The 72,089-nt window shown below is 27.5% G+C and overlaps 2 protein-coding genes across 5 annotated transcripts; one reads left to right on the forward strand and one right to left on the reverse strand.

The window, feature by feature from the left end:
• Nucleotides 1–20,501: 20,501 nt before the first annotated feature.
• On the forward strand, nucleotides 20,502–27,562 carry LOC111291276 (ARM REPEAT PROTEIN INTERACTING WITH ABF2-like). 4 transcript variants are annotated; one of them, XM_022882923.2, is made up of 19 exons: nucleotides 20,502–20,753; nucleotides 20,889–21,046; nucleotides 21,580–21,752; nucleotides 21,837–21,957; nucleotides 22,039–22,113; nucleotides 22,219–22,313; nucleotides 22,453–22,528; nucleotides 22,795–22,902; nucleotides 23,565–23,693; nucleotides 23,791–23,859; nucleotides 24,014–24,073; nucleotides 24,242–24,365; nucleotides 24,510–24,649; nucleotides 25,341–25,404; nucleotides 25,501–25,580; nucleotides 25,986–26,050; nucleotides 26,140–26,257; nucleotides 26,352–26,476; nucleotides 27,183–27,562. In XM_022882923.2, the coding sequence occupies exons 1-19, from the start codon at nucleotides 20,513–20,515 to the stop codon at nucleotides 27,274–27,276; spliced, it is 2,115 nt and encodes a 704-aa protein (XP_022738658.2). In that variant the 5' UTR covers nucleotides 20,502–20,512; the 3' UTR covers nucleotides 27,277–27,562. The 4 variants fall into 4 exon arrangements, 2 of the variants coding, with proteins under 2 accessions (XP_022738658.2, XP_089601335.1); XR_016328592.1 differs by lacking the exon at nucleotides 25,341–25,404; XR_016328591.1 differs by lacking the exons at nucleotides 26,140–26,257; nucleotides 26,352–26,476; nucleotides 27,183–27,562 and adding an exon at nucleotides 25,743–25,835 and having other exon boundaries at nucleotides 25,986–26,041.
• An 8,647-nt stretch (nucleotides 27,563–36,209) lies between these two features.
• LOC111291267 (protein phosphatase 2C 70-like) lies at nucleotides 36,210–49,797 on the reverse strand. The gene is made up of 12 exons (XM_089745210.1): nucleotides 49,512–49,797; nucleotides 47,748–47,937; nucleotides 46,709–46,884; nucleotides 46,466–46,624; nucleotides 45,648–45,791; nucleotides 45,483–45,544; nucleotides 42,382–42,517; nucleotides 41,936–42,030; nucleotides 37,098–37,213; nucleotides 36,873–37,002; nucleotides 36,552–36,606; nucleotides 36,210–36,442 (listed from the first exon to the last, which is right to left on the reverse strand). Exons 1-12 carry the CDS (start codon nucleotides 49,641–49,643, stop codon nucleotides 36,278–36,280), a joined length of 1,560 nt encoding a protein of 519 aa, XP_089601336.1. The 5' UTR covers nucleotides 49,644–49,797; the 3' UTR covers nucleotides 36,210–36,277.
• Nucleotides 49,798–72,089: the final 22,292 nt, after the last annotated feature.

The raw sequence follows: 72,089 nt of genomic DNA on the forward strand, positions 1-72,089 counted from the left end.
TCTAATTTTTTGTTGAATTTTGTTTTAAGGTAGCATATGTTGTTGTTTTAAAAAACTTGATTTGATACCAAAAAATTCAACAGATAATAGATAAAAATGTGGTTGTTTGGGTGCTTTAAATGGGACATAGATTAAAGTCAATGTAGACACAGTTAACAGGCCTAAATATAGCACCGAAAAAAATGAAATTGCTACAATGTCCTTGGTGTTTACACTGTAGATATGCAATTCATATAAGTTCTACCGAGATGAAAAGATTCTATAGTAGATGATAGAGTACTAAGGAATGCCATTACACGTAGGAATGGGTTGACGATCCCACAAGATATTAATTTTATTATGTTCGTCTAATGTTAATAATGAAACACCTTTTTTTTTCCATATTATTAATGTTGTTTAAAGGATAACAGGTAAATACTATTTGTGTGATGTGGGACACATAAATAAGGAAGGATACTTGGCACCTTATAGAGGTTAACAATACCATCTTAGTGATTATAAGGCAGAACTCCAACCAATGACTCTATAGGAATACTTCAATATAAAACACTCGCAAGCAAAAAGTTGTATCAAGAGATATTTTAATATATTGAAAGCTAGATAGGCAATTTTAAGGGATAAGTCATTCTATTCAATTAAGATAGTGTAAAATTATTTCTACTTGTTATCTTTTCTATAATTTAATTAAGTTTGAAATGGTTTTTGACCTTATTAAAGGTGATGTTGTTGAAGAAAGTATTAGACAACCAGATGCATTTAAATATCAAGATTTAATTATGAATGTTGAGCCATCTTATTCTTGGACTCAGTTTAGAGATAATTGGCTAATGCGATGTTCACCCATTAGTTGTAATCCTGGGGATAATAACAGAAATGTTTTGTATGTTATAATTTGTTTACCCAATGGTTTTTATTGTATCTATTATCTGGTTGAGTATAAAATTTGCTTTATATCAATGTTGAATATATGTTTACATTATATTTTTAAAATTTTTGAGTGTCGAATGTATATTGCAATTTTGAGTATACATTTTTTTACTTTTTTTCTATATGTATTTGTTTATTTCATTTTCTTGATTATTTTTTATTTACTATATTGATATTATTTCATAATCTCTAACTATGTGATTAGGAATTGAACATATCTTCATCACGTGCCAATCTATTGTAATTCATTCAAGGCCTATCCAGAAGAAGATTGGATAGTTCAGACGTTGGTAACCATTTATGGACTCAAGAAGATGATTCCTATCTAGTTCAATGTCTACACTTTTTGGCTGAAAATCCTAGATGAAAAGCGGATAATACGATATTCTACATTAGATATCTAAGTTTTATTAAATGAATGCTGGAGCAACTTATTCCTATTTCACAACTTAAAGCCACCCCCAAATCAAATCCAGTGTTAAGCTATTCAAACTACTCAAAAGATAACATTATGCAATTTGTGATATGAAAAATTCTAGTGGATTTGGGTGGAATGACTAATAAAAACATATCACAGTTGAGAAAGAAGTTTTTAACAAATGGGTTTGGGTAAGAATTTTAGGTTTATATTGTGGCTTATCTAACTTTTTTACATTTTTTTCTATAAATTTTATTTGATTCATATTTGCTTGAACTTTTGCCAATCACACCCATATGCTAAAGAGTTAAGGAACAAACCTTTCTCATTTTTTATGATTTTAAAGTGATTTTCGGATCTAATAGAGCAATGGATCAAAAAACCAAAATAGTAGCCGATATGATTGAATTATTAAATGCTAATAAGGATGTTTACTTTTCTCTAGAGTTTGATATTCATGCCAAAAGAAATACGGAGAGAGGAAATGATGAAGAAGAAATTAGTTTTGTTGCTCTAAGCAATGCTAAGGTGACATAGTCAGGCAAAAAGCATTCTAGGAACGAGGATAGACCAATCGTTGATTTGGTTGATCAAATTGGTAAAATTGGTGCTCATATGGTAGGGCAGTGAATGTGATGCAGGGTATTTCAGCTTACTTCTAGACCAAAGTCGAGAATACGGATAGAAGAAAATTATTTTTCAATTAAATGTAACTCAACGAATTCATGCCTAATGAAATAATCGCTGTTGGTGAGTATATGTTGAAAGAAAATCACAAAATTAAGTTTTTCTTTCATTTGACAATTGTATTTAGAAGTAATTACATTAGAAAATAGTTAAATGAACATAATGCATATTACCCATCATTTGACTTTTCTCCTCCTGGACATATATAGACTACACTATATTTTGTATATAGATTCATACAATAATTTTGTAAACCTATTTTTTTAATTAAGGTAGGCAGAAGAAGATTACAAATATGCAAATTGTGTAGCATGTTATATATGAATTTTTTTTATAACGAATATCGTACTTGTGTGAATCAAATACATATTTATGATACTATGAATTTCATATTTGTGTTTAGAAAACAAACATCGTAATACTTCAATATGACCCCATAATTTGGATTTATAACATTGGCGTATAAAAATATGAATGTTTGGTGGTCAACGTTGTATGTCTTTATATAATGCAAATGATATAAAAAAAATATATACCAATAAAAATAAATGAATAAACCAGTTGAAAATGACAAATATCCAATCATTTTGCCTTTACAAAAAAAATTAGATCAATGTAATGCATATATTTACAGCCAATCAATATTCTCCAACATTAAGGTTTAGCGAATGATAATACATAATCAAAATCACTCTTTGTGAACTTCATCAAGTTCGTCTTTCATGAAGTTTCCCTTATTCTCCCAATATAACAAAAAATCAAAAGTCAATGTTATTAAACATGCACAAACTTTAGGTTTTTTTATTGAAAGATATTACTATTATATGGAATTAATACTAACCTTGAATGATATGCTCATAAAATCATATAAAACTATCCTTCATAAAATGAAATACATAATATCCACATTCGATAACTCCTGATTGATGAGGTATTTGAAAAAAAAATTGAGTGGGTTGATAAATATTTATGTAAACAAACTCAACGTAAAAAAATATATTTCACACTTATTGGCAATGACACCCAATTTATCTTTCTATTCTTATCAACTGCAGCCATTCTTCTAAATTGAACAGAAAACAATAGTAAAGAAAATAAAAGTAATTATAAAGAAACACAATATAATCTAATTATCACTTATTAATAACATGTAATATCTCTTTATTAAATTATTAATTTTGGGTTTAGGTATTGCCGTTGGTTGAGCGAAGTTAAATAAGTATGGCGTTAGGAATTTGTATCAATTATAATAAGCTACCAATTATACCTACAAAATAATAGGCATGATATACAAATATTAGGCATGATATTAAATGTCATAAATGATACAATTTTAATAGTATGAATAAAACTTACATAGCATTATAAGGTATCAGAAAATAGTATACCTATTTTTGTATGCATTCACCCACATAATGATCACGAATAATAATAGTGCCATTCTTTTGACTAATCACATTTGGGTTAATGAATCTGAATTTATAGGTTATTTATCTCGCCTTGATCTCTCTGTATAGGAGGCTACACGATAATAATTAATAGTATTAATTAGTAATACACCCTAATGTAAAATAATTGATATTGACTTTGAATATTTAAATTAATTGATAAGCTAGCCTCATATAGGCAACAATATTAAAAGTTGATATCTCATCCAAGGTACAAAATACCTTAATCTTAGGCCTCCTAATGTAAGAAATGTATGAATGATCAAATAACTAATACTCGGACTCAACAGTAATAATGTTTCCTTCAGATAAATGATCAAGTGCATAATTAGATAATACATTAATGTGAGCCTTTGCATGGGTCATCGTCTGAGTCCAAACATCTTGTTACAATATATAATGAAATATAGGTATTAAAACTAAATCAAAAAATATAAAATACAAATAAATATTGAATGAATAAACAAAAAAAATAATGATTATTACCAGAGTTTGGGGTTGCTACTGACTTGATTCGCGAAAGCATTTCTTTACTGGATATCAATAATAGACTACTTTTAAGGCATGTTAGGTTGCATTGCTCTAGGCATGTTAGGTTGCATTGCTACCAACATCACTTCCAAAACTGCGACTCGTTCTTGTTGATCATTCAAGCATTGTTTTTACTCATAAAGTCTTTGTTGTTATTGTTAAATGATTGTTTTATATTCTACATTTTTCATTTGAAGGGATTTGGGTTGATTACTAAAAAACTTTGATGGTAACGCAAATCTACCAACCCTTCAAACTTGAACATGTCTTTTTTTGAATCCTAATGCTAAAGACAAAGGATCTTTGCCATAATCAGTTGATAGTTCATCGGATTCAAATTTGGTAGCAAATTCATCCTAAAACTTAATAAAATGGTGCGCAACAAAAAAGTTATACAATATATAGTCATGCATACAAGCACAAACATATCATATATGATAAATTGACAGTTATATTTACAATCTTTTTAGCCATTTCTTCAGTTGCTTAATCTATGAATGATCCATCCTTGAGCATGTGTCTTTTGTTTTTCACACATCTCATCTAGAAACTTCTATTCCAAAGTGAGATGATTTTTAAAAAATTAAGGTGATATAAGAATAAAAATATATTAAATGAATGTTCAAAAAATTCATATATTAGTATAAAATAAGCATGTGAATATTTATAGGATCATGTTTGACAATTGTATAACCTTTTCTCAATGTCCAATGGTGATATAATTGTTTAGTGTAAATGTTCTTTTGTTGTTCTTTGATTTATTGAAAAAAAAAAAAGGTAAATCACATATTAAGATATCAAATATATTACACAAAATATTATAAACAATTAACTTACTATTTATACATGCCAAGAATTCATTTGATAAACGATCTCAAATAAACTGCATCATTTCTTGATAACTGATAATATCTACATATGACATTGGAGGATTAGCCAACAAATCAAAATTATCAGTGAACATTAAAATATATTGGGTTATCAATCTACGCTTAAAGTCTCTTAATACTTTTTTAGCCAATTACAATACAAGCTTTTTATACTCATTTAAGACTTCAAGCCATTCTTAATAAATTTAAAATAATTAGTATGAACACATTAATTCCATTCAATTTTCAAATGAAAAAATATTTGGATATTGTTGAATAAACATGCTACAACCGACTCCCATATATTATCTTTTTATCATCAAGAACCATCTGTCAATTATGGTACGTAATAGAAATACTATATCGAATGATCGTTCCAATGTGACTAGCCAACTTGGAAGCTCTATCCAACATAGGCTTATTTTGATTGAATTCGACGTGAATTTTCATCGTAATTGGTTTAATTTGTTTACCACGTACTCTTGTTTTTTTTTTTCACTACGGGTGTGTCTTTTTCATATTTAGTAATAGGAGATATATGTTTTTTGGATTCTATAATACTGATAATTTTGATCATAATTATATGAAATGCACCAAACTGTCTCTTTATATGCACTACAGTTAATAGACCAATATACAGAAAGCATCCTAAAACTATTAATATTATATAAATACAAGCCATATTATGTTTCATCATATCATAAGAGTTCTATGCAAAACAAATGAGTACAAATATAACAACTATTTTTCACAAAACCATTAAGCAAACCACAATACTAAAACTAAACCAAAAAAAAAAAAAGCCATGTATGCATTGAAGGGAGGTTATGCGACATAGGTGATAGTGGAATATGCATAAAAACATAAAATATATATAGTAACAAAAAAATGACATATATAGAAGAATATAAATAGTACAAAAAGATAAAATATGCATATACTGATAAAAAAAAGGTGCGATAACGTTGAGTGGCTGGCTGTCAATGGTGACAAAAAAGATGAAGAAACCAGAAGGCAAAGTAAATGGGTTGATAGGTTTAGGAAAATATATGCATTATAGCTTTTTATCGTTTAACTGTATTAGCCATTTAGTTTTTTGAGGTTCAAGAATGGAGAATGAAATTTTTAAAATGATCATTTAAGGCATTTGTGTACAGAAATGTTGTAAATAATCCATACTATAAAAAAAAATAAAAAGATCATTTTAGGCATTTTTTTAGAGAAAAGCCTTAAATAATCTTTTTATAAAAAAACAATTAAAAGATCATTTAAATGATCCATAATATAAAAAAAATCATTTAAGGCGTTTCTATACAGAAAATACCTTAAATGATCCTTTTATAACACCTTAAATGATCTTTCTAGAAAAAAAATTAAAGGATCATTTAAATGATCCATAATATAAAAAGAAGATCATATAAGGTGTTTCTGTACATAATAGTGGGGAAAAAAAAGATTAGAAAAGCTTGGAAGAGGTATAATATCTATCAATTTTTCTTTGCATTTTCATAGCATTTCATAACATTATCCATATTTTTTATATTGTTTTTCATTTAATTTTTCTATTTTTCTTAAGAAAATCCATAACTTTTATCTCTTTTAACCTAAGGTTGAATCAATATTTCATCCAAACTATTGTCTAGTTTAGATTGAAACCAAAAGAATTAAGCAACAAAAAACAAATTCACCATTAAAATGCTTATGGAAGGTTTAGCCAACCTCTATTCCTCACATGGTTGAACCTCTCTTGGCTTGTTTTGGATGATTTCTTTGCTTTAGATTATGTTTATGGATGTTTGGATTATTGGTTTACTTGTTATTTGCATGTATGTGGGTTAGTTTAGTGGTTTGTGTATGGTGTTTGGCTAAATAAATATGTTTTCATGGTTTCCTTACTAGTTAGTTTACTGTATGTTTGATAAAATTCCTTTTATGATGAAAATGCCTTTATTTTATATTATTATGTAGTTTTGATGCATGATTTAATGAAGTAAAATGATGGATGCTTATGGTTTTGCCATGGAGGCATTTGGCCAAGCCATTCAAGTTTTATATGTGTTTGATTAAATTTTTAATGAATAAAAATGTAGAATTAGTAGACTTTTTAATAATTTTATGTTATTTCCATGAGTTTCAAAAAAAAAAAAAAAAAGGGTGAAACATGTCTTTGATTTTTTAAAACCTTTGGTTTTTTTAAATCCATTTTTACCTTATTATTACATGCATGTTTAGTTGTAATATAATTTCAAAATGGCTAAGTTTGTAAAAAGTTTTTTCCCATAGTCATGCATTTTCGATGCATCAAAGTTTACATTTTTATTAATGGCATTCTTTTGATTTGTCACATGCATTCTTCATGAAACCTCAAACCACCATGAAATCCTAACTAAGACTATAAACATTAAACCAAAATCCTAAACCCTAAACTGAACCCTAAACCCTAATCCAAACCACAAACTAACCCTAGACCCCAAACCAACCCTAACCATAAGCCATAAACCTTAATCCTAAAACCATAAACCTTTACCTAGACCCTAAACCAACCCCCAAACCCTAAAACTAACTTGATCACATTCATGTATTTGCATTTCATTTTATTTTGTTGTCACATGCATTATTTAGTTATCATGCATTCATATTTTATCATTCATGTTTAGTCATCATGCATTCATATTATAATTATGTTCATGCATTTCATGCATATGTTTTATAAATAAGGTTTTTCAAAGGAAAGTATTTTAAAATAAGATAATATCTTAAGTAAATATGATCTTTGAGAATCTGACCTAAATTTAGGGGGACTCTCAATGGTTATTATTTATGTAAAGTATTATCTCAGTTTTGTGAGGTAATTTGAAAATTTCTAAGTTAAAGATATTTTTAAAGCTCTTCATAAATATAAGAGAGTGAGAAATATGTGTTAATACTTAGGACATTTTTAACTTGATCCAAATATAAATTGTTTTCGTTTTCCCAAAAAAGAAAAATTAAAAATGATTTGCTTTAAAATTTTTTTTTATTTTTAAAATAAATACAAGAATTAATTTTTAAATATTAAAAATAGGATCATTTTCACCAAAATCTAATGATAAGATGCAATTAATTGGTACCATTTTTAACAGGTGCTGTGGGGATATTAATCATTTTCCATATGTAAATGACTCCTAAAACCAACTTTGAATTTTCGTAGATCGTAATATATTCTTTTATAAACTTTAAACTCATTTAAATGTTTTATTAAAATGACAAAATTTTTGGTTGACTAATTATACCTTAAAAAAGTTTGGTGATGATTTCCTTTTTTATTTTTATCGAAAATGCTTTTTAGCACTCTATTCATTTTTTCTATTCCCCAAGTTTGGCAATCAAGTTCTCAGGTTCACATGTCGCGATAGCTTGAAAACTCTACTGGAGATATATTTTTCGAGAGTCAAGTTAAAAATTAATTACATGTTATCTTAAATTTTGGTTTAATGGTCTTAGTTAGTGTTTAATCTTAATTCCTTGATTTTAATTTTCTTATTTTCTTAAAAAGTGAAAAAATTGAAAAAAAAATGAAAAAAATGAAAAATTAGAAAAAAATGAAAAAAATGTTTTGATTTTAATTTTCTTATTTTAAAAGAGTATAAAATTCAAAAAAAGTGTGTATTTTACATTTCATACATATTTTAATTATATCATTTATTTTAAATTGTTGTTATTTATCTTGTTTTTAATAATTATGTGGCATTTAAGATAAGAGTATTTTTAAAAAGGTGAAAGGTTTGCATGTTCCTTCGAATACACTTACATTTGCATAACATGCATAAGCTCTATATCTAGGCGTTAACCTTTTTTGGGAGGAAGTAAAGTCATTACGTTCTCATAAGGTGTAAATATCCGTAATAGCTATTGAAACATTTCCACTTAGATTGAATTCTTTCCACTCGTAACCTGTAAGGTGAGGATTGAGGTGCCTTAATAGTATGTGATAAATGAAGATGTAAGAAATAATTTGAGAACCTTTAGAGGCGTCAATTCCCAACCCAGTATATAATGAACTTTAGGGAGGTAGTCCTAGGTAGAGCCATTCTATACCCTCTTTGAAGAGATTACCCTAAATAAGTAACATTAAGAAATACCCTTTACCTTTCTAGTTTAATTTTCTGTTTATCTGATAATTTACATACTTGTTTCAAATAAAAAGAGAAAAGAATAAAAATTAGTAAAGTAACGATCCTTTATGTTTTTTTTTTAAAAAAAAGGACAAAAAAAAAACAAATGCTTGAAAGTGTTAGTTTATCTTATTGTATTGCATTCGTATTTTTTTCCTTTTACTAATTTTTCTATGTTTTTATGTTTTTTTTTGTTTCATTCATCATTTTTTACATAAGCATTAGAGATATTCATTCTAGATAATTTGTCGATAAAAGTTTTCATGACATCTTAAGAATATCAAGTAGAGTATTCAATTAATGAGTCGTTTTTTAGAGGATAGGGATCAATAAAAAAATAGACAGCAAATAGAGGGAGACTGTCTGGTGGATAGGTATGTTCAAGCCTTTGTTTGTATGAAAAATATAATAAGAAAAAATTAACTTGAGTCCCACAACAAAATATGTTGCATTAGTGATTACAATCATGAAGTAGATTAATATGACACTTGCTAGGTGGAGAGTTGGATCTTACTTTTTTTGTGAGGAATAACTTGCTCTAAAAGAGGATAGAGAGTTAATGTAGAAAAAAAATAGAGAACACTGGTAGTTTAGCTTAAAAGCATCTGTCAAAGTGTAAGGATGTTGAAACGAGCAGTTGCTCAATCGATATGAGATGAAAACTCATGACAAAGTGTGAGTAAGAGAGGAATGAGCATCGTTAAGCTAATGGGAGGTAGATTAGGAGATTGAGAAGGAAAGGCATGATAGATTTAGGATTTTTAGTTTAGGTATATACTTTAAGGGTAAAATAGTAATTTTTTAAATAATAAAAATATGTATTAAAATAAAAAAGCTCAAATAGGCTTGTGAACTGTTTGAACTGGACATTAGTGTGCTTCAACTTGGCTCACTTGATAAATTGAATTGTTGGAGCTCAAGCTCAACTCGTTAATGACCAAGTCGAATTCAAATTCCTTCTTGAGTTGAGCTCAAGTAGCTTGTGATCACTATTGTCTCATTTACACCTTACATACCATTATCATATTTGTTTTATTTTTAATGCCTAAAACTTAATAGACGCAATTAGAGAATTGGAAATTAATCAAGAATTATAAGTATAACTTAAAATCTTAATTATAATATTATTCCTATTATTTGAGCTTCAATAAAATTTGCTAAAAAAAGAAGTAATTGAATTGTGAAAAAGATCTTAGATTTTCATTTTTTAGACCATATACAATAATGCAAAAAAACATATTAGTAAAAAAATTAGGCATGCATTATGAAATGATCATTTGCATGTGGTCTATGATTGATTAGCTAAAAGTCAAAGTATATGAAAGTTGTTTTCAGAATTGGATGGGGGGAGAGACATAGTCAACCTTTAATTTTAATGCATAATACTTGGCACACATAGTTAGAGAATTGAAAAATAATCAAGAACTATAAGTAGGAACTCAAAATCTTAATTTTGATATGATTCCATTCTATTATTCATAATTATTATGGTTAGATATTTAACTAGACATCTTATTATAAGTATTCTCCCATTTGCTTTTCTAATTTTTAAATTTTAAATTCAATAAAAAAATCCCTCAAATAACTAGATGAAATTTTATCTTTTACTTTTGTTTCTTATTTTATTCATCAAGTTTAACATTTAAATGATTAGTTAGTACTCCACTTAAAAAAAAAAAAAAATGGATTAACTACTGTTTCTTTTTCATAACACCAAGTTGAACATGACTGTGGATGACAACATTGGTGAAATGGAACTTCTATCATTTGCAAAACCAATAGAAAAACTAATCAATTCCACAATACCAAAGATTACAATAAAAGAAACACTCGAGAAAATGGTCTTTCTACTCTTGTAAACGAAGTAATTGATAAAGATTTCATCTTTGAGATTGACCTTATCCAACAAGCTCAAAAGTGGAACATTATTGGACACAAAATATTCAGTTTTGAATACCTCACCAAAAAAATCACAACACATGCCATAAAACTAGAAAATAAACAATAAGTAACATCATCAACTCAAATTCTTGCTATCACCCATCAAGAGCATATTCTAGTCTCACCACCAAACATATAAGTTCCTTAAGACCTATTTCTAGAAGAGTCCCCTATAATAAAAAAAGAAAAAATGAAAATACAAGTAAAATACTTTCAGTTGAACCACATTATAACTTTAGCCTCTATTCACCTTTGAAATTATTGTTTAGCCTTTTTTTTACACAAATTCTTGCCTTCGCCTCTGTTCTCATCTATATAATTGCAAGTAACTTTCGTTGTTGATAAATTTGCAATCTTAATTATTAACTTTTTATGTATATTTTACTATTAGACCTTTCATAAAATCATGCAGGGGAAAAGAAAAAGTGAAAGACTAAACAAACACCTCTTCCAAAAGTAAAAAAAAAAAAAAACATATTTTTACTTATAAAGCATAAGAAGTTGACTGTTGACGAATCCCACTTATTCAAACTATATTTGAGTTTGCCTTTCCACCAAAATCCCATTCCATGTTTTGCTAACAAAGAATGAATCTCTTTTTTCTTATCGTGTAATAGTTTCTAGAGCTCCAAAATAAATCTTATATTGTAATTAAATTATTTTTTGTGAAACACTTTTTTGTAAATCAAACATTTATGATATAAAAGTTTCATATTTGTAGGTGCTAACATTCTCTTTTGTTAATATTTATTTCCAAATGTGGTAATGTTACAAATAGCTTTTGAATTATAATGAAATATTAAATGTGATACTTGAACTTTAAGAATTTTTAATATGATACATAAATTATAAATTTGTTAACTAATGTGGCATTGGAAAGGTTATTTATCCACTATGTGTCATTATTTAGAGCTAATTACGTTAGAGTTGAGTACTATATTAGCTAACAAATTCATAGTTTAGGTATTACATTAAAAAATTTTAAAGTTCAGGTATCATATTAAATATTTCACTATACTTCAAGGACTATTCATAACATTAATGCTTTCTAAATTACTCGTTGTATAGTACGGGTACCATCTAGTAGTAATTAGAAATTTTTTTAATCATTTGTAAAAAATAGCTACAGCAATTAGATGGTGTTTTGTTTAAGGTGATCACCCTAAAAACTGATCTATATATGGTGATTATAGCATCGTATTTGATAAGCACTCAATAATCCTACATGATGGTGCTCTTGGATCACCAAGAGTGATTAAATCACTACCTTTACAAGTGATCTAATTTCCATCCAAAAGGATGAAAAAGCTTTATCACTAAAGTGAAGTGATATGTGAACTTAACAATAGTCAATATTACCCATTTAATATATGAATTTAAAACTTATTTTCTCTTAAAATTATAATTATTATAATAAATTTTTTCAAACTAATATTTATTGTAATAATTTAAAAAATAATTAAGGTGTTTGTTACTTTTTATTTTTAAAATTTTTATATGTATAATATAATCTTTTTGTTTTTTGTTATAATTCTAATAGATTAGTTTTATTTTTTAATTTAAATTTTTATATAATTTATATTACAAAAATTAGTTTATCTACCATTAAATATATTTGCTAATTTAATAATTTAATTATATTTTACTATAAAGTAAATAAAATATTACCAATATGTTATAAATTATTAGCTTGTCTAACTATTACAATATATATGGTTATTTTAGTACTTTCAAATAAAACAATATTTGATTTTTAGTAATACAAAATATAATGATCTTTAATTCCTAAAAACTAATAATTGTTAACTAAAGAAAGTGATTGCAAATCTCGAGTGATAAGATCACATTAGTAATAAGATTACCTTAGTGATTAAATGATCATAATGATCTTGAAAATAATACCAAAAGTTACATTAATGCAAACAAAATCGAGAAATAACGTGACTAGCTAATTAAAGCTAATTTAATCTTAAGAGCTTTTAAATGCACCATTATTTTTTCTCTACAGCCAATTTTTTTTATTACAAAAATATTAGCAAATAAAATTACTTAATTAATCTTTGACAATTTATTCTTTAACCCCACTTATTCTTAGCTTCAAAATATACATATTAAGAAGGTTTACAGACTTTTCAAAAATATATATTTGAAAAGTTTAATAGTATTCAGATATATAGTTTTGAAACGTTAAAAAAATTTTCAAAAATTCATATCAGGAAAGTCTTTAAAAAACCTTAAACTTTTCAAATATGAATTTTTGAAATATTTTTAAACTTTTCAAAAATGAAAACTTGGAAGGCTTGTAAACTTTAATATTGAAACCTTAAACCCTATAATTAAACCCCAAGCCATTTTGTTATAACTAAAATTGTTAAATAATTGAATTCTTTTGAATGAATTAGTTGAGTGTTTAAATATTTTGTTACAAAGCTAGGTTACATGTATGTATTGTATGATTAAAATGTATTTCAAAGTACAAAACTATGTATAAAAAATATATATTTCATACATACATAAACTTATAACTACTAGTCCTAATCTCTCATCCTCTTGTTTCTCAATTAAACATGTTAAAATAGAGACTAAGCTTTCTGTGTTAGTGTTGTTGTGGGTGCGGGGAATAGGTGAAAGCAATGCTGTTAAGAGTGTTATTGTAAATGGGGAGTGAGTAGGTGTGAGCAATGTTATTAAAAGTGCTGTTTGGAGTCGTTGATGTTGGGAGTGAAAAATGACGTAATGTCGAAGGTTGAAATCAAGGTGATATGATTGATTTAGATTAATTGCTACTGGCTATAGTTAATAAATTAGATAATATGATATGTGCTTTAATAATTGTTCATCTCTATACATTTACTCATTAACCTAATCCACCGAGCAAAAAACTTTGAAGAATAGATAGTGCCATCAAGCTTGTCTATAAAATAATAATAAGATAATCAATATTGAAAACATATTTTAACTAATATTACATTAACAATAACTAATAAAATTATGACTTTTAGTATCATTGATTAGCCTATTATCAACTGGTTGAGACTAAATTTTGAATCTATATTCTAGATTTTGAATGTGTTGATGTGAAATTAATGCATACTGAGCATTATAATCTAGTAAACACTTGTTAGGTGTCCAACATTTTCGCCCTCAATGCTCAGTAGGTAAGACATACATATCTTATCTCTCATAATATTAGTTTAAACAGTTATATACAATATCATACATGTTAAAATACAAACCTTGATCGACTCGATACAATGCTTGAGGGGTTGGAGAAATGGTATGTACAAAATTAAATTGTTGTAGAACCCTTTTTGAATGATATGGCTCCATAATAGATCATACATATAGAAAAATAAGGAATCTCAATTAATGGGTGCCATCATTGTTATGGCACATAATGATTCAAACACATTTGATGGAGGAACAAGTCATCTAATTGTTTACATAATCATTGCAAAATGTTCAACATTAAAATATGCCATGTTACCTATTAGACCTAGAGTAGAAAAGTTTTTTTAAATCCATGCCTATATCAAATACATGAAGCACCATCATTCATATGTTTGTTTCAAACTAATAAACAAACATAGTTATTCCATAAAATCATTTAACCACTTTAATATACATACTTGAAGAAGTATAATATAATTAGTAATTTGATGAACATTAGTCCCATTCACTTTACTAATCTACTTATATAAGTATCTTAAGCAAGTTACCCCCATACATATTCATTAGTGGTACTTAAGTTGTTAAATAGGATTGAGTATGTTATTGATACTTTATCTCCACTCTTATATAAAAAAAAAATAGCATACATCCTAAGAGATAAAGTACAAAAGCCTTGCTAACACAATCCATATCCCGAGCAGGAACTCTATCCTTAACATCTCTAAATGTAGTTTGTAACCATTGCAGCCTAATAGATGGACCACAAAAAATTTTAGTCTCATTAGCTACTTGAGCCTTTAACACTCATCAACTATCAAGCAGTGCAATGATATCATGGCCTTTTATGGTTATGTGGAGAATTGCATATACATTATTTAGTGTGATGGTCATCTCACTGAATAGTACGTAAAAGATGCTAATTTCAAGTTGTCACATTTCAACAAATATGGACACTATCGTATTTTTGGACAAACGATATGTAAAAACGATTAATGAATGCAATTGCAACCTAATAACATCCCATGGATACGTTGCCAAGAAATATCTAAAGGCCATTACTATAATTTTGCACCTTGGTTGATTAATTTTAACGTAGTTCGCTTTTATAACAGCAATAACAAATAGAAATTAGTTATTAACTTCATAGACACAAGTAACAAAAATAAATTATAAGCATTATCATGATTGAATATAATACTTAGCCATTCTATATATTTGCTACAACATGGGTCTTAAAGCTCTTAAAGATAAAAGTATTAGCCCTGTAGGAAAAAACTCAACCATCTTTTTCGCATCACCTCTACCCCTATCATCATACTATTGGGTGGGAGGCCTATCTTCAAGAACTAATTTGAAGGTCAACAATCAACTCATCTACATGTTCTTAGATGTGTCATTTTTTCTTAGAAATAGTATGACACGTCAAAGTGTCGAACGCACTATGTCCCCTACCTTTACAAACACCATCTCTTCTCGTTCGTGTCGTATCATTGTTTCATAGAATCAATGATCAACACTTTATCTTTCAAAGCAAATATGCAAATTAACCAAAACATAATTTTTTTATATTAATATTGAAAAATATATAAATATGTAAATATTGAAAAATATATTAAGGCTTTCAAATTTGCAAATCCAAAAACCTTTGAAAGTTTTCAAATTTGCATGTCTAGAAACATTTGAATGCTTTAGATTTTAGATTTGCATTTTTAGATTCTTTTGAAAATTTTTGAATATGTAAATCTAAAAGCTTTGATAAGCTTTGGAAACGTAAATGTAGAAGCTACGGATTCCAGCACAAATCCAACCCAAATTTACGAAATGAAAAATGCAAAATCAATCAATATCAAAGGAAATTACCTCTAAATTTAAGTTTGTGACTTGATTAACTCTAAATCTTTGGATTTTATGGTGATTTTTGGGTTAAAAACTGTGATATCCTATTTTAAGGTTTGAAAAGGGGTTTTAGGTGTGGAATCAAGTTTTGGGGTGTGAAGGTTTGAGGTTATGGGGTGTAATAAGTGAAAATTTGTTTTTAAGCTTTGAATTTGAGGTGTATCTAGGATTTACGTGTATAAAGTAATTATAGAGTGCATTTAAAAGCATTATTATACTTCGTTTATTTCATTAAAAATAATTTTTGCAAAATGGACTTATTTTTTGAAAAACTTGATACTTTCAGTTGTTTGAATGATCATGTGAAAAATATTTTCTAGTGTTTGAAGTTTTTCTAAAAAATTATATAGTATTCCATCAAAATAATATCCTTTACATAATTATTTAAATAATATTTTTACACTTATCTGTAATAATAATAATAATAATAATAATAATAATAATAATAATAATTAAAAAATACGACACAATAAAGTCATTATAATACTCTTACAAATTTAGAATATAATAAAATAGTTTATATATTATTTTTACACATAAGATAGTTTTTCAAAAGTTACAAACTATGGCCATAGTAATATAAATTATAGGATTTTATCTAAATAAGATAATTTTAAATGTACAAAATAGTTAATATTGTTCTTAGACATTATAGACCTACAATAATTATAATTAGCCTGCACAAAAATGTGGCTCCATTCAAATAATTTTAACATAACTATTATAATATTCAAAATTATTTATTATTAAAATTATTATGTATTTTAATAATAATATTTAATATTAAATTATTCTTTTTATTAATATTTTAAAATATTTAAAATAGCATTACTTTTCTTGAAGTATTATTTCTATTAATATAATAATATTTTAACATTATTATTTATTAGTTAAATTTTAAATATATTTATTATTAAAATAGTTTTATTTTATATTGAAAATATTTATTATTAAATTATGAAAGATATATTATTTATTTATATTTATTATTAAAATAGTAATATGAATAAATTTGTCAATAAAATATAAAATTAATATATTTTAAATAAAAAATATTAAAATATGATTTAAAATGGTCATACTATTAAATAATTTTATTATATTAAATAATATAAATTATTAAAATAATAATAAAATTATTTATGATATAAGTATTTTTATTTATTATTAAAATAATAATATAAAACTATTTATTATTGAAATATTAAAAATATTTATGGCTAATAATATACAAAATCAAATATTTAAAATTTAACAATTAGAAAACTTTAAATATTATTATTAATATTAATATTTTAATATTTTGATATTTTTAATTAAAATCACATAAAATTACCTTTTATTAACAAATGTTATTTCGAATCAGATTAAATTAACTTTGAGTTTAAACAATTATATCTAAAATTTGACTTGATTAAAATTATAAAATATTTAAAATTAAAATATTAAAATATTTTTTTGTATTAATATTTTAATATTTTAATTAAAATAAAATAATATTATGAGTTAAGTCAAACTAAGCTAAAAACTTGAGTTAAACTATGCTTACAAGCTTGGTGAATGGTCTTACTAATAAATAGTTATTATTTGAAAAATAAACTCATTTTCTATTAATTGATAAATCATGTTTCATTAATTAATGAATTTTTTGTTAAATAAACACAAAAAATATAAAATAATTTTTAAAAATCATTTTCTTAAAACAAATGGATTTTTTAAAAAAAGAAAAATGAAAAAGAAAAGAGAAAGAAAGGAAAACAACCAAAAAAGCATTTATATTCACATCATAGGTTTTTTCCTTTACACCTCTTATTTTAAAAAAAAGAAAATTATAAATGAAATTACATAATTATCCTTTTTACAAATTTTTGAATATTCATATCCGTTAAGTTTTATAATTTTTCAAAAATATATTTTCAAAATATTATATAACTTATCGAAAATGGATTTTTGAAAGTTCATTACTATGAAAGGAGAGTGCAAAAATTTAAGAAAAATTATAAAAAAAGAATTTTATTAAAATATTTTAATAATAAGTATAACAAAAAAAGTTATTATTAGAAAAATCATAAATTTAAAAATTAATAAAAAAGTTAATTTTACTATTTTGATCTTTGAGGAAGAATAAATCTTATGAGATTTTAATTAAATATTTTATTTCTTAATGTTACGAATAATGTAAATTTTTTAATAAATTTAAAATTTATCATTATTTTAATAAATATTTTTTGGTATATATTATTAAAATTTTATAATAACTCTAACTAAATTGAATTCTTTGGAGAAGTCTTTTCATATATTTATTACGATAAATTTCTTTAGTTAATATATTAGATTTTGATAAAATTACATCGTATTCAGTAATATTATTTGTACAGTTTCAAAGTTACTCTTTAGAAAAATCTCTTCATCTACTTATCACGATGAGTTTTTTTAATTAACTAATTAGAGTTTACCAAAATTGTCTAGTATTCAATAGCATTACTTGTACAGTTTTAAGAAATTTCATCGCTTATATGTGGCCTTATAAAATTTTATTTTATTTCTCTAAAATCAAAATAGTAAGATTAAATTTTTATTAATTTTTAAAGTTATTATTTTTAATAATAACTTTTTCTTTACACTCATTATTAAAAAGTTTTAATAAAATTACTTTTTTTGAAATTTTTTAAAAAAATTTTGCAATCCCTCGTCACTTAAATGAATTTCTATAAAGTTTAATAACTTTTTAAAAATCCACTTTCAGTGAGTTATATAATTTTTCAAAAATTCATTTTTTGTAAGTTATATAATATTTCAAAAATAAATTTTTGAAATGTTATAAAATTTATTAGATATAGATATCTAAAAATTTATGAGAAAGATAATTAAATAATTTCACTTACAAAAAATTTTGAAAAAAAAATTCCATCATTTAGTGAAGAGAAAAAGTTAGGGTGTGAATAAAAACATTTCAACCAAAAGGGGAATTCTATTTACACCTTATTTATCGGATATAGATATCTAAAAATTTATGAGAAAGATAATTAAATAATTTCACTTACAAAAAATTTTGAAAAAAAAAACTTCCATCTTTCAGTAAAAAGAAAAAGTTGGGGTGTGAATAAAAACATTTCAAACAAAAGGGAAATTCTATTGACACCTTATTTAATGCGATATAAACCCCACTTTTATATATGTCTCAAATTTAAAATTCATTTTCTTATTTTTACTAAATACATCATATCCCTCACTTTTTATTTTTCATTATTACCTTTCATCTCTTCTTCTTTTTTCACTTTCTGAAAATCGAGCTTCTAGAATATTCATATTTGAAAAGCTTTGAAGCTTCTTAAAAATAAATATCTGAGAAGTTTTAAGAATTATCGAATATTCATTTTCGAAAATCTTTAAAACTTTTTCGATATTCATTTTTGAAAAAATTCAAAAGTTTTCAGATATATATTTTCGAGAAGTTTTGAGCCTTCTTAGAAGTACATATTAGAAAAGATTTGGGGCTTCTCGGATTTTTATATTTGAAAAACTCGATTTCACTTTTTATCAAAAACCTTAATTATGCGCTTATGAACCCATTTACTTGATTATGTGTGCGAATGAAACTAAACTCGATGTTTTCAACATGCATGGGGTAAACTTATTTTTTCTCTTAAGCTTTTAAAAAATTTATAACAATATTTTTATATCGTACATGCTTGAGAACTTTGTCTCTTTCATTTGTACATATGATCAAGTAAAAATAAGTACATCGATGACTTATGTGTGTGTATGTATGTTAGTTCGAATTTAAATACCTTATAAAACATTGTCGTTAACAATTTTATCAGCAGATTGATAAATTCTATAGTATCTAATATTTTGGCCACCACTTTTTATTGTCAAATTTGTCAATATGTTATTAGTATTTTTTATAGCCCAAAGATTAGAGATCTTGAATTTTTTGTTATTAAGAGTTTGTAATTAAATATATATTTAAAAAAAATTTAAGTATTATCGAAAATGAATTTTTTAAAGTACAGGATAATTTTCAAAAATCTATTTTTGAAAAAGTAATATAATTTTTAGAAATGGCTTTTTTGATTGGTGTGTTTTATTCTTGACAATCTATTTTCAAGAATTATATTATTTTTTCAAAAATAAATTTATGAAAACATAATATATTTCTTGAAAATTTATTTATGAAAAATATCAGGTGGTTTTTGGTTGTATATATTATCAAATGTATTTTTATCATTTATTAAGGTTAAAAATAATATTTAATATGTATATATTTTTGAAATAAAATGTTGGAACTGTATATAGAAAATTTGGTGGTGTATTACGCTCCTAGCCAAAAAAGCTTCCCTCTTTTACTAAATCTCAAAAATACCCCTGATCCAATCTCTGTCTCGGTCTCTCTTCAAAGTCACGATTCTCAATTTCTCATTTCCGATAAAACCTTCCCCCTCTTATTCCCTTCTTTGTTCCTTCTTGATGGAGCTTCACGGGCGCGAGGACCGAGGCCTCCCAGAACGAAAGGGGCAAAAACGGAAACTGGAGGAAGAAATCCAAGAGGACCGCGAAATATCTCTCCCTTCCAGCGATGCCCGCTGTGCTCTATTGGCCGAAGTCACCGCTCAGGTTAACGTCCTCGACTCTGCCTTCTCTTGGCGCGAACCTGATCGGGCCGCCGCCAAGCGTGCTGCTCATGTGCTCGCCGAGCTCGCCAAGAACGGTAAAATTTTAAAATCTCAACCCCCGATCTCATTATTTTTTATACCTCTTGCCATTCTTTATGTTGTGTTTTTACTGTTTTTGAATTTTACGATTAATGGTAATAATTTTTTTGGGTGTTTTTTATCTTTTGCAGAGGAAGTTGTTAATGTGATCGTTGAAGGTGGTGCGGTTCCAGCTCTAGTGAAGCACCTACAAGCGCCTCCGTATGACGACGGCGACCGAAGCCCGAAGCCTTTCGAGCACGAGGTTGAAAAAGGAAGTGCTTTTGCGCTGGGACTTCTTGCCGTAAAGGTTAGTTTACTGAATATTAACGTTTTTATATAACTTGGTTGTTACTATCATGCTTTTTTTTTTCCTATAGTTTTGTTTAGTATTTATTGTATTTTAAGTTTTGAATTAGTTGTTGGAGTTTCACTTGTTCGTGATATGTGGCTTTTTTCTTTTTGAATTTCCTGTTACTAGCATTAGTAAATATTTGATGTTTTATTTCAATTTTTTATTTGTTACTAGTATGTTTCCTAATATGATTAATTAATGTCAATTCCACTATAGATAGCAGAAGTTGAACTTTGAACTTGAGAAAGTTTGAGGTGCATAGAGATGGCCTCCATTCATATTATCATTTAAGCAGAAAATAACACTATAATATAGAACTGGTGGTTGATTTCATTGCTTAGCCTCTAAAGCTTGGTTATTTATTGAGTCTGGTGATTTTCTTTGGTTTTGCATGATTTATGTTCTTGCTATTAATGCAAATATGTTTGGTATTCACTATGTTTAATCACTGAATCTGCTAAATTCTTTATTGCCTTTGCTGGCAACAGCCAGAACATCAGCAACTTATAGTTGATTCTGGGGCCTTATCGCATCTTGTAAGTTTGTTGAGGTGGCACAAAGATGTTTCTTCTTCTCGTGCTGTGATCAGTGTCATTAGAAGAGCGGCTGATGCTATCACCAACCTTGCTCACGAGAATAGCAGTATCAAAACCCGTGTCAGGTTTGCTAAAGTTGTGCAGTTTTTAACTCAATGTAGTTGTCTAGCTCCATGTTTATTCTAATAACTATCTTGATTGGTTGATAGAATGGAAGGTGGGATTCCACCTCTTGTTGAGTTGCTTGAATTTACTGATGCAAAGGTGCAAAGAGCAGCTGCTGGGGCATTACGAACCCTTGCATTCAAAAATGATGAAAACAAGAATCAGGTAACAAACCTTCCTTTAGAAGTTTGATGGATAAAATTGCCTTTAATGCTAATTAATGGTGTGAATACTTTGGTTTTGCAGATTGTTGAATGCAATGCTCTTCCTTCTCTGATTTTAATGCTAAGATCAGAGGATGCTGCTATACACTATGAAGCGGTAGGATGCTATCATAGCACTAGATAATTCTTGGAAATTTCCACTGTGTTTTAATATTTTCTTTATACCAGCTGTAGCATCAATTTTTTTCCCAATGAATTGTAGGTTGGAGTGATTGGTAATCTAGTACATTCATCACCAAACATAAAAAAAGAAGTTCTTGCTGCTGGGGCTTTGCAACCTGTCATTGGTTTGCTTACGTATGCTTCAATTTGTTTTGATGTTTCTTTTACATGGCTTAGCATGAGTTCTTACTAGTTACTTTTTACCTATTCTTTTAAACTGCAGTTTATCCGTGGTTCCCCCTTTTGTTAATTAATTTGTTTTATTGGAAAACAGCTCCTGCTGCTCAGAGAGCCAAAGGGAGGCAGCTTTATTAATTGGACAATTTGCCGCAACTGATTCTGACTGCAAGGTGAAGACTGCCTTTTCCCTTCATTAAACTTTACTAGGCTTAAGATACTTCTTCCTGGCTCTTTTTTTCTATTTAGGGGACACAGGAAGAAAAACCCATTATTGGCTCTTAAATTAGTGTCATGATATTTGAATGTATTTAGCTTTTCATATTATTTCCTTTGTCCCTATAGTGTATTAAAAGCACCGGTCTGTATGCTTATAATTTCTGTTGACCTTATTTTTTCATTGTTTCTTCTTTCTGAGATATGCTGCTTTGCAATGCAGGTTCATATTGTACAAAGGGGTGCTGTCAGACCCCTGATTGAAATGCTTCACTCTCCAGATGTACAGCTTAAAGAGATGTCAGCCTTTGCTTTGGGGAGGTTGGCACAGGTTATTATTGTTATTTTCTTAGTTGTACCGTTTCAAGCTTTTATTAATGCTGTGAATGATGCATAGTGGCTTTTATCTTCACATCTTGTGGATGGTTTTCCTTTTTCTGAGATAGTAATGAGTTTACTTATCTCTGCTTTAAATCTTTGCATTTTTAAATAAATTTTGAATTTAATTTTAGTTTATGTATTTCTGCCAGTTTTGGAACTAAACTACAAAAATTTTGTCCTATCAATTCAACTGCTTGTTGTTCTCTTGGTTTTGCAATTGTTATAACTCGTGGTTATCATGGCATTTTTAGGAAAACAGCCAATCTGTACCCCTTGTTTTCCACTCTTTTAAGTATTCTGTCTCTCAAACTTTTAATATGTTTGCAAATCTAATTTTCTGCCTGATATCTTAAGAATCTCTGCTCCTCAGTGTTGAATGGATTCAAGTTTCTGTGGGGCTGAATCTTTTTTGTGTTTTTTTTGTTAAGGAATTTACTGTTACACTTAATGAGGCCTTTGCTAATTGCATTTTCTAGATTTATAGTTATATAATTTCCAATAATTGTTCTCTTATGCTGCTTAGAAATTTAATACTCTCAACTAAATTTCTTGTCTTCATAAGTTGGAACACGTAGGCAGCTCCTTGCCACTAAAAAATAATTTTGATTTCAGGACACACACAATCAAGCTGGTATTGCACATAATGGTGGTTTGGTACCTTTGTTGAAGCTTCTAGATTCGAAGAATGGATCTTTGCAACACAATGCTGCATTTGCTCTTTATGGCCTTGCAGATAATGAGGTATGTTAGGTTGCGATAGTTGTGAACCTGGCAAAGTGCTTGGATTTAGTTTCTGGAGTCATGAAACACTGTGTTAATATATCGTTCTCTCCCATAGGATAACATATCCGAATTTATTAGGGTGGGTGGTGTCCAACGGCTGCAAGATGGAGAGTTTATTGTTCAAGTATGTCAAACCTTTCAGATGTTACCTCTTGCTCTCCTCTAAGTTCGCATGCTACTAGTTTCTAAGTTGATGACAGAACTCAAAACTTTGTCAGCTCATTTCTATGCTTTTTCTTTTTCCTTAACTGATTTTATATTGGTAATTGTACTTTCAGGCTACAAAAGACTGTGTAGCCAAGACATTGAAAAGACTAGAAGAGAAGATTCATGGGCGAGTAAGCACTGTCATTCCTTTAACTATCCTTTACCATTATATCTTTATTGATCATATTTTTTGTTTGGACTATGGAAAGACCTAGCTTTCAATGCTTATTTATGTTTTAGGTCTCATTAAATTTGTGTGTGTAATCTCTGAGATTTTGATTTTAATTTATCTTTTATAGGTTTTGAACCATTTGCTGTATCTGATACGTGTAGCAGAGAAGCCAGTCCAAAGACGAGTGGCTCTAGCTCTAGCTCATCTTTGTTCCCCCGATGATCAGAGAACTGTATTCATTGATAACAATGGTCATATTCTTTGTCCCTTCTTCAGTTATCCCATAATCACAGTCATATTCTTAATTCTGTGCAATTTAAATTAGTCTATTGCAGTAATGGAGCACACGTCTTTGGGCTGCTTTGAGAGGCTGATTGTGCTCTATTTTCATGCAGGACTTGAGCTGCTTCTTGGGCTTCTTGGTTCTACAAGCCCTAAGCAGCAACTTGATGGTGCTGTTGCTCTGTACAAGTTGGCCAACAAAGCTATGACTCTTTCTCCCATGGATGCGGCTCCCCCTTCTCCAACACCACAGGTGTGAGTTTGTAAAAGCTCGTTAGTTTAGTTCCATGGATTTCCATTGCCTGAAGTCATAAATCTGAATGAACGTTATTCTGAGTAGCTTGGTATTGTCTACTGCCAAATCCTGTTCCATGATCATTGAAAGGCCAGATCTATGACCAGTTGTAATTTAATATCATAATCTAAAGTTGGCGGTAAAATTGGACTAGGCTTATGAGTTTTTGTTTGTACATGTTGCCTGCCGACCAAATATTGGAGAATGAAGGAAAACTGACATTTTTGGTAGTACATCTGATTGAAGTGTGTGTTTATTTGTAGACCTTGAAATTAAAAACTGAATTTGAAATTAGTGACAATTCTTTTTAAAGAAAAAAGAGAGAAAGTTTGTCAAAACAATAACATGTACTTTTCTGGTTTTGGAGAGATTAATTGAAAGAACAAGGAAATTGAGGAATTGAAAACTTCCTTTCTTGTTTTTGTTATGCATTTCCAAATGTTCTTGGGAAACAAATGAAAAGCCTATAATCTGGATTAGGAGAGCTTTTTTACAGATATTCTTATTTTTGCTAAAGAATCTGAATATGTGTGTGGATGTGTGTTCATATAATCATTTCAAATTGCTAAAGTAGATTGACAACATTCTCATAATTGGTTCTCGAAAGTTCTATATGAAGTGCTTGTTATGACATACAACTTTAATGCAGGTCTATTTGGGGGAGCAATATGTGAACAACACTACATTGTCTGATGTTACCTTCCTAGTTGAAGGTTGTTATTTTCTGATACTTGCTATGGAGAAATATTTGGTGACGTTCAAAATATAGCTTTTGTTATAATTATGATCCTCTTTCTTTTCTCTTGCAGGTAGACGGTTCTATGCTCACAGAATCTGCCTACTTGCTTCTTCAGATGCATTCCGTGCTATGTTTGATGGAGGTTATCGGGTGAGTTTACTTTTGCATCATTTTAATGTCCCAGTTGGTCATCCTTCCTCTTCCCAACAGGGGCCTAGGGTTCTGTTCAGGCCTTCACCCTTGGTGTTTGGGTGGGAGTTTTTATTCATAATCTTTCTAAACCGAGAGAGTGTTTATTGCTTTATCTTGCAGCTTATTTGAGATATAATCCTATATTTCTGATGATTCTGGAAATGCTCTAAACTCATCTATTTTTGCAAGCTTGGGCTTTTTCACTTGTAACTGGTAGCCTTATTGTTTCTTTTCGAAAATACTGGCACTCTTATTATGAGTTTAGCTTTGAACTTATATACCTATAGCACTCACTATAGGATAGAAACAATGTTTTCAAGCTACATGATATTCATTTTTAATTCCTCTTGGCCTGTGTTGCAGGAAAAAGATGCAAGAGATATTGAAATTCCAAACATTAGATGGGAGGTTTTTGAGTTGATGATGAGGTATGACGAATTCTCTGATCCAGATCTATCCACATTAACTTGATTCTATTTGATCATCAGTAATTTACTTTGTTTCGTTTTTTTAACAGATTTATATACACTGGATCAGTAGATATTAGGTTGGATATTGCACAGGATCTGCTCAGAGCAGCTGATCAATATCTTTTGGAGGGACTTAAGCGACTCTGCGAGTATACAATTGTGCAGGTGAGCCAAAAGGGTTGTCTGTATATATTTCAAATCCTTTTGCTGCTTTTATATTGGGAATTGGGGTCTGATTATTTCTATGTTTTCATTAAAGGATATATCGCTGGAAAATGTTTCAAACTTATATGAGCTCTCTGAAGCCTTCCATGCTATATCATTGAGGCACACTTGCATTTTGTTTATCTTGGAGCATTTTGATAAATTGAGCACAAGACCTGGGTATGTACTTCAATCAACTTGCCACATCCCTGCCCTTCTTTAGGAATTTTACTTTGTGTCAAACATAATAGTGTTTAGCATTGCATTTTTTTTGTATTGTCTACTCTTTCTAGTTGTCAATGTGCTACTTGTATCAAACTACGAAGAGGTTGTTTTAGATCCTAGATCTCTCAGTGTGCTGGTTGCAGTTTTCCAGAGCCCTTGTCTGGTATTTCTGTGATGAATGCGTTGGCTCAGTGTAGTAGTGTTGGGGCCTGGGACATGTTGAATTGTTAGGACATCGGCTGGAATGTTACCGGACTTTGAAGATGGAGAGTTGCATCTTACAGAATGCATTAGTGATTAGAGGAATTTCATGCTTTTTTCATGGCTGTGTCATTATGTTTTATATCGAAGTCAAAACCTTAAAATTTGTGCAAGTGTTGAGCTTGGTGACAAGGGTATCTATAAGGGAAGCTTGAATTGAATCTTTCTACATATACTGCCAGGAAAATGGAATAATCTTGGTAGTCTCTTTGGGCTTTTTAAACTAGCATTTGCCAAATGCTTATGTTTCACCATGACTGATAATACTTAATACTGATTTATAGTTTTCTGTATAATGAGATTAGATATAGCTCCCTTTTATTTCTTCTATGTCAATATTAGCTGCAGGATTCAAATCTATCACTAATGCTGAAAATTTCCACATCCTGAATAATTGCAGGCACTGGCATCTAATCCAGCGTGTAATTCCCGAGATCTGCAATTACTTTACCAAAGCACTTACAAAACCTAATCCTCATAATCTGCGGGTATAGAAGGCCGGTTTTTAACTCCTGATCTCTAACTAGATAAGTTGTACAGAAAGTAGCAGATCTTGATGTTGTGGAGCCCACTGAAGGTTCTAATTTGTTCTTTGTAGCATGGTTCATAATCATTACTGATGGATGGCAGAGTATGTGTTGCATGTAGGAAAAGTATTGAGTTTCTTTGATTCATTGTGGTTAGATGTTTTGAAAATTTGGCCTCCACTTTTCATCTTCATGGACTGTGTTGGTTGTTGGATTTAAATATATTCAAACTATTTTCTTGAGTTGCCATTCATGGAAAATGCTTGTTATTTTCTACCAGAAAGCAGTAACAAGTTTCTTGATAGTCTCCCTTGGGGTGTGCCATGAATAGAATGCATTGAGTTTCCTGTGTAAAAGTTGAGAATGCTTGAAATGGAAGATCATGAATAAATCCAAACCAGGCCGATGAATCTTGCAAGGAGAGTACCCCTTGTGTATAGTATATCTGACAATTTAAAACATAATACAAAGATACAGCATTAAAATGATATATAAAAAAAAAAAAGTCAGTGACGGGTTAAATTTTAATTTAAAGCCTACCACTTTTGTTATTTGGAGGCAGGCTTCATAGACAAGGTTGATGATGCAAGCTTTGAATAAATTTAATTTAACTTAAAATATATACCGATGATAAAATTTTTGTTTTGCAAAAAATATTAAAAAATTGAAAATATGTTTAATTAAATTTATTATCTGAATGCCTAAACAATTTATTATAAAAGGCGGTGTTATGTGTATTAAAATATTATATTCATAAGATATATTACATATTTATTTTTATTTTAAAAATTTAGGTGAAAAGTTATAAAATTCTAATGAATTTAATAAAATTTTGAAAATCTTTATTTCATGTGACTGAATGATAATATATATTATATATTATATATATTATATATATTTAACAAGTGTATATGTAAATTTTTTTTCATAAATAGCTATAAATTATTTAACAAGTGTATATGTAAATCTTTTTACGAGGATTGACGCAAGCGTCAACTCTGGCAAGCTATCATCTATAATTGCCTAAACAAGTATACAATATGATTAAATTTGGTGTTATAATATTCACATATGATTCTTAAGATTTAAGATTATACTTGCATGTGGTATCAGGCCTAATTATTTGATATTAGGACCTAAAATTATGTTTTTTAAATGTTAATTTTGCATAAAATTAAGTTTTGAGCGAAATCTTATAATTGTCGCAATCCAACTTTTTGATCTTGTTTTCTCTAAATTTGGGGCTTTTGTTTTTATTTGAACACGGATCAAAACTATACTAACAATTTTTAGTGATTTGTTTTGTAGAGAGAGAAATCAAAGTTTAAAAGTTCAGGTTTTATATTTGAATGAATTCAAAATTTAATTAAAACCTTGATATTTTATATGTTTTAATTCTAATTGACCTTTAAACATTGTTACCCATGTCTTATAGAGATGAAATAAAGTATTTAATTTCATAAAAATTTGAATTATATGATCAAATTTGAAGAAAGTTGAATCGGGCTATACATTGGTATTTTGAACTGAAAATTTTTCTTCCATTCGTGGAGATTTATATGTTTTTTATATGATTTATTACATGAATTTTGCAAATAAATATGTTAATTGAAGTTTGGAAGATTCAATTGCGTAAAAAATAAAGAAAACCATGAAAATTTAAAGAAATCTTGAAGTAGGTTAAATATGGGTTTAACAATCAAGTTTCTTTAGGTTAATTGATCTTATTTTTATAATTTTTTGATGTATTTTTTCATATGTGTTTGATAAAACAATAGCTTAATTGAATTTTAGAAACCTTAATTTCATGAAAAACACAAGAGAAGCATCAAAATCAGGCTTGAAACAACAAATAGACCTGAACGAGTCACAATAAGATCCAATTGGGTTGAGCTAAATTTGTTGAGGTTGAAGACAACCTTCTAACAAATGTAGAACGAAGCCCACTCATGGCTGATGGTGCGTATGGCGCATGTGACTTACCCTGGTGGCCATTTTTGTTTCAATTACTTTGTCTTGCTTAGAATTTTCTTTTTGAATTTTCTATTATTTTTTTGGATTTTTTTATTGCATGAAATATTTATTATTTTATATTTATGCATAATTTAGGAATTATTATATGTTATGCACATGATTTCTGATAAATTATTTTATGATCAAATGTGACTCTATTAGAGTTATGTACTATTTCTATATGTTGTTTAAAATTTACATACTATTGGCCTAAAGTTATGTGCATATTTGAATAAATTTAGTAATTTTGTTTTTACTAATTTTTAACTATCCATTTAAAATGAAACATGCATTATTTTGAAAGGCAAGTTAGGTTTGAATTCCATGAGATTTTGGTACAGCTAACATTAAATTGGTAATTTATTTTATAATTTCATTTAATCATTAGATAATATTGAATTATTATTTATATAAAATAATTTGAGTTTAAAATTGTTACATTGATTTATTTTTTCCATGACTATATTGACATTATGTATCATTGTTAATTTGTGAAATTTTTATTTTTGGTATATGATACATAAGAATAAAGTATTGAATGAAAATATTAAATTATTTATAAAATTCAAGACACTTGCTTTGAATGCAATAAATCATTTATTGATCTAGTGAGACACATTCAATTTAAGTATTTCATAAGAAAAAGATCAACCCTATAATAATCCATTGAAATATACATTAATTATTAGTGTTTTACATAAAAGCTATCAATTTTTAATGACCCAAAAAGATACATCAAAGTCAAGTATCTCATGGGAATTGATCAAAATTGTATATACTTAGTTAAGTACGCAACTTAAAATTATGGGTAGTCCAAGTTTCTCGATACGAGAATATACAATTATCTGTCAAAGTGGCTCATTCATTGAGAATTACAAGATTTTCTTACGCACAGGAATGAAAGTGTTTTCAAATTACCTTATGTAATCACTTACCTAAAGGGAGTTATTGTGTTTGGTAATTTAGAGTCAATATGAAACATCATGGTTGAGGGTATGTTAGAATATGAGGTTTGTCTACCTAAAGGGGATAAGCTTTTCGAAAATTAAAATATTTTCATATTAGCTTCATGTGAAAAGTGCATAACAACATGTCACATTCTTTGTCCAAAATGGAGTTTGTGATGATATACTTGAACTTTTCAATTTTATTACAAATAATACATCATGGGCTAGTGTTATTTGTAAGGATTGTTGCTCATATATGGAATGTTGCATTCTTTTGTCTTGAATATTACTATTGATTTTGGTGATAAAGATCAAGTATGTTATATTAAAAATGATAAAAGGTGATTTAAAGCTTAATTAAGTCATGGGTGTTTTAAAATATTACATTTTGTGATGACAAAAGTCTTTTAACTAAGACAAGTGATGACAAAAGTCTTTTACCTTAGACAATTTGTGAATAGTTTAACTATTGTTTAGTCATATGAATATAAAAAAATAATTGTCACAAGTATGTTCAGTAAGTTTGTTATATTATTTTATTTCAATTTATCATCATTTGATAAAGTAGTTTTATGAAAGATCATAGTTATGCAATATATGACATGTGAAATTACGTTTGATTATTTTGAAAGCATGTATTATATGTGATAAACATGTTTAGTATTCTTACATTGTTTTAGTTATATACATATATATATATATATATATTACATAATTATGATTTAAAATTGTAGGCATCAAGTTTAAAGCCTAATAAAGTGCATAATGTGATATATATTTTAGAAAATCTCATTTTTTTTATAGACATATGAAACTTAAATGTTGGCTTTAATAATTTATGAGAGACATCTAGATTTTATGCTAGTCTATTAAACAATGACAAAGTATTGTTGTTAAAATTATGCAATTATGTTATGAGAAATAACATGTGTTAAATAATTGTGAAAATAATTTGTTTCACTTAAATCGTAAGATTAGCTTTTAAAATCTTTTACTTTTACAAAAATAATCAATAAATCAAGTATACTTTCATAAGCTATTAATTATTTTCTAATTATGATATTTTTAGAGAGTAACGAGTAAAATTTTATTTTTTAATAAGTATTTAGAGCATACTTTTGATATTATGAAACTCTATAAAATATTACCATCAAGATCCTAGGTAATAATTAATGAAAATGAGTTGTGAAAGTCAAAATGGATATGAGCAAATGTTTTAGTCTAAAAGAGTAAATTAAAATTAGTTTTGTGAAATTCAAATTTTTGATTGAAATGCATTGTTGTTAAGGCTTTCTAGATTAATTTACCTTAATGTTTAATATCACAACTCACGCTTGCTGATTTTGAAAATATTATATTCCTCACATGAACATTATCATGTACATGAGATTGATTTATATCATAATCATTGTGTATATGATAGTCTAGAAAAAAACGCATTATTGACATTCATCATATACTTTTATGTTGAAATTTATGGTATGAAATTTATGAACTTTGTTCAATCTTATATATAAAGTGCTTGCATTGGTAGATGTTATTTATGACTAGTCAATTTTTAATTTTGAAATTTCTTGTAATCATTCTTGAAAGATTGAAATGCCATAATAAATATATTATTAATTGTTAAGACAATATACTTGGTAGTATGACATGCTAAGTGTTTATATATTGCTTGATAGCATGATTATAGAATATGACAAATTTTTAAGGTTTACAAAATGATAATGGGCATTCTAAGTTTTAACTTGTAGTAAACCATACATTTAGATTAATATCTTGCTTGGAGTGATCACATGTATAAATAGACATAAGAGAATCAATAAAAATGTAATGATTATAAAATTTTTTATGTTGTTATGAATTGTCTCTAAGTTATTATATGTGATTACCTGCACAAAAGAGATTATTATACATTTTTAAGTTAAAGATAATTGTGAAACATTTTTATGAAGTGAAAAGATATATATATATATATATATATATATATATATATATATACCTAGGGAATTTATCTATTCAAAAGGGGATATATTTTTGAAAGTTTTTGTATTTTTCAATATTTCAAAATGTGATCACAGAAAGATATAATGCTTTCTTTAAAAGAATATCAAGATTAAATTTATGATATGGCACCTTGATTGTTTTGATTAGACCAGTAAAGATATTGAATTGATTAAAGTTTTATCTAATTGGACTTTGTACTTAATTTTAGTATGTTTGTATACTTCTCATCATAAGTTAATATTTGCCATAAATAATAAATTTTAAAATGTTTTCTATAACATAGTAAATGTATAAATTTTAGTCACTTTAATTTATCACATTTGAGGATATATATTTATTGTATAAGGTCTTAAGATGGCCAAAAAGGTTAGCATCCAAACAATAAAGTTTAGACTTATTATGATATGTCAATTTATTTTAAGAAAAATTGAGAGTTGTTGAAATATAATTTTATTTTGACAAATATTTATTTTACTTTTTAACTCTCAATTAAGAAATTGGTTTGATTATCTTTAGTTACCATTATCAAACCTAGTAGTTATTGATTTGAAAAGACATTGTTGTCACTTGTTGACAATGTGTTTTAAAGCAAATTTAATATTTTCTTTTGAGGAACTTACATGTGAGGGAAAAAATATTGTTTTACACTTATCATATGTGTGAAAGTTTGAGGAATGAAGTTTTGTGCAAATAAGTAAACTATTTGTTGTATTTTTATTAGTTCAATTCTTTCCTTGAAAATCTTTCCCAAATTTTATTGGTTTACTTTTGAGAGAGAATAAAAATTTTATAGTTTTCTCTTATTTCACTTCTCTTGTTTTGAACTATATATGAATTAATTTTGAGAGTTATTTCAAAGAATGATAATATAAAAGTTTTAAAATTTTTTTATCGTTATTATTTTATTAATGCCAAGAGTATTCTTTTAAAGGAAGTGAAAATCAATAAGAGTTTCTTCTACATATGTTTTAAAGTAACAAAAACTTATAAATGCCTTAAAGTTATTGTTTTAGAGATATCATATATGTTAAGGTTAGTGAGAGTTAATAGGTTATTGGTTTAGACATGTTTTAGATATAAAATATTAGTAATTCAATTAATTCTAAATTTATTGAAAATGATCTCATATTAAAACATTGAGAATTTTGTGTTGTATGAACATATGAATATAAAAAATTGTTCATAATATATTAGTTGTAAGTCGTTTATTAAAATAACATCATGGAAGTCTAAGAACAATAGTGGCTATCATATTTGGCATGAGGATAGACAATACATAATTTTGTTGTGACTCCATTTATTATAGTGCTCATTATTTATTATTTAAAGTTTGATTAAAGCATGTTTGTGATTACTGAATAAGTAGGAGTCATTGTTATTTGATAAAATAATGATATATTTTCTTTAAATGAGGATTATGATATTACCAAGCCCATAATATAGATATCTATAAGTTTGGAAAATAGAATCTGTTAATATATTGGGTTGATTATGACAATGATACATTGTAAATTTGATTTTGAAACTATGATTTGTTTGGGTTTCTTTATTTTGTTAAATGTATCTCATGTGATTGCTAATTAATCACCTATAAGATATAGTTTGAGATGAATAAATATATGAGATACCATAAAGTTATGTGGACACAATTGTTTTATATATATATATATATATATCATACTTGTTATTTATGTATATATATGATTGCATATGCACATCTTATATTGATATATTATATTATAAAATCTCGAGACATGGTATCTATTTTAAGTATAACTTTAATGTCATTTGAGTATGTCTCATAAATGATACTAGCAAATAACTTTGAAAATAAAGAAGAGACATACAAGTACATCTAAATCCTTGGAAATTTGTTAGCAAGTTTAGAAAAATTGGCAAGATGACTGACAATAAAAATAACACATTAAGATCACATTTAGGTGTTATTGTCTTACTACACAGCCACATTAAGATTCATTGTTGGTAGAATTTCTATTACTTATAACCATGGATTGGTCTTACATCAATAAAAAGCATAATGGCTGTCATGATCCGGTATTATATGGTTTTATTAGATAAAATCATTAAGATGTTTTAAGAGCTTACTTGTTTTTTAAAACTGTGACCACATCAAAGTAAAATTGATTAGCCTGAAGTCTTATTTTTTAAATTATGTTTCTTTAAAATCAAACAACCAAATTCATATTGCCCAAGTGAAAAAATGTTATAATTTTTCATTAAGAGAACTACAATTAATTGGTGATTTTATAGTTTAATAAAATAGGTTGATAAATTTAGTCTTGATACAAGATAAGTATGAGAGTCTAAATAATTTAATGTGACAATCTAAGTGTGGGTTTTGCACATCTTATTGCATCAGTGTGGTTTAACGATTGTGTTAACCTTTGATGGGGAGGTTTTTAAGATTTTAACAAAAATTGGCTAAGATCCCATATTCACTTCTAAGTAACGGCATCTATCCATTGAAAATCGTCAATAAAAGAAGAGCAACAATGAAAACCTAATCTCTCAAGAATTGATGTTATTTCCTTTTATCATTTATAATTGTGCAAACAGATATGAAATATTATTAAATTTGATGTTTTAATATTCATATATGATTTTTTGGATTTAAGGCTATACTTACACCATTGTCATGTCAAAATTAAAAAAAATTCAAGAAAGAATTTAGAATTAGAAAAAATTCAAAAAATCAAAACATTTTCTGGCATATAGAAAAATAAAAAAACTAAAAAATTAGAAAAAAAATCCTAAAATTTTTGAAATAAATTTTAAAAATAAAAAATTTTGAAAATGTAAAAATTAAAAAATTAAAAACTAATTTTAAAAGATAAAAAAATCTAAAATATTAGAAAATCATAAAAATGTAAAAATTTATTAAAAATCCAAAATGAAAAAAACTGAAATTTTTTTAAAAAATCAAAAAATTCAAAAATATGAAAATTCAAAAATAAAAAATTCAAAAAAGCTAAAAAAATAAAAAACACTAAAAAATCCAAAAAAACTAAAAAAACTAAAAAATCTGAAAAAAAAATTGAAACACCCTAAAAATTCAAAAAGTATGAAAATTAAAAAAGTCCTAAAAAAATAAAAAATTTGTAGAATTTTCAAAAAATAAAACAGTAAAAAAGAAAATATCATAAAAGTTTTTAAAAATTAAAACAAAAAAAATCTCAAAAATAAAAATTTGAAAAAACTAATACAAAAAATGAAAATGAAGGTCGACCCTATGTGATTTTTTTTTATAATCTTTTTATTTTTGAATATCTTTTTAATATTTTATTTTTCATATTTTTTTAATAGAATTTTTTAGTTTTTAGTTTTTTTTTTATTTAGTTTTTCAGAAATTGTTTTACAATTTTTTTCATTTTTGAGTTTGCTTTTTAATTTTTTGGAAATTTTTTTTTTACTTTTCATCTTTTTAGAAAATTTTAAGATTCGTTTTTAATTTTTTAATTTGTTTTAAATTTTATGGATTTTTGTAATTTTTTAAAAAAATTTTAAATGTTTAATGCTGACATAACATAATGTAACAATGAGTGAATATTTTTGATACATATTATGATTTTATTGAGTTTTAGTGCTACATAAGCAACTTAACCAATGATAATAGTTCCGAGGATCAAAGTACTCAACGGAATAAAAATTCAAATATTTAATTACAAATTTTTATTTTTTTAGTACCGAGTTTTCAGAAAACAATGTCCATGACCAAAGAAATATTAAACCCAAATTTAAATTTGATATAATAAAAAATGAAAATCCTCTCATTGCTGACCGCGTAACAATTGTTGGGCTGACATAATCTATTAACAAGAAAGCAGGATCTCTGCAACTGCAAGGTAAGTTCAATTGAAGCAGCAATCATCACGAGGATTGCAAAATGAAAACTTGAATAGCACAGAAGCTTCAAAAAAAAAAATGATAATAAGCTTGAAATAATAAATCACAATTTCACACTAAAACCCTAGAAATTCATATTAGGAATCAACTTTACAAGATATTCTAGATCTGCTTCGTCTGTCAAAATCTAAGAAAATAATAGAGGTGTTATCCTTTGTTCGCAGTCTCCTAGCCTCATTCAACAAAACATTAGCAATCTTCTCTGCTAAATTCTCCTCATCTGTCGAAAGACTCTCCCTCGTCTGTGCAGTCCAAAAGTTCAAAAATTAGTGAATTACATTAGGTAAAAGGGAAAATTGATATGCAGCAACAAACTTGCAAGAAAGGGTATGTTATGTTTCAACATAATACCTGTTCAACTAACTGAATTGCCTTCTTAAAGCTAACAACATCCCAGAAGCCATCACTGCAATCAATGCACAAATCAGATCCGCAGTTCAACAGTGTTACCAAGAAAATGGCTAAAAAGTATAGAATACAAACAAGAGTATAACCAATTACTACTATTGAAGCATTTTTCATAACAGACAGGTCCAGAAAGGTCGACAAAACAAATGGTTTACTGACCAACCACAGTGGATCATATAAAACGAGCTAAACCAAGAAATGTAAATAAAAAAAATGGAATCTTGCTGCAAAAATTTTAACAATGGCAAAGATCAATGGAATCACCTTGCCAGTACTGCAAATGCCCCACTTGATTGATTAATATGCACAACTTGACTTATATAAGGCTCAGAACTAAAGCGTGAATCTTGCTGTTTCACAAACTTGTCTCCAAGCATCCTAGCGAGGTTCAAACCTGAAACAAGTCATCAATCATGCAATGATGTACCCTGATTTTGTGATGCTGCTGAGTCCTGACTGTAATGATTAGATACAGAAATTTGCACTTACCACATAGATGTGTTTCCCCCTCTTTTAATGGTTCCCCTATTCCTTCAATTCGGAGTCTTTCAGAATAACTAGTTATTTTATGGTCTTCTGTCATCTTAATCTGCTTACCTCCCACACTATCACATTAAAATTGTATTTGATCATAAGTACAACACTAGAGGCATCATTATGTTGACCAATTTCATTTTCAGAAACAAGTAAAACAGGATAACAAAAATTATATGAAAGAATAGAAAAATGGTAAGAAAATTCTGCAGGAGGTAAGACAGTGATATGACAGTACAACAGACTGAATTCACACTACAATGGTCATTATCATAAGTACTTCAATATAAAGTCATAATTATATGAATCAAAGACTAAAATGACAGCAATTAACACAAGTAACTTCTGACAGATGCCATTAGCTTTCTTCACAAATTCCTAACAGCAACCTATCCCATATTTTTAACTTATGAATTACAATATCACCTAAGGATAGCAGACAATTTCTCAAATACGCCTATGAATAGCCATGATCAAAGCCATTGTAATGATAACTATCGTCAATAGAACCCCATGCTACCCTGCTTGCCTAGCAGGGCTTCCTTTCAAGACTGCACATGATAGAGTTTGTTGACAGATTGTGTATCAAATCAGGATCACTTTCCTGATTTGTCGGGATTTATATTTTTGGTCTTTTATTTCTTTCTATGTTTGGATGATTATGTCCTGATTTTGTGGGTTTCTTTGTAAATAATTCCTCTATATTTGGGGATTCCTTTTTAATAAATAACACAAAGAACATTATTTTTATCTCCGTTTTTCATAGTATCAAAGCAAGGTTTGCCCTTGTTTTTTCTTTTCTAATGTCCAAAACAACCATAATTGGTGCCTCTCGAGAGAGTGGATCAGAGGTGATTTCTGAACCAATTCATACACTTACTCCGAAGTGCACAATTGCACCAAAAGGTAACTATCTCTCTGCTTTGGGTGCAAAATCAGATTCCAAGAAATTTTGGATTATGACTGGATGCCATGAATTGTTTTAAACATATAATCCATGTCCTGGAAACCTTCAGATTTGCATTGCTGATGGATCACTATCCTCCATTGCTAGAAAAGAAAACATTAAAGTTTATAATATGAAACTATTTTCAATCTTTCATGTTCCTAATTTAGCATGTAATTTAGTGTCTATTAGTAAATTGACAAAGGACTTGAATTGTGTGGCTAACTTTTATCCTTCATATAGCGAGTTTCAGGATCTACTTTCGGGGAGGATAATTGGCAATACTAAGGAGCATAAAGGCTTGTACTATCTTGAGGATCCTCAACAAGCGAATAAACAAGCTTTGGCTCTAAGTTGTGAATCTGTTTCTAGTGAAATTATGTTATGGCACAATAGATTAGGACATCCTAGTTTTCCATATCTAAAAACTCTTTTTCCTTCTCTTTTTAAGACTAAAGATGTCCATTCCTTTCATTGTGAAAATTGTCAACTTGCCAAACACACTCATGTTTCTTATCCTTGTCATCCATATAGATTTTCTAAACCTTTTTCTTTAGTTCATAGTGATATCTAGGGACCTTCACGGGAAGATGACATAACTGGAACTAGATGGTTCATAACTTTTATAGATGATCACACATGAGCTTGTTGGGTTTACTTATTAAAAGACAAGTCTGATGCTAAGGCAATTTTTCAGCAATTTCAAAAAATGATTCAAACACAATTTCAAGCTCAAATCCAAATTTTTTGCATAGACAATGGGAGGGAATACTTCAATTCAATACTTGGTGATTATTTAAAAGAAAATGAGAATTTTCACCAAAGTTCTTGTTTTATAACCTCCCAACAAAATGGGGTTGCAAAACGTAAAAATAGTCATCTATTAGAAGTTGCTCATGCTATCATGTTTACCAATAATGTTCCTAAGTTTTTTGGGGATATGCTATTTTAACATCCTCATAGTTGATGAATAGACTTCTTAGTAGAGTTCTCAATTTCAAAACACCATTGAACATGTTACTTGAATCATATCCACAAACTAGGTTGTTTAATTCTTTACCTCCAAAATTCTTTGGTTGCACATCTTTTGTTCACAATAAAAGTGCATCTCGTGGGAAACTAGAACCTAGAGCTATAAAATGTATCTTCATTGGGTACTCTCCTACTCAAAAAGGATATAAGTGCTATTGTCCATCCATGAAACAAACATTTGTCTCATTAGATGTCACATTCTTTGAAAATCAACCCTTTTACCCAAAACCAACTCTTCAAGGGGAGATACTAGGTGAAGATAGGTTTTGGGATTTTTCCATTCCACTTCCTATAACATCTGCTATTCCTATTGTGTCACCAATAGAAGCATAGTTGGAAACAAGGACAGATTCATCTATGCTTAGTCCTCAACAAAAAAACAGAGTTCCATGTTTATTCATGATGTAAACTACAGCCTCAGGAAGTACAAACTTTTGTGCCCCAGTGGCATTGTTAAGAATCTGACCTTCAAGTAAATTTTGAATAAGAAAATGTTGTGCCTATCGCACCATCACCAGTGAATACTCCATCTAATGATCTAAACATGCCTATAGCACTCAGGAAAGGTGTTAGATCGTGCACTCAACACCCGTTGTCCAATTATATATTCTACAATCATTTGTCTACTGCATTTCGTGCCATGATAAAAAAGATTGAGGTAACTAAAATCCCACAAAATATTCATCAAGCTCTAAAAATCCCAGAATGGGAAGCTGCTGTACTTGAAGAGATGAGAGCATTGAAAAGGAACAAGACGATGTTGTGGAGTTACTTAAAGGAAAATCATCAGTTGGATGTACATGGGTGTTTACTATTAAGTATAATTCAGATGGTGGAATAGAGAGACACAAGGACCGGCTTAGTTGCGAAGGGGTTTGCTCAAACTTTTGGAGTGGACTACATTGAAACGTTTGCTCCAATTGCTAAATTGAATACTATAGGGGTATTGCTTTCACTAGCTGCTAACCTTGACTAGCCATTACACCAAATGGATGTCAAGAATGCCTTTTCTTAATGGGCCGGATGAAGAAGTTTATATGGACCTGCCTCCTGTCTTTGAAGGAGGAAACAATGACATGAAGGTATGCAAACTGAAGAAGTCTCTCTATGATTTAAAACGGTCACCAAAGGCTTGGTTTGATCGCTTTGCAAAGTTAGTAAGGAGACAATGATTTAGCCAAGGACAAACTGATCATACTTTTTTTTTTCAAACACTCACAACATGAAAACAAGACTATTTTGATCATTTATGTTGATGATATTATATTGACAAGTGATGACACTGAAGAAATAGATAGGCTAAAGAAGACTCTTGGTAAAGAATTTGAACTTAAAAATCTTGGACAACTAAAATACTTTGTAGGGATGGAAGTTGCAAGGAACAATAACAGCACTGTTGTTTCCCAAAAGAAATATACGATTGATCTCTTGAAGGAGATTGGTATGCCTGGCTATAAGCTAGTTGATACACCTATAGATCCTAATGTGAAACTTGGAAAGAAAGGAGGAATTCCAATAGATAGGGGGAGATATCAATGAAAAGTTGGAAAGCTGATTTACTTGTCTCATACAAGACTTGATATTGCCTCTGTAGTTAGTGTAGTAAGTTAGTACATGCACTGTCCATTTGCGGAGCATCTTGAAGCTGTGTATTGAATCTTAAGGTATTTGAAGGCCACATCTGGTAAATGTTTGTTGTTTAACAAGAATAAACAAAGAAATGTGGAAGCATTTACAGATGCAGATTGGGCAAGATCAATTGAAGACAGAAAATCCACCTCTGGCTATTGTACGAAGGTTTGGGGTAATCTTGTCACATGGAAGAGCAAGAAACAGTCTGTTGTTACTCGAAGTAATGCAGAAGCTAAATTTAAAGCTCCTGCGCAAGGAACTTATGAACTTATCTGGCTAAAGAAACTTTTGGGAGAATTGAAAATGACAGCTGAATACCCTATGAAACTGCATTGTGATAACAAGGCTGCTATAAGTATTGCTCATAACCCAGTGCATCATGATCGAACAAAGCATGTTGAAGTTGATAGGCTTTATCAAAGAGAAGATTAATATGGGAGTGATCTGTACGGCCTATATTCCTACAAAGTAACAAGTAGCTGATCTGGGTATTGTACGAAGGTTTGGGGTAATCTTGTCACATGGAAGAGCAAGAAACAGTTTGTTGTTGCTCGAAGTAATGCAGAAGCTAAATTTAAAGCTCCTGCGCAAGGAACTTGTGAACTTATCTGGCTAAAGAAACTTTTGGGAGAATTGAAAATGACAGCTGAATACCCTATGAAACTGCATTGTGATAACAAGGCTGCCATAAGTATTGCTCATAACCCATTGCATCATGATCGAACAAAGCATGTTGAAGTTGATAGGCTTTATCAAAGAGAAGATTAATATGGGAGTGATCTGCAAGACCTATATTCCTACAAAGTAACAAGTAGCTGATATCCTAACAAAGGGACTACATAAACCAAGCTTGAGACTCTTGTTGACAAGCTGAAAATGATAAATATCTATTCTCCAGCTCAAGGGGGAGTGTTGACAGATTATGTATCAAATCAGGATCAATTTCCAGATTTGCTGGGATTTATGTTTTTAGTCTTTTATTTCTTTCTATGTTTGGATGATTACGTCATATTTTTGTGGGTTTCTTCGTTCATAATTCCTCTATATATTTGGGGATTCCATTTTAATAAAATAACACTCAAAGAACAATATTTTTATCTCTGTTTATCAGACTTTGATCATAAAATATTATGATAACCCTACAGATCCGACTACTTGGAACCATAAGAATGGAAACACATACTTCATAAGACAAGCTGAGTCTCCAACATTAGCACATTGTGCAAAGAAATTTTCATCACCATCAGCCCAGACCAGAAGCACCGTTGCAGTGCAACCCTGCAACGAAGTAATTATTACGATAAGGAAACCAACAACTTCAATGAAGGCAGAAGAAAGAGGACACATAATTGAAATAAACCATTAAATTATAGTGAAGACCAAAAAAGAACATGTAAAGTCAAAGGAAAAAAAATGCAATAGCCTGCATAAGAAGATTGTGATTCAACAAGAAAGATCAGCAGCATATGTACAAATTAATACTAAAATAAAACAAGAAATACAATACACAAAGGACCTTAAGATATGTAAAAGCATTCCAGTGCACCATGAGAGATTTACCAACTAAACAACAATGAAAATGCATATAGAAGGTGGACAAAGAGAAGAAAAAATACGTGAGGGAAAAACCTCATAATAGTTATTCATGCACGCTTCTGTTTGAGAGACTGCATCTCTAAGAACATCTGAGGCATCACATTGTGACAAGACCCTCTCTCTTTTTACAGAATCAGATAAAATGGTAGCAACCTTCTCAGGCAGAATCCTGGACATCAAATTCTTGAAACTTCAGGAAAATAGTTATGTAAAAATCAATATATCAGCTAAAAGGCAGAACTGCTAGTTTTTTTCAGATTTGAAACCTTAAATCTGAAACTCAAAGCTTCATATTACAATGACAGAGCAATTCTGGCCTTCAATATGGTAGTTGCCAATTTAGAAGAAGCACAAGACAACAGAAAAGAACTTGTTTCTTGACAAATATATAAATATATATATGTATCTCAACAAAAGAGAACAAAAGAAAACAGAAGCTAAATGATATGATGATGATGATATCTATTTCGTGTCACCATGATATTCCATCCGCTTGTTAACTTATACACAAAAGCTCTCTCCATTATGTTTATAAGTCTCCAATGTCCCATTCAGCACTATAGTATTCCAATAATTCTTCCCCGCTTTTTTACTGAGTATTCCACTTCCCTTTCACTTTTCTAAACAGTTCCCATGAAAAATACAGTGAAAAATTCTAATTTTTCAAATTTCCACCATTCAGTTAATATTCTAGCACCATTTATAATATTGATCATCCATGATCATATGAACAGGTAAAGTGCACTGATAGTCCCAAACTTTTCATTTGGATTCCATTTTGATCCTTAATTTTTAAATTACTTCATGATAATTTCAAACATTTTTTAAAAGGATACCAATATGGTCCTGCATAAAAATAAGAAGGAATTACAATTCAGGATAATGGATTCAGATTTATTACTCTTTACAATGATATTAAAATGTATTTATTAAAAATAAAATAAAATTTATAAAATTTTTTAGAAGGAAACAAAAGTATAAATTTTTCCTTGATTTTAAAAATTTAACTTAAAATCAGAAATAAAATGATACTTTAGTTTTTTTCAGAATAATTATAAAAATTTTATTTTTTTCTAGTATATACATTTAGTATGATAACAAAAGGTAATAATTTTGGGTCCATTATCATTATTTTATTTCTTTTTTATTTTATTTTATTAAACTTTATTTCCCCAATTTTATAAATTTTAATAATATAAAATTAAATCCTATTAAAAATAAAGCTAAAAATTATTTTTAACAAAAAAAAATCAAAATAATTTAAATAAATTTATTAGAAAAAAAATAAAAATTTTAGAAGGAGACAAAATTATCATTTTTTCCCTTGATTTTAAAAATTAAACTTAAAATCAAAGGCAAAAATGGCACCTTATTTTCCTTTGTAATAATTATAAAAATTTATGTTTTTAATAAATTCATTTTTTTATAATAACAAAGAGTAATAATTCTAGATCCATTACCTTGATTATATTTCTTTTTATTTTATTTTTAAATTTTATTTCCTTAATATTTAATTTTGATAAAAAAATAAAATTAAATCCATTTAAAAATAAAGTTTGAAATTATTTTTAATAAAAAAAATGAAACATATCCAAATAATTTCGACTTTTCGGTTGTTGACATTTATTTTCTCAAAAAAATAAAAAGTTTGTATATAATAAAGGATTTTACATTCTAGCTATAATTTTAAACTTAAACAACAAGGGACTCATGCTCATTTGCTAGGTGATCTTAAATGAATTACTTATAATTAAATATTCCTCAAGAGATTATAATAGTAAATAAGTTTATTGTGTTAGGTTCACATAATTTTAAAGAGTTTTAAATTATACCAATAATAATTTACAAAAAGTATTTTCTAAAATTCTTAATTATTATTTACTTCTATTTAATTAAGTGTTAAAACATTATTTGTGTATGTTTCATTTCTTTCTTCTTTAAAAAAATTGTAGCTTTATTTGTAAGAGAATTTAATTTTATATTCTTTGATCAAAATTTATAAATATAGGGAAAATAAATTTTGATAAAATAAGAATAAAGAAAGGAAATAAAATCATGGACCCAAAATTATTATTTTTTTACTATCATATTAAAATGTATTTATTAGAAAAAAAATAAAATTATTAAAAAGAAAACTAAAATACAATTTTATACCTAATTTTCAGCTGAATTTTGAAAACTAAGGGCAAAAATGATAGTTTTATTTCATTTTTAAAAATTTCAAAAGTTTTATTTATTTTCTAATAAATATATTTTAGTATGATAGCAAAAAATAATAATTCTAGATTTATTACTTTAAATTGTAGTTTTCTCTTATTTTTATGCAAAATTTGATTAAAGAACCACATTGACACCATTTTAAAAGGTTTGGGATTATTATGGAATAATTTAAATATTAGGGATCAAAGTGAAACCTAATAAGAGGTTTGGGACTACAAATGCACTTTACCCTCGTATTAACACTAGACTGCCAATTGTTTACTAAAAATGAAAGAATAAAACAGAAACATGTAGGCTAATGTAGGAAGATGATGGTTGGAAATGTCAGCTACCAAGCGGTCTAGCTATCATGGAAGAGAAAGGTACAGGAAGGAGAAAGAAACCTGTTATGAAGAGTGCTCAAAGTTATACTATAAAATAAGAGAATTCTCAAAAACTAATGATCTATCATATGGTTAGAAGGCATTTATGAGTGAAAAATGTTGTGGTTCAATGGGTGGAGTTTGTCTAGTCTGATACTTTCTTTTACACTAACTATTATGTCATAACAGCAAAAGGCATTAACAAATCAAGGACAAGAATATATAACAATATTATATGAATAAATCAAGCCAACAATAAGTCATACCAATTATTATATCAGAAGATCATGAAATCATACTATCTGAGTTTAAAGAAATGCAACAAAATACAGAAACACAGATGGGAAAAGATTCATATTACTTTGTGACAAGATTTGAAGACAATGATACACTTTGCTAAGCATGATTAAGGACTATGATACACTTTACAAAGCCTGATAAAGAATACATGCAAAGAAAAGGTTTCTCTGATCATTAATCAAATATGAGGCATAGGTATCAACTACAAACCTTGGCAAGAAAGCACACTGAAGATGGAATAGGAATACTTACTTGCTCGCAGATTTGGCCGCCTCAAAACCACCATGACCATCACAGATACCAAACACTCCAAACTGAAATGTTAGCATGAATATCAGATTCATTGCTTTTGGTAGAAGAAGAAAAATATCAAGAACTTGAAAACCTTAAAACCTAAAAAACTTAAAACTTGAAAACCTGATCAATGCCAGGAAGAGGCCATTGATAATAGCAAACATCTTCCATAGGAAGCTTCTTCCCTCCTCGACGCAATGACATAGGGTCTGAAGTCATACCAACTCCAAAAGGAACCAAGCACTCATTTTGGGATGAAATATGAACCTGTTACAGAAGAAAAAAAACAATCAATCGGCTAATTTAGCTGCAAATCCAACATCGCCATGCATGTTGGCCAAAAAAAAAACATTGCCATGCATTACGAACAGAAATGTACATTTTATTATCTAAAATGAGCACATAAAAGAAATTACTTAACAACAAAAGACCATTACAAAACTAAAGCAGTTAACCAAACAATCATGTCTACAATCCCATTAAACCATAGAGGACTTTATCTTATGGTCAACAGCCTATCAATAGTTAATTGAACACAAGCAAATGAGAGTTCCCTGAGAATAAATTAAAAATATTGGACAACGGGCACAAAGGTTATGTATTTTTAGAATGTCAAAAATGGATGTTGCTTGTGGCATATAACACTATATCTTAAAAGGTATTTTGCATAAGTTGGATAATCCTGACAGTTAGAGTATACAAAGGACAAGTAGATATCAGTTCTAAACTCATGTCCTCTGATTATTAGAATCTTATCAAATTGCTGACTAAGAAAATATTACCAAAATGCAAATAATTCTATATTGTGGAGAAGTGAATAAAGAAAATCTCCGGTTCATGTAAAATCCAGTACATATGAACATAATAGAATTTACCAAGAAATTTTGATATTTTCAGAAGCAAAAGTATTACAAAGTAAATGAAAAAGTAGATTGATTTACATATATGTTTGAGGTCATGCCAAGTGTTATTGTGTCTCCAGTTGCAAGTTCCATTGGGTAACTCCAATGCCTACTTCCAGAATCAGGATGATTAATTGGCTGAGAATTCAACAGAGTTCCATTGAGGCTACCCATGTCTACCAGCTCCCATTTCAATTTCTACAAGAGTCCATACATATTCAAAACGGTTAGTGTCTCATATCTACATCATGCAACCAAATCATACAACTTAGAAGAAGTTACATTTGAATTCCAATTTATCATTGCATGCTTTCCAGAAACCTCTGAATCCTTCAATAATAAATCACTTGGAGAAACTCTGCCAAGGGTCAATGGTAGCCTTGAAGTGCTTGTTGACTGCACAGAACAAAGAAGTCCACAAGAAGGACCCGATACAACCTCGAGAGAGAGGCAACTTCCTGCAATTCTAACAGAAAGATATAATTACATGCTTTACACATTCAGTCAAATAGAAAAAGTGCAATACATGTTAAACTCTTTATAGAAATGAGAGAAAAAGGAAATTACTTTGATCATTGATAGCCTTGGGCAAAAACTCTGGATAGGGGTGACGAAAAACTGAAAATACCAAAAACAGATTCGAAACCCTAGTGTTCGATTCAATTCGGGTCGGTTTTTTTCTTATTCAGTTCGGATTAAGTTATGACATTAAATGCATATATTAGGTTCGGATCAGATTTCGGATTGAAAGTGAAAAACCGAAAAAAGACTGAACCAAACTAAATTATATATTTTTATTAGTTTTTATATATTTTTAAAATTTTTATTAAAAAATAATTATTTTATATAAAAAACTATTTAAATATATTAAAAATTCTTATTAAAATGATATATGAAAATAAAAAATAAAATTTAAAAACCAATAAATTGAACTGAGCCGATAAAATTCAGTTCGGATCGGGTTTTAAAAATTCATAATACTATACATTATCTGAAAAAACCGAATCGAATCCGATCCAATCTAAACCAGTTTCACCCCTAACTCTGGTATTCTAACATTTTGCACACCAAATTTCAAGTTTTGACTTTGATCATCTACTCTACCATGTTTTTGCGCTTCAACTATGTGCTCCGTCACCAATGAATGCTTTAGTGTCTGACCAACCAAAAATATCATCTAAAGGATCAGATATTACAGCTAGAACTAGGCTATCACCCGTGCAAATTAAATCATTAGCAGTTGGATTTGCTGTCTCAGGAGAATAGTTAATGCATAACTATAAAGAGAAAACAACAAAAGATGGATGCATAAAGTTAATACCATGAGCCAAATGGGGAGATGCAGGGGGAAGATGCTGTTTGTGAACAGGTCCCTGAGTATGAGGTGAGGGAAGAAGAGCTTCATTTTGGTGATATGCTCCCTCTAAATCATAATCTCTTGTCAAATCAATGTTTTGATCTTGAGCTAGATCTACTTCATCTGATACTAGAGGCCTCTCCAAGTCAACAACCTACAAATCAATGTACACTCTCAAAATATAAGAGGATCACAGAAGTTTCAAACAGAAACAAATCTGCAACACTTTCCATGAATTTCTCTTGACCAAATGGAAGGACTAGAACAAATATACACAAATGTTATCACAAGTTTTGCATTTATACACAAATATACCCAAACAACAAATACACACAAATGTTATCACATGCAGAGTTTAAAGAAAGATCCCAAATTTTGCTTCTATCACATGCATTTAAATCGTGTTTGGACTGATAGGAGAAAAGTTAAAAGAAGAGAAAAAGAGAGAATTCCTTTAAATTGGAATTTAAATTCAATATTGTTTTTTGGGTATATGATAGAAGGAATGAAGAGGAAGATCAGAAAATTATGTGATTTAGGATTATTGTTCCATGTTTATTTGGGAAAAAGCTAAAATATTTGGAAAACTAGTCTTTTCATTTACTACCAAATTTCTCACTCAGATTCAAAAAAATGAGTTATAAGATAATTGTAAATGATAATTAAGTTATCCTCTTTTCTCTCTGGATTTTTCCATCCAAAGAAGACAAATCAACAAAGGTCTTGTTGACTAGTGGCCCAAGCGCACTTCTTAAAGCTAATGTTGAAGAAATATTTTCATTCAATGCATCGAAAATCAAAAGCATTCACTCTCAACTACTACAATGGATGCACATATATATATTTCTAAAGTTGGAAGCATAAGAGGGTGCCCTTAGTATAGGGCATTCATTAGCATCTATTCCAAGCAAATAAGGATTAAGCCGTCAATCATTGTTGACTCACTCAGAAAAGATTTCATGAATCTCTGAGCAGATTTCCTACCACATTAAATCCACTAAACTACATGCCATAGCCGATATTCATGATTGAAATCCACATTTCAAACAGCTAGTAAACAACAGACCACATATTAAATGCCATATCTGATATTCATGATTCAAATTCACATTTCAAACAGCTAATATAAAATGGACTACATGTTACGCCCCCAATCAGCTTTTGATCCACTTGAAAATCAGTTACTCCTCTAGCATCAATATAAAATCTACCTGCACTAAGTAAAGAAAAAGGGAAAAAAATGAAATGCATCTCCCCAATTTCACGAATCAAGCAAAGCTGCACTGCATGTTCACTGATTTCAACAGACTGAAAGCTGAACCACAAATAAAAACAACCTATCATATCAGAGTCCATTTCAGTTCAATCACAACATTACCAATTAAAATCGCTGCATCAATTCATTGCACATAAAATAGCTAATATATGAATCAACCTAAAACTCTTCAAGTAAATCAGTCTCGAAATTAACTGGGAAAAAAAAAACTTGTAACTACCAGAAATCAATAAAATATGTATTAACAAATTAAACCTAAAAAAATGGAGCACCACCTGAGCTCAAAAGGAGATGATCCGCAATCACAAATTTACAATCAAACCTAAATCAGTGCTCGTGAAATAGATTTCTCTCGTAAACCAACGAAAATTGCTCTAAGTAAAAAATAAATCAAAATCGTAAAAAAAAATAAAAAGAGGAAAGATGATTTGATGAAGGAAATGAAAGGGTACCTTGATGGTGGGAAAGCGAGTGGAGGAAGAGAAGAAGCGCCATGGCTTGAAGGCGAAGAGGATGACGATGATGATAAGGAGCAACATAAGAAGGAGGAGGGTGAGAACTACAATGCTTTCTAGCATCGCCATCGTGTTGCTCGCTCTCTCTCCTCTCAGAGAAAGATTTCAGATTGGGCTCCCTCTTTGCCAGAACCTCGCTCTGAATTGGCTGCACCTCATTTTCCCCCAATTTTTCTTTTCATTTTTTAGTTATTAATTTATAAATTTCTTTTAAATTCATAAATTATTATGCTGATGAAATTTAGTAAAAGAATATATAAACGGATACTGTACGGGGATTTTCTGATGACTTGTGTATGTATGCCACGTGGCAACGTACATGAATTTTTTATTTATTCAAATTAATTAAAATATTATACAAGTTGGGAATGAGATAACGATGATGGTACATGTACCAACCGATTTGGTATTTATATTTTGAGAAATTTTATTTACATCTCCTTTATTATTTTTAATAATATACTTTTAAATATATTATAAATTTAAAACTTAATTTTTTATTTTTATTAAAATACTTCCATTCTTTTTTTTTATCATTTTGTTCTTCAATTTTTACTTTTCAATAAAAAATTTTTAATCCATTAAATTAATCTCAAATCACTTGTATTTTTTAATTTTTTAATGATTAAATATAAGATTTTATCTTATTTTTTATTGATTTTAGTTGAATTGTGGTTGAAATCATGTAAATATAAGTTAGAATTTACGGTAGAATTTAAGTTAAATTAAGCTTATCGAAAATGGATATTCAAAAAACTTTAAAGAGTTTTAAAAATTTATTTTCGAAAAACTTCAATAATTCTCAGATATTTACTTCTGAGAAATTTTAAAACTTCAAAAATATCCATTTTCGAAAATTTTCAAGAATCATTGAAACTTTTCGAAAATAAATTTTTGAAAAACCTTAGAATTTCTCGGATATCTATTTTTGAAAAATCTTAAAATATTTATTTTTAAAAACTTTTAAGAACTTGTGGAAGTGGATTTCTTATTTTTAATCACTAGAAACCTTACTCAAACAGTTTTATATCTTATGAGTTGTTTTAGAATGACTTAATTGAAAATATACAAGTTTATATGTCCATTTACTTGATTATATATGTGAATAAAACTGAAATAGATGTTTTTAAATATGCATGACACAAACTTTTTTTTTTTTTTTTTGAGATTCTAAAAAACCAAAAACACCATTTTTTTTATTTTTGGATAAACAAAATCATGTTATTGGTTTTTTGCTCTCAAGGCAATAACACCTTTATGTCCATGAATACTTAAGAACTAATATATCTTTTTCATTTACACATATGATCAAGTTGCTCATGCTTGCTTGAGAACTTGTCTCCGTTATTCTCACATTTATATTATTTATTTTAAGATTAAATGTATTTATTTTATTTAAATTAAAATTAAATGTTATCAAAGTTTATAATTAAATATATATTTAAACAAAAATTTGCTTGAGAACTAGTCTCCAATATTTCCACATTTGTATTACTTATTTTAAGATTAAATATATTTATTTTATTTAAATTAAAATTAAATGTTATTAAGAGTTTATAATTAAATATATATTTAAACAAAAATTTATGTATTTTCATAAATAGATTTTTTAAAATATAATGTCAATTTCATAAATGAAATTTTGAGAATACAATATAATTCTCAAAAATAAATTTATAAAAATTATATAATACTCTCAAAAATGGATTTTTGATAACTATATTATATTCTTGAAAATTTATTTTGGAAAATTTAACTGCATTTTCAAAAACTCATTTTTTTGAAAATGCAATATAATTCTCCCTATTGTTAATTCAAAAGAAGAAGAAGAAGGGTTGAGTGTATAAATTATCAAGCATATTTTATCATCTACTAAAAATTAAAATTGATATTTAATATATTAATATTTTTGAAAAAAAATTTAAGAAGTAAATAAAAAAGATTTTGTGGTATATTTAGAAACCTTTGTGTTTGTTGATTCGATTTTGTCTAGATTAAGACTTCCACAGATTTTGAGGATTTGACCTAATTAAGTCTAGATTTTAGTTTTAATTTTCCTTTTTTGTTAATTATTTTATTTTTCTTTTAAATTTCGAAGTATTTTAAAATTTAAAATTTAATTTTTTTTTATAAAAAATAACGCATTGTTAACTAATGGAATTTATGTCACAAATATGTCATAAAAATTAATTTATATAATTGAAATTGTTCAATATTAAATTCCGATCATAAAATTATAAAATGAAGAATATTAAATATTAGATTAAATAATAAATTTATGTACCTTCAAATTTTTTTGAATAAAAACTAAAATGGGAAAAGAAAATAAAAGATAAAAATGATGAACCGATAATTTATATAATTTTAATTTTTTATTAACTCATAAAAAATCCATTTTTAAAATTAATATTCTCAAAATAAACTGAGTTTTAAATCTGTTGCATTTGATGGGTAATGTAAATCTTTTCTTCACCAGTGAGTGTCCCCACACCACACCAGAACCCCCACCAAAGACTAACTAATTTTTAACTAAATAGCTAGATTATACCAAACTTCACCTAATTTGTCGCTCAAGCTATGCCCTCTTCTGAAATTCGGTGTTAAGTTGTTGTTTTTACATCGTTTTCAACAAAAATACTAAACAAAATAGGCGGTTAAAGTATATTTTTAATTTCAAATATTTTATTTGGATTTTATTTTGAATCTTAAATTTTAAGTTATTCTATGATGGTTTTAAACTTTTTAAAATGCTGTTAAAATGGTCATTAGATCACATTCTGTAAGAGAATACAATCTAGAATAGTAAATCCAGAATAATTACTCTTTATTATCATACTAATATATATTTATTAAAAAATAAATAAAACTTTTAAAATTTTTAAAAATGAAATAGAACTGTCATTTTTACCATTATTTTAAAATTTTAATTTAAAGTCAAAGGTGAAAATGATAATTTATTTTTCTTTGTACTAATTATAAAAATTTTATTTTTTTCTAATAAATATATTTTGGTATAATAGTAAAGAGTAATAATTTTAGTTTAATTATCCTAATTTGTTTATTTTCTTTATTTTAATTTATTAGAATTTATTTTTTCAGTATTTACAAATTTGATAAAAAAATATGAAATAAAATCATATTAAAAATATAAGCTTAATTTTTAAGAAAAGAGAAATGAAATATACTCAAATAATTTAAAATATTTATTAGAAAACATAAATTTTATAAAAAAATTTTATAAGAAAACAAAAGTATCATTTTTTACCTTGATTTTAAAAATTCAACTTAAAATTAGGAGAAAATTGATACTTTAATTTTCTTCATAATAATTATAAAAAATTTATTTTGTCTAATAAATATATTTTTGTATGACAACGAATAGTAATAATTATGGGTTCATTATCCTAATTTTATTTACTTTCTTTATTTTATCTTATTAAATTTTATTTTCCCAATATTTACAAATTTTGATAAATATATAAAATTAAATCTTATTAAAAATAAAGCTAGAAATTATTTTTAACAAAAAAAAAAAAAAAGCAATGAAACATACCTAAAATTTTGACTCTCGGGTGTTGACATTTATTTTTCTAAAAAAAAATATAAAAGTTTGTATATACTAAAAGACTTAATTAATAAAGTTTACACTCTAACTATAATGTTAAACTTAAATAGTAATACATTCATTTGCCAAGTGATCTTGAATGAATTACTTCTAATAAAATATTTTCTCAAGAGAGTATAGTAATAAATAAGGTACTTGTATTAGATTGATATAATTTTAGAGAGTTTCAAATTATACTAGTTATGCTATTAATAATTTACAAAAAGCATTTTATGGGATTATTAATTATTTTTTACTTTTATTTGGTTTAAGTGTTAAAACATCATTTATTATATTTTATTTATTTCTTTTTTTTAAATATAGCTTTATTTTAATAAGATTTAGTTTTATATTCTTTGATCAAAATTTATAAATAGAGAAATTTTTTTGATAAAATAAGAATTAAAGAAATAAAATCATGATAGACCCATAATTATTACTCTTTGTTATCATATCAATATATATTTACTAGAATTATAATTATTATGAAGGAAACTAAATTACCATTTTTTACCTTGATTTTAAGTTGAATTTTTAAAATTAATAGCAAAAATAATAATTTTATTTCATTCTTAAAACATTTAAAGTTTTTTCATTTTTTAAAATATACATTTTAATATGATACCAAAGAGTAATAATTTTGAATCTATTGTCCTAAGTTATAATTCTCTTGCATATTTTTATCAGAGAACCATATTAATACCATTTTAAAAGGTTTGGGACTATAATAGAAAATTTTTAAATTTAGGGATCAAAATAGAGCCCAAATGAAAGATTTAGAACTACAAATGCAGTTTACCCATATTGACAATGTTCTTTGCATTCCCAAATTTGCATGTGATTTGCTTTCTGTTTGGAAAATCATCGAACAATGGGCCTCCGATTACTTAGAAAAAATGATTTTAAGAATATAATTTTTTAATTTTTAGTGTTTGTTTGGCATAAAATTGATTGGTGATCCTTTCATTTAAGTTTCATTTTGATCTCTAACTTTTAAAAATTTTCATATAATCCCATCCTTTTAAAATGGTATCAAAATGATTCTAAAATCAATTTTTACAAGAAAATTATAATTTAGGATAATAGATTTAGAATTATTACTCTTTGCTAATCATATTAAAATGTATCTATTAAGAAAGAAATTTTTTTTTGAAAGTTTTAAGAATGAAACACAACTATCATTTTTGTCCTTAATTTTAAAAATTCAACTTAAAATCAAAATAAAAATAGTCATTTATTTTCCTTTTTAATGATTATAAAATTTCATTTCCTTTCTAACAAATATATTTCTATATGATAATAAAAAGTAATAATTTTGGGTCCACCATGATTTTATTTCTTTTATTCTTATTTTATCAAATTTTATTTTCTGATATTTATAAATTTTGATCAAAGAATATAAAATTAAATCTTATTAAAAAGCTAGATTTAAAAAAAAAGAAATAAATAAAATATACCAAATGATGTTCTAACACTTAACTAAATAAAAGTAAACAATAATTAATAATCCTATAAATTACTTTTTTTAAATTATTACCAGTATAACTAATGTAATTTGAAACTCCCTAAAATTATACCAATCTAACACAAGTAACTTATTTATTACTATAGTCTCTTAAAAAAATATTTTATTAAAAATAATTCATTTAAGATCACTTAGCAAATAAACACAATCATAATTCCCTTACTATTAAGTTTAAAATTATAGTTAAAATGTACCTTTATTAATTAAGGAATTTAATATATATATATATATACAAATTTTTATTTTCATTTTTTTATAAAAATAAATGTTAACACCTTATAGTTGAAATTATTGGATATGTGTCATAACATTTAAATTCGTAGATCTATTGCTAGACATTGACTTAAAGAGTTGTTACCAATTTTTTTATTTATGTATGATTAGCCACCTAACTGGATCTGTCTCTTTTTAAAAAGAAATCATAAGTTTGACTTAAGTATTTTTAAAAGATAGATTCAATGTCTATGAAATCAAAATTAGGTTTGGAAGTATGGTTACATGTGAGGAAAGTTATAGTATCATACCCATCAAATAATAGTACTAACTTAATTTCGTGTTATTCATTGATCCTTAAAAATCTTATTAGATAATTAATTATTAAAAATTATTTTTAATTGACTCTAATACATTTGACAGAAAATTAAAAAAAATTTTTTACCTCAAGAGTATATAAGAAAACTATTGTTTTTCTTGTAGGAGCTTCGTCGTTGGATTATTTAGTATTTAAAAAATTCCAAGAAAAAAAGACAATTAATACTTTGACTTTTTCCTAAGATTTTTTTTCTTATTTTATTTCTTTTAAAAAAGGATTAATGCATTTATTCAAAGAAAATTGATACTTTCATCTTTTCTTCAAAAAATTTTTTTTGAAATATTTTTTTTCAAGGAAAATTGATACTCTCAACTTTTTCTTAACAAATATCTTTTGAAAATTTTACCTTAAAAAAAATTGATATTTTCAACTTTTTTGAAAAAAAAATATTTTTTTGAAATTTTCATTTTTAAGGAAAATTGATTTTTTTAACTTTTCCTTAAAAAAATTTCTTGAGAAATACATTTTTTTAAAAAAAATTTATTTTTAAGAAAAATTGATACTCTCAACTTTTTTTTAAAAAAAAAATACCTTTTGAAAATTTTATTTTCAAGAAAAATTGATACTTTCAACTTTTCCTCAAAAAAATATTTTCTAAAATTTTTATTTTAAAAAAATTGATATTTTTAACTTTTCATCAAAAAGGTTTCTTGAGAAATACAAAAAAAAATTATTTTCTAAGGAAAATTGATATTTATAACTTTTCTTTAAAACTCATTTTATATCATTTACGTTATTTACGAAAAATTGTTATTTCAATTTTTCCTCAAATTTTTTTCAAAAATTTTTATTTTTAAGAAAAATTGATCTTTAACTTTTTTAAAAAAAATTTGAAATTATTTTTATTTTTATTATCATTTTTTAGAACAAAGATTTACCCAAAAAAATAATTAAGAAAATAAACAAAATAACATAAGAAAATACCAAACAAGTTTCGGCTTGGCTTGGCTAAAAAAAGTTTGGCTATAAGAGTGAATGGGGCTCAGTGGCTTCTTTTTGGTAATCCAAAACGCTTAAGAGGATTGATGAGGTTTTTTCAGATTTTGGTGCATTATCAACACCATCAGTGCCACAAGTTACCACCACCATCCTTTTTGTTTTTTACTTTTTCCTTTCTTTAACCTCAAATTTTCAATCAAATGTAATTGAAACCCTACTCTTTGATCGCCATCACTTTGTCGATGTTAGGCATAATAGAATCCTACACCTGAAACCCTATTCTTTGATCACCATTGCTCTGCCAATATGAGTCGCAACAGAATCCTACATCTGAAACCCTATTCTTTGATCGTTGTTGCTCCACCGACGTGAGTCACCACCACCACTGCCTTTTTTGCTATTTGTTATGACTGATCTTAGGTTGATTGTCTATTGAGTTTCGAGTATTCTAAGTTTTGGGTTTGATTGATTGGTTTTCGGTAATAGGTGATTGGGAAGTTGTTTGCAGGATTATGACTTTGGATTATGTTACTGAAGGTCAATTGTGAATGTTTTCTTCTGGCCTTGAACTACAATTTATATAACATGATGAATATAGGGTTTCAAATAAAAAAATCAGGCATTCTATCACTTGTAATTTAAATTTTGATTTCAAGAAACAATTGAATTTAAAAAATTTAATCCACCAAATCTTATCACTTGTTTTATCTTTTTTTTTTAATTTATTTTATCTTTTATTTATTTTCAGAATAATAGATAAAAGTACTCTATAGTTGCCCTTTTTTGTGCAATTTCTATGAAATAGAAATTGTGCAAAGACGTAGACACCCAAAATGTTCAAGTCTGATTTTCAACAATTATGAAATTTTAAAACTTTAAAGGTTCATGATTTGAAGCATTTAAAAACTTCATAACAAAAAATTCACAATACAAAGTTGAAACTCAAATATTCACAATTTAAGTTAAAAAAAATCACAAATTTGAAATTCAAAGGTTTGTAATTCAAAGATTCGCAGGATTAAAAAATTCATAAGAATTTCATATTCACAAGAAAACAGATTCACAAAAATTGAAGATTTGTAAGAATTAAAGATTCACAAAAATTGGAGATTCACAAGATTTGGATTTGCAAAAATTAGAGATTCACAAAATTTGGAGATTCATAAGAATTTTTGGTTAACAAAAATTTTAGATTTGCAAGATTTTTCGATTAACAAGAATTGAAGATTCACAAAATTCAAAGATGTGCATTCGAAAAACTTCTAGAGATTCATAACCAAAATTTTAAAGATTTTTATTCAAAAAACTTCAGCATTTCTTATTCAATATTTTAAAGATTCTGATTCAAAACATTGGGAATTCACATCAAAAAATTTTCAAGATTCTCATTTAAAATTATGAAAATTCTTAGAGATTATGCTCGAAGGTCTCACAAATCATCCTCAACATTGAAAATGCTTCTTCAAAATGTTTCACAACTTTAAAATTTGAAATGTTTTCCTTGTCAAAAATCTCATCATGAAAAAATTTCCTTTTTCTACCAAAGTCAAAAATTTGTATGATAATTATGCAAATGGTTTTTCAATGATGCAAATGCAACAATCTAAATTCTCACAATAATGTACATGCTATACTGTAAACCATGATTCAAATGTTCACTACATGATGCAAATACATGACTAAACCATGATGCAAATGCAATTAGCAAAATAAAGATTCAAATATTCACCAAATTATGTACACATATTATTCAAACAATAATGTAATGCACATGTCACTAAATTCAATACGTGAAATTCTAATTGATTGTGATAATAAGGTTCTCAAGACTCCACCATTTCACTTTTTTTTTAACTTCTTTGCACTAATAATTTTGGAATCAATTCACCAATTTCATCAACTAATCCACGTTATTTCTAGCATTTGGTCATAACTTAAATATTACATTGGTTGGTCTATCACCATATTCACCATTTGGGTACCACATTTACCTTTTCAAATAATCTTTCTCCACTTTTTTACATCCTTTTCATTTTCTTTTTGCCCCTATCATCTCGGATTTCTATTCAAAGGAATGCATGAATCTTTTATAAACATTGTCATTCATTCATTATCATTTCAATTCATGACAAACACAATGTAATCATATATTTTCTTGATTTATTCTGGGGATGTAAAAATGAAAGAGGACAAGGTGATTTGAGGGAAAAGGTAATCAATATAAAAATAAGTCTAGTACAAAGCCAAATAGGCAAAGAAACAAATTTAAAGCATGTAACTAGGACAAGTATTTGAATGGTATAACAAAGTGAAACAATGAATATTCAGATAATTTTTAACATTAATCCATGATTATTTTTTAAAAACTCATTCCATTGACTTTCAAAATTATTTTAAGCTCATCAAAATTTACCTTAGTTCTGAGGGATCTTCAGATGTCATTGATCTTTCATATATTTGACTGCTCATTTAATTTTTAGCTTAGATATTTTTTTACTTAAATTGCCCTTTCGGGTTTTCAATTTGAGTCTTTTTTTTATTTTTTTTTCACATTTCACATTTCACATTTTTCATTATTTCATTTTTTCACTTTTTCATTTTTTCAATTTTTTGCCTTTTCATTTTTTCACTTCATCCATTATTGGTATCTCCCACACACCAATCTCTAAAACATGAGAACAAGTCATGATTCCATTGCTTCGTTACAAGCATGCCTTAGCTTAATATATGATTATTTAATTTTAGCATTCACATTTGATCCAAATAGACTTTTAAATGTAGTAATGTAGGCTATGGTGAGAAGTCATGAAAAAAATGCATAAAATAAGCTCAAAATATATATTTAAAGGGTTCAAACCAAAAGATCACTTCTCATCATGTAATACAACTTGGTACTTTACCTCATTTTTCATCATTGTTACATTTTTCTTTTTTTTTTTTCCACATTTTATTCCTCATAAAAGAATCCTTATTATTTTACCCCAAATTATTTGTGGCATTCATTTTTTTTTTTTTTGTAAAATGTTTTTCTTTCCCCTATTATTTTGTTTTAACTCTCTATCTTTGAAGCCTTTTGTGATTTTTTACCTTTTTTCCTTTTTTCAAATAGGTTCCTCTCAAAATTTGTCCCATAGTATGGAGGGTGATCCTTGGTTGGATTTTTTTTTAAGTCATAATAAGCCCAAAAAAGGTAGTAATGGATAATTTTATTTTTATGAATGGTAAAAGAAAAACGATCATTTTTCATCTCAAATGTGAGTGCTTTCTTTAAAAACTATATTTTGAACAAAAACAGATTGATAGATACCTCTAAACATGTCCATTCTTTCATGAATGATATCTGTTCATGGATTGCTTTTTTTGTTCAAATAATCTTCATAGATCAATATGAATGAGTTTTCAAAATTAAATCTCAGAATTATTATTTATCATTGTCTAAACATTCATCACCTAGAATTTGAAAACAAGAATAAAATAGGTATGAAAAGTTACAAAAATAATGTTTGGATGAAAGAAAAAATGTAATGAAATGCATCAACTTATTTTTTATTAAAATGATAAAAAATGCAATCTTATTACATCAAAGAAATCTTAGCATTACTTTAAAAGAAATTCAAGCCACTTTCAACTAGTATTAATATCTTTGTCTTTCTCAAAATTATGCCTCTGTCTAATGCGGTAAAGGGTTTTTATTGACATCTAGTTCCTATGATTCGTTGAAGCTCACTAAGCTTTTTTAGATCAAACGTTACACTTTTTGCTTGAAAATAGCGCAAGTTTTTATAGAATGACCTACGTTTCCATTATGGTAATTACCTGTGGCATTAGCATCATACCATTGAGGATAGGTTAGCTTTAATAGTTCTAGAATAACTAAAGATACTAAGTTATTTTTAACTAGTTTTAAGAATAACTCAATATAAGTGATAGTGATAGGATTAATGTGGGCCCTTTCTTGGTTATTTCGAGATCTTTTCAAACCACCCGCTTGGTTATTAAGCATTGAAGCTAGTGTAGTAATAGGATTAGGCCTATATGTAGGTATTTAAAAAGTTGATCGGTAAGCTGGTTGTGAAATAGAATGATAAGAGATTGGTGCAACATGATTAATGGCTAGATAATAGACAAGATATATTGGTTGTGGGTATGAGGCATAACTTTTGAACTGCTTTCTTTTAAAACTTATAGCTTGAGCTTCACTTTCTTTTCTTTTAGACATTTTACCCTTCTTTGTACTAGATAAAAGAGAAAAAAAATTTTGAAACTAATGGGTTCCGACCCGACCCGACTTCTTAGGGTTAATTTTTTTTTTAAATTGAGTATTAGGTTAGGTCAGGTTTGGTAGTATAAAAAAAAATTTGAGGTAAGGTCGGGGGTGAATTTTAGACAAACCTGACCCTACCCGACCCAATATATAAATTTTTTTTTAATTTTATATTTATTTATATATATTTATATATATTTAATTTTATATTTATATTAAAAATAATATTTTATTAATTTTAGGTCGGGTCAGGTCGGATATGATTTTATATAATATCGGATCAACTTCGAGTATAAAAAAAATAAAAAATTTATCGAGTCGGAACAAATTTGAATTTAGTATATTTAAAGTCGGATTGGGTTCAGGACAAGCAAAAACCTACCCTGACTTGACCCGTTACCATCACTAGTATTGGAGGTCTCTCTTTCTTCAAGCTTGCCACTTTTAATGGCATTCTTTATCATTTTCTTAGAGATCACTATATTTGTAAAATTTTCTGATGGCATTTTTGATCATTTTTTCATAATATGGAGCCTTCAAAGTACTCACAAATAAAATCGTTGTTTTTTTTTCAATGAGGGGTGGTTGAACTTGACCAACCACATCTATCCACCTTTGTGTATACTTTTTGAAGCTTTTAGAAGGTTTCTTTTTGATACTTTATAGAGATAGACGATATGGAGCTAAGTCTATAATGTGTCAATATTAGGCAATAAATGCTTTTGTCAACTCATTCCAAAAGTGTATATGAACTCTATCTAACTGGACATACCACCTTACAGTTGAGCTAGTAAGACTATCTTAGAATACATGCGTTAATAGTTTTTTATTATGAGTATGGGTTGTCATTTTATGGCAATACATTGGTAACATGAGTTACCAAGCATTTGGTCCCATTGTATTTTTCAAATTTAAGAACTTTAAATTTTGGTTGAATAACCACATATGGAACTAAGCATAGTTCAGCTGCATCTATAAAGCCAAAATAATCCATTCCTTTGATAGCTCGCACTTTCTCTTCTAAAAGGTTTATTTGTTGCATGCTTGAATCTTTCATAACTTTAGAAGTCTTCATCTTCATTCTTTTTAAGATCATCAAAATTAGGAATCTTAATTGGATCATACGTTTTTACCTCAACGGTAGGGTTAGTGTAGCTATGAAATGGCATTTCAGGATATGTGTAAGCATATGCCCAAAAAAATAGTATCTGTGGGGCTTGTTATTTTGAGTAGATTAGCCTTGATTTAGGCCAAACTCGAAAGGGTGTAGAAGATTCACAATATCATATTTCTTATTTGAATTGGGGGTCTTTTCTATTATCTTCCTTTATTTAATCTCTTTAGCATCTTCATCATCTTTGCTAACTCCCTTTTTATCTCGTTTTAAACTTTTTCGATCTTATTCGTGCAGCTATTTTGCACATGTTTCATTTGTTTTGTTCGCGATCAAGAATTATATGGATAATGGGTAGGTTGGATAGAAGTTTTTGACGGTCGAGCTATCCTTGAACCTTTGATTACCACAAATTAAGATGCTTGCATTATTAGATGCTCATTTCATGAAATAAGGATTATAATGCAACCATCAAGATTTCAAGTTAACATATGTGAAATGAATGCAAAAAAATATACAGCTTAATGTTATTTTACTTTAAATGAAAGAAAAATAGATGAAAGAAAAAAAATTCAATTAACATGCCTTTTTACATGATTCTTGCAACATAAAATGTACAAAAATGAATTTCTACACAAGAAAAATCAATCATTATAAAAATGTAACTTAACTATTGGTTTTTTTCTACAAAATGGAAATGTAAGGCTTTAACAATAGGTTACGTTCCTTATGGTCACTATATGTGGTTTAAGGTTAATAATCTAATGGTTTTCAAATTATTCCTCATGCCCTTGCCTACATAGATTAATGAGGCACTCTAATCTTTACCCATTACAGATTACAAACGAAAAAAGTTCAATTTAAGTAGGAGTATTTCGCTAGCCACTGCGGAGGTATTAAAAACTCACGAAAGTATAGATACTTTACTCCCTCTTAGAGGGATAGAGCTTAGGTATAGAGTTCATGTTATGCACATGTATATGAATGATATAATAAATAAAATAAATAAATAAATAAACAAAAATCTTTAAAAAAATTAATTTTATTAGGCTTTTGGATAACACAAATTTATTTGTTGGCCTGACTCTCGACATGTCTCCAGTGGAGTTACCAAACTATCATAACATCTAAATTTATGGACCTATCACTAGACATTGATTTAAGGAGTCACTACCAATCTTTTTAATTTAGGTGCGATTAGCCACATAACTGAAACTGTTCCTTTTTGAAGAGAAATCTTAAGTTTGACTTAGGTATCTTTAAAAAGTAGATTCAATGTCGACGAAATTAGAATTAGGTTTGAGGGTACAGTTACGTATGAAGAAGGTTATAACACCCTCATAATACCCATCAAATGATGGTACTAGCTTGATTTCATATTATTCATTGAGCCTTAAAAATCTTACAAGATAATTAATTATTAAAAATTATTCTTAATTGACTCCAATACTTTTGATAGAAAATTAAAAAAATTCTTTCACCTTAAAAATACATAAGAAAACTGCTATTTCTCTTATAGAGGCTTCGTCATCGATTATTTAGCATTTAAAAATTTTCAAGAAAAAAAAATTAATACTTCAACTTTTTCCTAAGACTTCATTTCTTATTTTATTTCTTTTTAAAAAGGATTAATGCCTTTATTCAAAAAAAAAAAAAAGATACATTCAACTTTTTTTTAAAAAATATATTTTGAAATTTTTATTTTCAAGAAAAATTGATACTCTCAACTTTTTCTCAAAAAATATCTTTTAAAAATTTACTTTTAAGGAAAATTGATATTTTTAACTTGTTCTAAAAAAAACACTTTTTTGAAATATTCATTTTCAAGGAAAATTGATACTTTCAACTTTTCCTTAAAAAAGTTTCTTAAGAAATACATTTTTTTTTAAAAAATTATTTTTAATGAAAAATAATACTTTTAACTTTTCGTCAAAAAATATCTTTTGAAAATTTTATCTTTAAAGAAAATTAATACTTTCAACTTTTTCTTAAAAAATATTTTTTGAAAATTTTATTTTCAAAGAAACTTGATAGTTTCGACTTTTTCTTAAATAAGTTTCTTGAGAAATACAAAAAAAATTATTTTCTAAGAAAAATTGATGCTTTCAACTTTTCTTTAAAACTCTTTTTTTATTATTGAAGTTATTTGAGGAAAATTGATATTTCAACTTTTTCTCAAAATTTTTTTCAAAAATTTTTATGTTTAAGAAAAATTGATTCTTTAACTTCTTTTTTGAAATTATTTTTATTTTTATTATCATTTTTTTAGGACAAAGGTTTACGCAAAAAAAGAATAAATAAGTAAATAAACAAAATAACATAAGAAAATACCAAACAAGTCTTGGCTTAGCTTGGCTAAAAAAGGTTTGGCTATAATAGTGAATGAGGCTCAATGGCTCTTTTTTTGGTAATCCAAAACTCTTAGGAAGACTGATGGGGGGTTTTTTAGATTTTGGTGCATCATCAACACCATCGACGCCACAAGTTACATCCACCATCCTTTTTGTTTTCTAATTTTTCTTTTCTCCAACCTCAAAATTTCAATCAAGTGTACTTGAAACCCTACTCTTTGATCGCCATCGCTCTGTTGATGTTAGTCATAACAACATCCTGCAACTAAAACCTTACTCTTTGATCTCCGTTGCTTTGACAACGTGAGTCACAACAGAATCCAATACCAAAACCCTATTCTTTGGTTGCGGTCACTCTGCTGATGTGAGTCACAATCACCATTGCCTTTTTTGTTACTTGTTATGACTGATCTTAGGTTGATTATGGTTTTCTATATTTTGATTGTCTATTGAGTTTAGGTATTTTGAATTTTGGTTTTGCCTGATTGGTTTTTGGTAGTGGGTGATTGGAAAGTTATTTGCAAGATTATGGCTTTGGATTGTGTTGCTGAAGGTCAATTTAAAAATTTTTTTTTAGGCTTTGAACGATAGTTTATATAACATGATGAAGATAAGGTTTCAAATAAAAAAATCGAGCATCCTATCACTTTCAATTTAAATTTTGATTTTAAGAAACAATTGAATTTCAAAAATTTAATCCACCAAATCTTATCACTTATTTTGTCTCTTTTTTTAAGATTTATTTATATTTTATTTATTTTCAGAGTAATGATAAAAGTAAGGTGTCTACAATATGTTTCATTTCTTTCTTTTTTTTTTTGTTAAAAATAATTTCTAGCTTTATTTTTAATAAGTTTTAATTTTATATATTTATCAAAATTTGTAAATATTGAGAAAATAAAATTTAATAAAATAAAATCACGATAATGAACACATAATTATTACTCTTTATTATCATACCAAAATATATTTATTACAAAAGATAAAATTTTTATAATTATTATAAAAAAAAGTAAAGTATCATTTTGCTCCTAATTTTAAGTTGAATTTTTAAAATTAAGGGCAAAAATGATAATTTCATTTCTTTTAAAAATTTTTTAAAAATTTTATTTTTTCTTCTAAATACATTTAAATTAGTTGACTATATTTCATTTCTTTATTTTTTGTTAGAAATTAAACTTTATCTTTAATATATTTTATTTCATTTTTATCAAGATTTGTAAATAATGGGAAAATAAAATTTAATAAATTAAAATAAAGATAGGAAACAAATTAGGATAGTTAACCTAAAATTATTATTGTTTTCTATCATATCAAAATGTATTTATTAGAAAGGAAATAAAGTTTTTATAATTATTACAAAAGAAATAAATTTTTTCTCCTAATTTTAAGTTGAATTTTTAAAATAATGAAAATATGATAATTCTATTTCTTTTTAAAAAATCTTAAAAGTTTTATTTTTGTTTTAATAAACACATTTTAATATAGTAGTAAGGAATAATTATTTTGGATTTATTATCTTAAGTTGTAATTTTTTTTTTTTTTTTTGTAAAAATTGATCTAATGACCATTTTCACACCATTTTAAAAGGTTTGGAATTATCATAAAACAATTTAAAATCTAAGGATAAAAATGGAACCTAAATGAAACATTTGGGACTACAAAGGCATTTTAACTTTGTTAATATCAAGAATAGTTGATAAAGTAGTTTTTCTAATGCCTAATATAGAGAGAAAAGAACCATTTAGAAGGATGATAAATAAAGGCTTAAAGAAAGGTCCATAATCATTTAGTTTAGAATTTGATGAAATCATATGCTAGAAAGCCTCATTACCAATTATCCAAACATTAGTGTCATCAGTAGTATTATTAGAGAAATCCTCAACAATAGTTTTTTTCCTTAGTATTGACTAAGTAAATAAGTAGATTGTACTATTCATTTGTGAGTCAAACAATTGGTGAGGATGCATCATTGGCTTTGGTAACATTACATGTTATGATTGTGGTTTTGTGACTATCTTGTCTAGCTCCACTATTTATGATGATGTTTATTCTTATCTCGATCAATTTTGCCTTTACACTACCAATAAGAAAGATAACCAACTAATTCGTAACAAGTGCTTTTGGTATGTCTTAGTTTATTGTAATGATCATAGTAGAAGTGAAAAGAAAGATGTTAAGTAGCATTTGCCAAAACATTAACATGAAAAGTAGTAGCTTTTCCAATAAGAGGTTAGTAGATCGAATAGAGTGTTCTCTTTTTATCTTTGTCACCATGGCATGCTCTTTTGATAAACTTGGCAATGGTTTTGTATTTAAAATATGATAATAGTTGAAAAAATCAGCGAGACCCAATATAAATTGGTGTATTTTTTCTTTTTCATGTTACTATAAAAATTTTTTAACAACATCATAAGTATATGAGAGAATAACGAAAAAAGTCTGAAGTTCATCCTAAATCCCTTGCAACTTAGTTTAATATGTAGCAACAGACATTATTTTAAAAGGTAAAAGCTAAGTCTCATTTAAGTTGATTGATTCTAAATTCATTATCTTAAGAGAAATTGATAATCCTATGAAATAGAGTTATTTATAGTGCTTAAATGAGTTAATTTTGCTTTGTTTTTGGTGAAATAAGGTTATTTTTACTCTTAACGTGCTTAATTTGTTTTTCTGTAAGATATCTTGGAGAAAAAATTGAATCTTTAAAAATTGTAGTGATTCTTGATCAATCTTGATAAGTTCTTAGTATATTTGGAGTAATCTTAGATGGTTATTGATAAGTTCTTAAAGATTTTTGAAATTTTTAGAGTGAAAGTATTGAAATTGTGCAAGATTGTAATGTTGCATTTTAAGCTTAATTTTATGTTGAATCTTGATGAAAATTTAATCAAATTTATGTAAGAATCAACAAATGGATGTTTGGCCATGTTAAAGGCATATTTGAAATTTCAAGATTTGCGTACAAGTTCATAGTATTTTATGTAGATACATATGCATAGACCATTATGAAAATATGACAACAAGTCTAATCTTATTAGCCAAAAGGTACAACTTAGATGTTTATACTGCATGATGACTTGGCAAGGGATTTAAAATTTGTCCACATTGAAAAAGTCCAAACAACCGTTCTTAACCAAATGAAGAATTCCTAACTTGATTTGAATTTTTCTTGTTTTTATTTAAGATAAGATTTACATGAAAACATAAAGGATCATTAAGTCTTTTGAACAAAAAAAGGGTGGCACATCTTATTTCTCTAAGAAAAAGTTTAAGTGGAATTAATAACTTAAGAAATCTTTAAAAAGAGTCAAGATTAACTCCAACTTGAACTCAACATTTTAGAAGGTTGCCAAGAAGCTAGAATCGAATCTCTTTTCTTTGGAGCTCTACTCGTACCTTGCTTTTCAATTTTAAAAGAGTTAATATTCAAAAACACATCAAGAAATCTTTTAAGAAGTTGCTAAAGGGAAAGAAGCTAGTCACAGACATCATCTTTGCACTTTAAGGAGCCAAATCGAACCATTATTCTATTCTAAGTGATTCAAGTCTTCAAGAATGCTACAATAAAAAGGTAAGTCAGCAATCATTTCTATGTTATCCAACCAAGATTCAACCAAGGCATTTTATTTTGGAGAGATTCACTTTAACATAGTTAAGATTCAATTCAAGAAGTCATCTTCACTCAAGAAATTCATTTCAAATGAAAAAAGAAGTTCTCAAGATGAAAAGTTTAAGTTAACTGAACATAGCTTATAGTTTTTTTATGTAATCTTTTCTATAAATATCTAGTTTTAGGTTGAGGAAAAGACATGGTTGGGGTGATAGCTCAATCTCTTGTATTCTTTAGTCTTCTTTTTTAAGTTTTATTTAGTTTTCATATTCTTAAGCTTTTTTTTTTTTAAATTGTTTTCAGTTTTAATTTAAGTTTTGTTTCGTTTTAAATTTAAGTTCAAAAGCTTTCTTAAATTCTGTCCTTGTTTTTATTAAGTTTAATTTGCTATTTCTCTTTGAGTAGTTTCTTAATTCATGCGATCTAAGTTATTAAAGTGTTGTTCTTATTTAATTTGTTGCTCTAAAGTTTAAGTTAGCATAATTCACTTTGATTGTATGTGAGTTAGTTTGATTTGGTTATGTTTGTGGTTTTAAAGTTCAATTCAAGCATAATAAGTTTAAGTTAAGATTTACTATATTAAGGTTTAAGTAATTCGCATGATTTTAAGTTTAATTGGCATAATTTAAATTCTATTAACTTGTGATTTAGGGTTTTAGCATTATTTATGTCTTGCATGATTAATTTAAGTCTAATTTTCATGTTATTAAGTTTAAAAAAATTTAATTTGCATTTAGTTTTTGTTTAATTCAGATTGTTAAAATCAATTTTGACTAGGTGTTCATCTCTGTATGTTTAATTAATTATTTAGGTTGTTGGATTAGTTAGTTCTTAATTAAGTTTTGGTTGTTAATTCAATTTAAGCATATAAATTGCATGTATAGGTTGTTGTTTAGAGTAAGTTTATATTGTTGCATATTTAATTTGCTATTTAGTTTACTTCAGTTTGTTGCATCTTTATTTGATTATTCACTTGCAGTTTGCATTAGATTGGGTATAGTTTCATCTTATTGCATGTTTAGTTGGCACTTTAAGGATATTTGTATTATGTAGTTACTATTCTTAGTAAATGAGGTTTATTTAGTTAGTTTGCATATTAGTTGATATTTGATCTTCCAAATATAATTAAAGGTAAGACATTTTCAGTACATGATTCACTCTTTTCAATTTTCATAGGAACAAACTTTACTTATACTTTATTACTTGATATGATTTTATGCGCTTACAAATTAGCACTATCATGTTTTTGGCACCATTGCTAAAGATTGGCATAGTTGATTCACTATTAGGACTAATCACCTTTATTATAGTTTAGAGTTTATTTTTCTTATGTTAATTTATTTTGATTCTTTTTGTTTTGTATGTGTGGATTTCAAATTTCAGATTTAGTGCCTTTAGATAAAGAATTTGAGAAAACCTTAAAAAAAATTAAAAAGGGAAAGAAATTAGGAACTCTTAATAACTTTATGACTAAATACGAGGATCAAAGAATATGGAGAGACTATGTTGTCCAACTCTTAGATGGCTTTTTTCAATTTAAAGGGTTGCCTAGTAATGACCCCAATGACTATTTGTTTAATTTGTAGAGATTTATGATACTTTAAACATAATAGTGTTGTTGATGATAACATTAGACTAAGGTTGTTTCCTTTTTCTCTTAGGGACAAAGGCAAAAGTTTATTAACTTTTCTTAGTCCTAGCTCTATCACTATATAGGATAAGCTCATATAAAAGTTCTTTGCCAGATTCTTTCTTTTAGCCAATAACTCTAAAATGAGAAATGATATAATCATTTTTAAATAGTTTGAGGGTAAATCCTTGTATGATGCATAAAAAAGGTATAAGGAACTATTAAAGAAGTGCCCCCATTGTGGGTGCCCTCAATGGTTGCAAGTTTGGATTTTTTTACAATAGGTTAATGAGGTAGACTAGAAATACCATAAATGATACTATTGGGGGTGCTTTGATAAGTAAGTCCATTAAAGACACTTATGATCTTATTAAGGATATGAGTCCATTAAAGGTAGCTTATCATCTTGTTAAGGATATAGTAATGAATAACTACCAATGGTCTAAAGAAAGTTTAATTCCTAAAAAAATAGCTAGGGTATATAAGTTGGATGCTTTAATTGCCTTGACCTTTCAAGTTGCTACCTTAGCTAAAAAAGTCAAGTTCTTAAGAACAACCTTTAACCTTAACCATGTTAATACCATTCAAAGTCCTCTTGCCATGTGCGATATTTATAGGTGGAGTCATTTTCAAGATAGGTGTCTAATTAAAGCTAAGTTTATTCAATATGTTACTCAACCTAAGTAACATTATAATCTTTTCTCTAACAGCTATAACCAAGGTTGGAAACACCATCCTAACTTTTCTTTGAGGAATAACCAAGGGCAATCTTCTAATTACAATCCTAAACCCACGAATCCTTTAATTTCCACCTTTCCCTTTTCAAGAAAAAAAACCTTATTTGGAAGAAAAGTTCGCCAAAATCTTACAAAATCAAGAAACTATCCAAAACCAAGCAACCTTTATAAAAAACCTTAAGATACAAATTATTCAATTAACTAGTGCTTTTAGTAGCTGCTTTGAAGGAACATTACCTAGTACCATTGAGCAAAATTTAAGGAGGCAAGGTAAGGAACAATGTAATTCGACCATTATCACTCCAAAGAATGAGCAGTAGAATAAAAATGTGGTGGATATAATTCTAAAGATGATTTTAAGATGGAAGAGCCAATTATGGTGGACATGCCCAAATTTGTTAAGCTAGTGGAAGAAAAAGTAGTAAAGTTTAAGAAAGATCCTAGTGAAGATGAATCACAGAAAGAGGGCATGGATAAGGATAAGAAAATTGAAGAATATTTTATGAAGGAAGATTAGGCAAAAGAGGAAGTTGTGGATGATGGGATAGTTCATGATGCCTTAATTATGAAAAATTTTGTTAAAGTAGGACAATTGAAGGATAAGTTAATAGATGATAGGGATGATGGAGAAGTTAAGGAGAAAGAAAGAAATTAGTTGAAGCTCACCCCAAGAATGTTCATTCCATATAGGCAATCGTTCATCCTTGCATAAAAGACAAAAAAACTACATTATAGGGTAGATCTAGTGCTTAAAGTAGGGTGAAAAATAAAAAAAAGTTGAAGGAAAATTTTTATCTGGACACTCTTAAAATTTTTTCATGAACAACCTTAAAGATTGAAAATAAAAAAAATCCGAACAAAAATTTTCTATGAACGTCGTTGACAAAATTGTTAAACATTTGGGCAATTATATATATATATATATATATATTATAAGTGGACATCCAAAAAAAAAATCTTGGATCTACCACCGCTATATTAGATGATCTACTTGGGAGTTAAAAACTATTACATTTATATTACACACTTCAAAAGTATACGAGTCATACAAGTAGTTTCTCTTAAGGATTGCAATGGTGGCCTAAGGCTAAATACTAAAATTGGGTACTCTAGATATATTCAAATTTACTAAAAATTAAAAGATCATAATTAAATTGCATGAAATTGAAGTCATCTCAACATAGAAATTTAAAGATCATAATAGTAAAATGTGAGAAATTAAATAGCACTAGAAAATTAAATTTTATAAGTTTTAAAGAGCATGGAATTGTAATGAGCATCAAAGGTAAAAATGAGTATTAAATTCAAGAACATAAAAAACAAGTGCATGAAAATTAAAAGATATGAAATTTAAATTGCAACAAATTTAAAGAACATGAAACTTAAAAATGCATGAAATTTAGATAGCAAGAATTTTAATTTACATAATTTTAAATAGAGGTAACAACACTTGAATTTAAAATAATTAAAACCACCAATCTAAACAAACATCAAGTCATTATTTATAAACTAAAAAAATGAAAAATGGTAGCACATTGAAGGGACATCATATCAAAACAGAACAGAATAGAATCAGGTAGCATGGGAATTAAGACAAATGGAACATGTAGCTTGTAGGATTAATGCTAAAACCAAGAATAAAAACTACCTACAACATGCCTATTTAATAACTAAACTCAATAGCTAAAGAAGACATTTCAAGTTAGGGAGAATGGCATAAAATAGCTGCTTTTTAGTGGAGTTGTTGGGTCTATACAACCAACAGAAAAAAATGCTTTTACTTTTGTTGGTGTCGAGCTTCGAGCTGAAGGGTAAAACCCTAAAATCATAAGAGGAGAAAAGAGAGTAGTTAAAGGTAAAACTAGGAGTTTTTCTAGCATTTGTGCTCCGATGCTCAAGTTAGTGGTCTATTGAAGAGAGGATAGGAAAGAGAAAATATAAAAGTAAAACAATATGATATATCTAGATAATACCTAGATGGTCTTATTTATAGTTAAGAGTGAAGGGTTCTGGGTCAGTTTTGTGGTCAGGATGACTTGGTTGGTCGAGCTAACCTGGACATCGATCATCCATTTAAAGAGTGACAAATCAACATAAAATGGGCCTTTTTGGAGAGATTGATGGGGTGACTGAACTAACGTGACAT

Source organism: Durio zibethinus, chromosome 16 (genome assembly GCF_047325235.1).
Source record: "Durio zibethinus cultivar Kanyao isolate XHJ-2024 chromosome 16, ASM4732523v1, whole genome shotgun sequence".
Classification (NCBI taxonomy): domain Eukaryota; kingdom Viridiplantae; phylum Streptophyta; class Magnoliopsida; order Malvales; family Malvaceae; genus Durio; species Durio zibethinus.

Coding starts and splice junctions, on each gene's coding strand:
- LOC111291267 (XM_089745210.1), bottom strand. CDS start 49,643: ATGGCGATGCTAGAAAGCATTGTAGTTCTCACCCTCCTCCTTCTTATG. Junction 47,938..49,511: donor CTCGCTTTCCCACCATCAAG/GTACCCTTTCAT, acceptor ATTGATTTGTAG/GTTGTTGACTTGGAGAGGCC. Junction 37,003..37,097: donor GGGGGAAACACATCTATGTG/GTAAGTGCAAAT, acceptor GACTTGTTTCAG/GTTTGAACCTCGCTAGGATG.
- LOC111291276 (XM_022882923.2), top strand. CDS start 20,513: ATGGAGCTTCACGGGCGCGAGGACCGAGGCCTCCCAGAACGAAAGGGG. Junction 22,314..22,452: donor CCTGTCATTGGTTTGCTTAC/GTATGCTTCAAT, acceptor ATTGGAAAACAG/CTCCTGCTGCTCAGAGAGCC. Junction 26,258..26,351: donor GCGAGTATACAATTGTGCAG/GTGAGCCAAAAG, acceptor TTTTCATTAAAG/GATATATCGCTGGAAAATGT.